The 72089-nt window shown below is 38.3% G+C and overlaps 3 protein-coding genes across 14 annotated transcripts; 2 read left to right on the top strand and 1 right to left on the bottom strand.

Moving 5' to 3' along the window:
* Positions 1-7031: 7031 nt before the first annotated feature.
* Nedd8 (Nedd8 ubiquitin like modifier) lies at positions 7032-12991 on the top strand. The gene is made up of 4 exons (XM_022059518.2): positions 7032-7187; positions 7289-7306; positions 10775-10887; positions 11193-12991. The coding sequence occupies exons 1-4, from the start codon at positions 7170-7172 to the stop codon at positions 11335-11337; spliced, it is 294 nt and encodes a 97-aa protein (XP_021915210.1). The 5' UTR covers positions 7032-7169; the 3' UTR covers positions 11338-12991.
* Positions 12992-16776: 3785 nt separating this feature from the next.
* LOC110827655 (ropporin-1-like protein) lies at positions 16777-21938 on the bottom strand. 3 transcript variants are annotated; one of them, XM_022059496.2, is made up of 5 exons: positions 21765-21870; positions 20511-20872; positions 19763-19924; positions 18145-18319; positions 16777-17172 (listed from the first exon to the last, which is right to left on the bottom strand). In XM_022059496.2, the coding sequence occupies exons 2-5, from the start codon at positions 20760-20762 to the stop codon at positions 16955-16957; spliced, it is 807 nt and encodes a 268-aa protein (XP_021915188.2). In that variant the 5' UTR covers positions 20763-20872; positions 21765-21870; the 3' UTR covers positions 16777-16954. The 3 variants fall into 3 exon arrangements, with proteins under 3 accessions (XP_021915188.2, XP_087204017.1, XP_087204018.1); XM_087347891.1 differs by lacking the exon at positions 21765-21870 and adding an exon at positions 21141-21298; XM_087347892.1 differs by lacking the exon at positions 20511-20872 and having other exon boundaries at positions 21765-21938.
* LOC110827663 (uncharacterized) lies at positions 21347-45076 on the top strand. Of its 10 annotated transcripts, XM_022059501.2 has the most exons (9): positions 22063-22188; positions 25283-25426; positions 28023-28162; positions 29668-29775; positions 30410-30535; positions 30983-31106; positions 33151-33287; positions 35439-35618; positions 36123-37346. In XM_022059501.2, the coding sequence occupies exons 2-9, from the start codon at positions 25366-25368 to the stop codon at positions 36294-36296; spliced, it is 1050 nt and encodes a 349-aa protein (XP_021915193.1). In that variant the 5' UTR covers positions 22063-22188; positions 25283-25365; the 3' UTR covers positions 36297-37346. The 10 variants fall into 10 exon arrangements, with proteins under 10 accessions (XP_021915197.1, XP_087204016.1, XP_021915198.1 ...); XM_022059505.2 differs by lacking the exons at positions 22063-22188; positions 25283-25426; positions 36123-37346 and adding exons at positions 21347-21482; positions 45038-45076; XM_087347890.1 differs by lacking the exons at positions 22063-22188; positions 25283-25426; positions 36123-37346 and adding exons at positions 21347-21482; positions 39516-39617.
* Positions 45077-72089: the final 27013 nt, after the last annotated feature.

Below are 72089 nucleotides of genomic sequence, written 5' to 3'. Positions count from 1 at the left end.
TCTTAGGTCAAAATATTCCCAATGCCCTATGCATAAAAACCTTCAGTCTGTGTACATCCATGGTATAATATACAAAATCATTTGCTGGTTTATTGCTATCCTCATTTCATTTTTTATATTGTTCTTCCACTAAATCGAAATAGTACGTTACAAATTCGGTAGCTACTGATCAAAATTAACCTGCATTTTAGAGTTTTGTGGTATTTAAAGTTAAGAATCTCACGTATTCTTTCCCTGTCAAAAATTGTTTCCTGATATTTCTATTTGTGTTGAGGGGAGTACCACCCCTTGCCGGCTGTCCGCGCCTACTTACCTCAGCGTGAAAGCGAAGGACACTCCGTGCGATTGGCGGCCGCACTAGTTGTGTGTGTCGCGGTGTCATTTTGAATGTTGTGAATGCTATGAATCATGGTAGTACTGGTTGTCTTAACCAATAATATGTGAATATATTGTTTCATCTTCCACCATACAGACCGCGTGTTCATAGGTTTATTTTTTTAAAAAAAATTGGCCTTGGCATCTAATCCTCGGTCTTTTGATATCTGTTCTTTTTTTTTCAAACGCCCACACGTGCATTGTGACAGTTAGGGATCCTGTCTTATTGCATGCTCTTCAATAACTGTCTTCAGTATCCTTTCATTTCGTCAACTACGTTTCTGTATTCAGCATTTCGTATTCGTGTGTCTTTGTCGTGCAGCCTGTCTCATATTGCTGACTCATAAGAATTCTTACATGCGCAGTTCCTATTTCGTTATCCCTTCATGTTCCGTGCTTAGTTACAAGGACTGGGCTTGCCTAATGGACTACTCTCAGAAGTTACCTTTCCATTTTGCATTAAGACACACTCACAGGCCTTTCGATACACCTGCTTACATGATACATCTCTGCAGAGCGCCTATTAGCCCATTAAGATCTCTCCATCCGTCCGTGCGTGTGCATGACACAAAAAGAGAATGGCTGAACGGATAATCGTGAAATTAAATATTCGGAAGTTTCACTAAAACGAGTCGACTCGTTCCAGTTTCGGTCAAAGTCGAACACCGTATATTTTGAGCGCTGGATTTTGTTCAAAAACCAAATCGTGTTGAATGGCGTATAACTGTTGCGCAAAGCGTACATTTCCTAACTTATTTACAATTCTTCGGAAAAGACTGCAAACAAAAATTATAACGAAAGAACATTTAAAATAAATGGAAAATATTAATACGAGGTGCGATCGGAAAGTTTCAAGACTGTGTCAATAGAGGGCGAACCGGATGTAGTACGAGCTTCTGCCGCTAGGGGGTGCGGCCTACATTCATAGTGAATCAGTGTGCCAGCCGGCATCATCGAATTAGCATTTGTTTCTTAGTTACGGGCGTTTTGGTAGTGCATTACACCAACCCTCCTGCGATTGCGGATTTTCATGAACGAAGAGTGTGCATCAAATTTTGCCAAAGACTCGCCAAAACGGCTACGGAAACCTATGAAATGCTAAAACAAGCATTTGGGGAGTCCGCAATGGGTCGTGCACAAACGTTTGTGTGGCATTCACGTTTTAAAAATGGCCGAACCTCTGTCGATGATGACGAGCGTTCTGGACGACCATCTTCGAGCACAACGCCCGAAAATGTTACGAAGATTCGGCAGGCCATTCACGAAGATCGACGTCGTACCATCAACGACTTGTGCGACATTGTTGGGATAGGCTATGGGACCTGTTAGCTGATTCTAAAGGAAGAACTCCACATGCGACGCATCCTGTCTGAGGACCAGAAGCAGAATCGATTTCTCGTTTGTCAGGAGCTCAAAGATCTTGCAAGAACCGACCCCAACTTCCTTTCTAAGCTCCGTGTGTCTTCTTCCTCTTCCCAAAGATGAAAATTCAGCTAAAGGGAAGGAGATTTGAGACGATAGAAGAGATTCAGGCAGAATCGCAGATGGTGCTTGACAGGCTGACAAAGAAAGATTTCCAGGGATGCTTCCAGGCTTGGCAGCGGCGCTGGGATCGTTGTGTTCACTCCCAGGGGAACTACTTCGAGGGTGATGGATGAATTTAATACCTGAGATAAGTGTACGGGTTTTTATACGCGCAGTCTTGAAACTTTCCGTTCGCACCTCGTATATATAATGTCGCTAATAACGTAGCACGAAAAGTATAAAGTGTTGCACCGGTATAGGAACAGTTCTGTTCGCCAGTAACACTCAAGTTGCGTGTTCGTAAGTTCTGCGAGTCGAATCTCGGCCGGAGTACAGTCCATCTTGACTGAAATCCTCATTCCATTTGCACTGTGCAACTTCAATTAAAACGACGTCATTAAAAGACTAAGAATCCGCTATTAACCGCTTGTTTTGACGTAAATACGTCTATATTTTAGGGTCAGTGTCATTCGGCAAAAATGTAACGAAAAAGTGTAACTTCATTGTTATGTTACCTTGGAAACGTCATCTGTTTATCAACAAATAAACAACAATGGTTACCTACATAGTTACCTTACATTACCTTACCTTACTTTACATTACATTCATCTACCACAGACCCATCTTAAGCGTAACTAATTCAAGTTAAATAAGCAATGTCTTAGTCAAACTTTACTCAATTGTAAAGCATGTATAAAGGAAATATTTAGAATAAAGCCAATATATAAACTTCCTTTCCGTATAGACGTATTTACGTCAAATTCTCCGAAACCGTGGTTCCACTGACAGCTTTTTAATTTCCACGAGTCTGCGAAGAAGAAAGCAGGTGTACTGAAGCCAGCCAACGCAAACATAACACTCCACTTTTAACTCTTTTTCTGTTTTAAAAAACATCGTGTAAACAGCAAGTATAACGTCTGGAAAAACACTTGAAAGAGGAGAACGGAGAATCAAGGAGCTGTAGAAAAGGGGAGAAGAGTCATTGCTGCATCAGAATTTCCCCTGGCTGCGCTGTCAGGAGACGTAGCCATCGTACAAACCCCTAGTTCCGTTCGATACATGTTACTTTACTGAGAAGGAAAAGGACAAAAAGCAATTTAAAGATGACCTGACTGCCCAACAGCGACTTTCCCCTCCAGTGTTTCAGCTGTAACAGCACAAATTTCTATATCAGACGAATGCAAACTAAGGTCTTTGAACTTCACATTTGAGTAAGCAGAGCTTATAAATACCTTCGTTATGATGTTTCGTCTGTATGGATAATTTTGTATTTATTCGTTTATCGTCATGAAACGAACTCCATAGATAGAACACTTGAACGACTTCTGTAGTCTTTAATGTCATAAAAAAAATTTCTTACCCTTTCAGAACCAAAACGTCCCATCACCATAATCCCATATTCCAACACTCTTCCCATTCCTGAGACAATACAGTCCAATGTTCTGCCTACATTTTCATATTATCCTCACATTTATGCTTAGATCTCCGAAATGACCTTTTGTCATGTTCTAGTCAAATTTTGCGTGAACGTCCTATTTCTCTCATAAAATTTAATTGCCGTAACAATTTTAGCAAGTGAAAAGTTCAAATTAAAATGCTCATATTTTCTTAGCGATTTTTTTCTTTCCCCCAAGTCGAAGTATACAGTTCATCACTTTCTTCTCAAACTATTTTTACCTCCCTATTTTTTATTTGCTCTGCAGTTACTTTCGATACGAATTGGGATCCGTCACTGTCGGTCGGTCAAGTACTTTACACTTGCCACATTTCCAAAGAATTTATTAGCAGTTGATTTTGCCTGGTTTGCAATGACATCATCATATTCTTTACTAGTACTCTACTAATAATGATACTGAACCTCGGGTTTCTTGCCAGTTTAAGGATATTGCACACAGCCACAGTCTCCTTAGCAAGTTCTCTAGAAATCTTTTGATCTGGTCTTATGTAATTACAATGACTTTTCAGTACACTTTTCTAAATAAACATAATTTAACGCCTGCATCATAGTGAACAGGTTACACGCTTTACATGAATACCAGTGAAGTGTCCTAACAGTAAAGTCGAACTAAATTATTACTTATATTTCCGTTATCATCATTAGACATAATTGACTGTTCGTAATACCTGTGGATGTATTTTATCGCTTTCTGCTTACCCCAGCAATTTAAATTCCACAACCAAATTTGCTATTCTATTTCTGGTCTTTCGGTATGTATGTTGAAGTCAGTTCTTTAGGGTCTCCCTATTCGTATAGTAGGCCTCTGTTTTATTTATTTGTCTTTTATCGTATCTCGTAAATTACTAATAGCCAGCACTAAACAACTATGTTTTCTGTGGTATAACAGAATACGACTCTATTTAATTATATACTAGTAGCTAGGCGGATTGGCGATGGTCAATTTCACCTCTGAAACGGGAGACGGAAGTTTACTGTGGTCTGTATTCTATGGCTATAGTTCTTAGTTTGATATGTAATTACACTATTATTATTCGTGTCACGTCCTCCTGGGAGACAACAGTTTGTTACTGGCCTCAGAGAATCAAGTTTAGTCCCCCTACCCATCAATCTGTGAGCTTTCACAGCCATTACAGTTTAGCAACAATTCTTGCTTAAGCCCAAATTGTAGGCACTGTGATAAAAGACGGTAAAATAAATAAGGCGGCTGTCCTACTTCATTTTATCACATTAATGCAACTTTTAGGTCCGAATGCGCTTAGTAGGGCGGAGAGATGTGGCTTTCAAAAGCTGCGTTTCGTTTACTGATAACTGTCTGCTGTATGGATGTGTGAAATGTAACGATACATAATCGAACAGTCACAAAGTATATGACAGGCTGAACGTGGAAGATTGGACGGAGCTTTCGATGTCGTATACCTAATTGGGAGTATTATTACATTAGTGTTTTCCTGGAAACCAGTGAAGTTTCATGTAGATATCACATAAGACACTAAAGAATCACCCGTCAATAATGAAGGGGAATTCTAGAGGAGGTCGAAACAACACATTTTATTTAACAGTCTTACAAAGTAGCATATGTGAATTACAGTCATTGGTTACCTTTGCGTAATTAAAGAATATACTACATTTTAATGCAGTAAAAATAGAATATAAGAAGACATGTGGTCATGTGATTCGGTTAAACTTGTGTAAGGTTTATATAGCATTTCGTTAATTTGTTTTATAAACAAGAAGATACGTAGGTAACAGTCAATTAATGTATTTTGTGCTGAAAAGATGTGCTCATATTTTTACATTTCCTACAGTCTAATCACTCACTCACTCTATGGTGCAGTGCACTCTTTGAGAAGTCGATTCTATACTCGGATTGTCAAAGAATAGCTCATGATCTTTATGGAACCCAAAGGTTCATCACTGTCTTCACAAGAACCCGCCATCAGATTCAGTCCTGAGCTAGCTACATCCAGTTCGCTCCATGGATTCAGGCCTCCCAACCAATACCTTGTAAACACCCCTCCCCATCTTCCATGCGTGCTGTATGTCTCGCCCACCTCATCTTCCTCGAATTAATCACCCTAACAATATCAGGTGAGGACTACAGACCGTGAAGCTCTCCCTCCATATCAATACACTGAGGATCCCCAATAATTTCATTGGAACTTCAAGTCAGCCTCGCCAGAAGAACGTTGGATCAAATTTTGTACCCAGATAAGAAGGAAATTACTCGATAATTATTACTTCTTCTTCTTTTGTAATCAATCCTAGGATTGGTTGGCAGCAGCTCTTTCTGAGCTGCTGATACTTGGGATATCCTGAGGATCTTTAATGCGGTGGATTCCCCTTGCCTTCCGCATCCTATGCCGTTGACCCATCCGGGTTCATTCGCCTTTAGGGGTAATTTCTCACCCCAAGGGCATGAGGGTGCCCTGAACCTCCACCAGCTCATCCACCCTCTGAAGAGGCTGTTGGCACTTGGTAGAGAGGGACCACTTATACCGATGGTCACTCGGTCTGTGGACGCAGTTACGTCATGCCCGGGACAGAATTATTACTATAAGTCCTATTATCTTTCATATGAATTGGTACAATAATAGATTCCTTTCAATCCTGTGGCATTTCTTCCTTATTCCATATGGAGCAAATACGTTTGTGTAACTTGGAACGCAACGTTTCGCCTCCTGCTTTGACCAATTCGGCCAAGGATTTACACTTTTTCAAATTATCAATAGCAATCTGCACTTCGACAAGACTAGGTTCTGGCACTAATGGCTCAGATATCAATTCTTATCTATGATAATATTAAATCTAGGTTAGCAAACTTTAGAAAATTCATTTATGCCTCTGTATAAATCTCTAATATTTGTGGTTTCACGTCTTAAATTTTGCATATAATCTTCATTGATTTGGCTTCGGTTTTTTCAACCATTGTAATTGATCCAGCTTCCGTCTGTCTATTAATTTTGAGCACTCAACATCAAACCATGGTTTGCTATGTTTCAGTTTGTGATATCATATATTATCCTCGGCTGAGGTCTTGAAATTATCCCTAAAATTTCCCGTCAGCTATTAATACCCAAGTTCTCTAAAGCCGCAAATCTCTTAGAGATTTTTATCGGGTTTCCTTTAACTTCTACATCACTGAGTTTCTTTAAATAAAATCTTTATAAATCAAAATTTGCTTTACTAGTTTACTCACTCTCCCTTAATTTTGCCACTACCAGGAAATGGTCGGTATTACTGTCAGCTCCTCTGAAGACTCTGACATCTAATATACGAGTGTCGTCTTTTGTTAATTAAAACATAATCTGTCTGACTTTGTGTAACACCATCAGAAGTCAAAGTATATTTATGAATGTCACGGAGAGGTAAAGTTGTGCTTCTGTCAATTAGATTTTTTAAGTTGCAAAAATTTATTACTCTAAGCCCATTACCATTACTAACTTCACGTAGACTTAATTTGGGACATGAGAAAAAATATTAACAATTTGAAAGTGGCGAGGAAATTTAAATATTTCTTCTATCATGTTTATCTTCACATTCTCAGTAAAATAACATAACTATTCATACAGGTGTGATACGAGGCAAGTGCCTGAATTTTATTGATTGAGCTACGGTCGTCGACTGCAGATATAGTCATCCTCAATTCAAAGATGGCAGCACAAACAATAATATCCTGGCCGGCCCCAGAAAATGTTTCTACGTAATAGCGTTTGGTATTACCTGTGTAGTAGAGGTTGTAGAGGTTAAGTGAGGTTTGTTATATTCTGTTTAGCAGTGTTTGCCCTAATAGTATCGAAATTTCAATTTAGAAATGCTAATTAAAGTGAAGGTAGGTATTGTGTAATGCATTTTAAAGTAACACTAATTGATGTGCGTGATCTGCAATGTTAAATTATCTTTGTTTTCTTCTTTCTATGTTGGCGGGCGCAGACTTTGACAGGGAAGGAGGTAAGTCTGTTTTGACATTCTTAAAGATATGTGTTAGTAATATAGAAATAATATGTTTATTAATAAAAAAAATCTTTAAGTGTGTATTTTACTTGCTGATTGCACATTTGTAACGGTGAACGTAACACATAGTCCAAACTTTAACCTCTCTGAATGCATGTTAGTTCAAAGCAGATAGAAAGTAAAGTTTGTTGTATGGACTATTCACCACACATGTCTATGTAAGACTCAAATTCATACCTTGTGTTATTAATATATGCACTCTCACCTCTTGTGCTACTGGACATCTTACACACTGGCTGTTAGGTTTATACTGGTTAATTAAGTAAGCTGTTTTTAAAATAGGCACACTTGTACAAGTTGCACCAGGTTATAATTTTGTTATCTTGTCAGACAGGTTGCATTTTCAGTTACTGATGTCACCTTGTATTTCACGTACAAGACTTCAGCTCAGGCACACTTGCCCCATAAATTTTGTTTAATGGTGGCAGCAAATGGTAGTTAGCAGTTTGTATGTTATTTTCGAAAATATTTGATTAGCTACAGTGTAGTTTAGTTACGCCTGTTTTATGCAATTTAATGTTATGTTAGTTTTCTGTATTTATATTAACATTTGATATTTAAATATTTCCTACATTGTGAGTGGTGGACCTAATGCCACAGTTAGCATTCCTGCATCATATTCAGGAAGGCTTGTGTTTGAATCTTGGGCTGAAGACCAGCTGCAGTATTTCTCATTACCTCCAAACTAAGTTGATGTTAATTGCCAGCAATAATATTTCTATTGATGTTTTCAAGTACTGTCAACAAAGAATTTTAATAATTGAAATATACTTAGTTTGAGAATGTCAATATACCTCCAAGAAGATACTAAGACCAGATAAAGTTAGTTATGACTACTTTCTTTCAATATGCTCTTTTCTCAATGCATCATTCACAACCATGTTTAATAATCATCAGCAGTAGGCAGAATCTAAAGTTATCTATTATATGTGCAGTGTGTTGAGGTTATGTAACAAAGTGCCTCATAATTTTTAGTTAAACTGGCAGTAGTTTTGTAAATTAGGTGCACACACTTTTATTCTTCTGTCTTGAACTGAATTAAAATGCATAAGTTGTACATATGAGGAGTGTTAATCATAAATATCTCTTCTCTATACTTGACTGACAGAGACTAGCTCTAACAGACCCAACTAATTAGGTACGCATCACCTGAAGACAGAGACAGAGCCAGTCACTGAAAAGTCATGGTTTTCTCTTTTAAAATAGGATGATGGAAATAGTCCAAAAAATGAACAGTTTTAAGCACATTCATGTATATTGCCAGTTTTTATTAGAAATTCAAAAGTCCATACAGCATTACATGCAGTATGATGTGACTCGTAATGTCATGTGATGGAAGAAGTAAATCATTGTCTGCAGTTTTACTAGAAGTATTCAAATGTTTGCAGTTAATTGAGTTGTAATGTCAGTGTTATTTATAGTAATCAGAGGTAAAATCTGATTTTTTTAAATTTTTTTGTTTTAAATTTATGATGACCTAGCCTCCTCATATGGCAATGTCTGGTCCTGTTCTGTTTTACAAGTAGGAAATTTTTTTGTATATCTGTTGGAATATACCAGGTACTGGGGACTATTGGCTGCTGATTCTGGACATTACAATATAATGAATCTGAGAAATTTATGTATGTGTCTGTACTAACAGTAAAAGCCCCAATTAAATAGTTTTTTTAATTTCAGCACAATACAAATACAATATTTCTTCTATGATACATAAATAGTCCATTCATTTTGCCATTTTCTGTACAAATGGAAGAAGCTGAAGTATTTATGGATAACTTTTGTTTGTTGGAGCAGTTCATTGAAACTTTTATAGCCTAAGAATTGTTTACTTGAATATTATGACACAATATGACTCAACAATATTGTTTAATTCCAACCAATAGCACTACATCCCGAATCAGGCCCTGGCCTCCCTAATATTGTTTAATTACTTGGACAAAAACAATTTTGGCTTCTCTAACCCTTGTGTCCCACCTTTGCATTAGATCTTTTATTCTTGTTGTTATAAACTATTTAATCCATCATTGAATTCAAATGTATTTTTTCTATTTTTAAAAAATATGTAGTGTTTCATGAAGGGTGGGATTCAGAAAAAACTAAGTACATGTTAGTATCCCGTCAGCGGACAGGCAGGCAAAATCATATTAGGGTGGCTAATAAATCCTTTGAATGTGTGACAAAATTCAAGTATTTGGGATCAACAATAACAAATCAAAAAATTTATGAGGAAGTTAGGAGGAGACTAAATTCTGGAAATGCCTTCTACTTTTTAGTTCAAAATATTTTGTCTTCCCGTCTGATTTCTTTGGACCTAAAGATTAAAAATTACAAAACAATAATTTTCCCCGTTGTTTTGTATGGGTGCGAAACATGGTCTCTCACTCTGAGGGAGGAACACAGATTGCAGGTGTTGAGGAGGATATTTGGGCCTAGGAGAGAAGAGGATGGGGCATTCAGGAAACTGCATAATGGCGAATTTAAAAATTTGTACTCCTCCCCCAGTATTGTCTGGTGGTTGAGTCGAGGAGAATGAGATGGGCAGGGCATGTGGCATACGTGGATGAGGCAAGAGGTGTGCACCAGGTATTGGTCAGGAAGTCTGAAGGGAAGAGACCACTGGGGAGACCTAGACGTAAATGGGAGGATAGTCTCAGGCGGGGTCTATGGGAGATAGGAGTTGAAGGAGACTGGATTTTGTTGGCCCAGGTCAGGGTCCAGTGGAGGGCTTTGGTTAATTCGGTGATGAATCTTTGTGTTTTGTAAGCCATCTACTTAGTTAGTTATGTAGTTTTTCATAATGTGTATGTTTAGATAGTGTAGCCTGTACATAATTCTTTGAATCATAATGCATCACCTGATTCTTGATTAAACTTGAAATCCTCCTTTCCCCATTTTATTGAAACTCGTATGGAGGATGTACAAGTGCCAGATTTTAAGAAAGCAGATGATTGTCAAGTTGTGTTGATTTGTGTAAGTGCACGTACACATGCAAGAAACATTTCCACATATGAATTGTGGTTTTCTGGGCTGTGATGCCATGTAGTCTTGTAAGTATAAAATGGAGCTTTCGTGGCAACTGAAGTTGATGAAAGACTCTCAGGTTACAAGCCACATTAGGTGGCTTGTAACCCGAGAGTCTTTCATCAAGTCTTGTAAGTGGTTACTATTGTTCCAATGAAACATTGGTAACCATCTTCAAGACTGCACAGCACATTGCAACCAAGATAACCACAACCCACATTTTTATGGACATGAACACCTTAAAATGTATTTATTGAACACTCACTCGGATTGTGCACAGGTGTCAAGAACATTTCCTTCAGTTTATGTTATCAGTGACAGACAAACATTGGTGTGAAATTGAATTACTACTTATTCTTTTATATTTGGTTTGTAAATGTGTAGATAGAGATTGATATCGAGCCAACAGACAAAGTGGAACGCATCAAAGAAAGAGTTGAAGAAAAGGAGGGCATTCCTCCCCAGCAGCAACGCCTAATATTTTCTGGAAAACAAATGTGAGTACTTATATTTCACACACAAGTTTGTACACTTGTTTTAGTACCATGCATGGCTTTCAATTTTACCATACTTAAAATGTATTCTTACATTACGTTTCTACACTGAATTCATGTGATCCAGGATAGGATCAAGGGCGTGATCTTGTGAACACTGTAGTAAAAGGTAGAGAATTTCTTGATTATTAGTTCCATGGAGTTTGTTTCTATAGTAGCCTTTTGCATGTTATGAGGAATGTCATCTCTCTTATTTTCTGTAATAATGTGATTCTGACTTTATAATTAACTGTCTATTGTTCTTTCAGGAATGATGAGAAGACTGCTCAAGACTATAAAGTGCAAGGTGGTTCAGTGCTACATTTAGTGTTAGCACTGAGAGGTGGAAGTGAAACTGTATTTCAACTTAAAACATTCTGTATGCTTTATGTTAACAATTATTATAAAATGTAACTTTGACAAGGATCGTTACAGTACATCCCATTATATTCTGTGCATTATTATCTCAGACATAGTAGCGATGTCATGTAATTGTTTACTAATGCACTAATTACATATATATTTATTGCCCATGCAGTTAATATATAAAGGTTTTAATCTTTCATGTTTTGTTCAGTTTCCAGATTCACACACTTCTCCCCCCACAAACCAATTAAATACATAAAACATATATAAATTTTGTATTGTTTGTATTTTCATGCTGTTATCTGTAGCTACATAGCCAGTGTATGTAATTCACAATTATTTGAACCTTGGTTGGCTGTGGTGTGTGATATGTCACATGGTCAATACTTCATGTGACTCAAAAGATTGTGGCAGTAGGCTTACTAAATATATTATGCAAAGATTCATTCGATATCCTGATATCAGCATCGTAGACTTAGTGAACATTTTTATAATTGTTGATGTTGTCTTTAGATGTTACTGTGAAAGGTGTTCAAATAGTTCAAGAAGTCACAAATACAGCTGGTACTAGAATCAGCAACTGGTCTATGGGACTCATTGATGAATATGTCAACGTGATGGAATTAGCAGCAGGCTTATAGGCTGCTCCACTGAGTGCTGCTTACTCAAAGTCCTCCAGTGACAGTATCAACATTTCTTCACAAAACTGTCCATTAAAGCAGTAGAAAATTTATGGCCAGGGCATGACAAAAATATCTGTTTATAATGTCTCCCTTCCAATCGACAACTGGTCATTCCCATTATCTCCTCCCCATCAGTGTCGCTTCCACATGTGGATGGGAATGACCAGTTCGAAATGGGAGGGAAATGTGATGTCCTTCAAGGGCCAGTTCTGTGAATAAATGCATAATGGCCATGGGCTTAACGGCAGTCACAGGAGTATTTTGAGGACTCTGAGAAAGCAGTGCTTAGTGGAGTAGCCTGTAAGCCTGCTGCTGATTCCAGTATGTTGACATGTTCATCTTTCATTCCATTTCTCAGACTGCCTGAATAGCATTCACAACAACATCCGAATCATTGAGAGTGAGCAAGATGATGACCACCCCTCCTGATTGTCAATTTTAGAAGACCGAGTGAATCCTTTGTTGACATTTTTTCAAGAAGGCTACACATTGAAATTTTTTCAGCATCCGTGAAAAAGCAGCAGATTATTTAAGTCAGAACAGGTAGCACTGGATATAATCCAAAAGGAAATGGAATGTAATAATGAACCCACATGTCATGATAAATACTGTAAATGAAGTATAAGTTATAAATGCAAGAAGCGTAAGTTTTGATTATGCCTGCAGTGCATGGAATAGTTTCATTTGAGGCATGAAACATTTGAGATTCTCATGGCAGTTATGATTCTGATGGTGGTCTTATGTGTTGTAAGTGTGTGGAATCGTACAGGTCAGCCAATGGATGATTGCTGATTGGGGCTATTTATGTCTGCTAGTATCTGCCAGGGAGAACCAATACTGGAGGAAGTTATCTGAAGTATAGTCAGAAAATATAGAAACATCAGAATATGGAATGAAAACATTTACGTGTGAATAATATTACTTATACTCGAGCATCATGTGGAAACATCATCACGAGTGATATAAGTTATTGTTTTTGAAGTTTCTGAATAACAAATACACAACATATTTTATGCCTCTTTGTCTGTAGTAGCATAAGTTTCTTATCACCACAGCTGTACTAGGTTGCAAGACACTCAAGACAACCTCTGAGCTTCCCTTTTCTCCCATTATTAAACAGAAATTTGGCCAACTATAGGTGGATACTGCCTACATACAGGACGACTGAGACAGTGTGCTCCTCTGTAATACTAAAACTCATCTAGGATTTTACGGAGCATCAATGGCCAGAAGACTGTCATCAGTATGAGATATTTTTAAACACCTACTACACTGTGAAACATTTGTTAGGTAAATGTAAGCTATAAGCCGTTTCTCAATAAACTTACGAAACTGTAGAACCAATTATGCTATATGAAATTTTTAACTCCCATCTCATAAAATATTTGCAGGTACAAACTAAGGTCTTGGCTCACTTCTAATCACTGTGGTACAATGCTTTTGTTAATGAAGGCACATAATTCTAATATGTTTCATATGTTGCATATTTTTAAGGTTTGTACATTGTCCTCATTTATAGCTGATTCAAGCTATGCACTTGTAAGCTCAAAATTTGTTAAATGAGAAAATCTCCCAATGTATGTCATTTTAATGCATATACTGTATACATGTAATGTAAAATTCTAAGAAGTTATAACATCCACTCACTACCCAACACTCCACACAATTGGTAATTTCCCAAACCACACACTGGTGTACAGTAAGAATGTTGCTTCAAAATTCTGTGCATGTATAATTTTATCCAAAAATTATGCAGGCAGCAAACAATTGACATACAAAATCATGAAAATCCAAGTGTAAGACAACACAGAAATAAGAGTAAGAATTACATTATATCCTTCAACATACAAGACTTCAAACATCAAAAGGAAAGTTAAATACAGAATTTGCATGGTAACCTTGCAGCTGTTTTGTATCTTGTATAAGAGATATATTGACAGAATTGAATATTTTTTTCAAAATGAGTATTAGGAATGCGGTCTTCGGCTAGCAGATGGTACCGTCAATTTCAAAGCTGGAGATGCATTAGTCTGTTCCAAGACAGGAAAAGATGAACACAAGCAGTGTAAGTGGAATCCAAGATTTTGAAAAGTACATGTGCTGTAATGAAATTCCCATTGTATAATCTGAAAAACCCAAACCATAGTTTTCAATAATTTGACCTCCTTGGGTACAGCTTTGAAGTACATACATAAGTTGTATTTCAGACAACAGTTTTCAAAGCCAAAGTTGTAGCTGGTGCTTAAAGTAAGCACCATGCCATGTAGACATATGAGAGGGGTGGTGGCAGTATAACTCCATGCATTCTTAACCTTGGAAGTAGGAGGAGGTGAGTGGTCTGCTTCATGTCACTATACTGACTGAGCTTTCCTAGTTCATGAAACAGTACAATTTTCTAATCTCTTATTTTCTTCACATTATCAGACGTGTAGTATGCGGCCTTTTGTAGATGTAGGTGTTCCATGGTACATGGTATTCCTTGAGAGGGTTATTACCTGGTCAGTAAGTCTCTTTCATTCGTATTATCAAAATTCTGTACACATGCTAAAAACGTTAAGTGAACAGTACAATTTATGAAGCTCTTATAAATTGCTCTACTCATTTCTTAGTTAATTTTTTTAGGTTGTAAGTAACTTCCCCAGCACATCTTATTGACTGTCAGTCCACATTTTTCCCTCATACTAAGAAAACCTCACTCTAAATTATTCTTGCTAATGTACAAAGGAAGATATAGTTAATTGAAAGCATGCATATGAAACAAGTAACTCCTCTGGAACAGAGTCCTTTAGAACCTGGAGGTATGCTGAATTATTTAGGAGGTTCCCTGCCTTTTATAGAACCCAAAATTTCATTACCATGTTTATAAGAGCCTATGAACAGTTTGCTATCCTGAGGCAGATGCATCTAACCCACACTCTCCAATACTGTTTTCCATAGATTCATTTTAATATTAACCTCGAACCTATGGTTGAATCTTCTGAGTGGTGCCATCCCACCAGACTTTCCAACCAAAATGTTGTATGCATTTATTATCTCCCCATGCATGCTACATGTCCAGTTCACATCTTCCTTGATTAGATCATCCTAATAATATTTTGTGAAGAGTACAAATTAGGGAATTCATCACGGAGTTTTGTCCAGCTTCCTGTTTTGTCCATCTTAGGTCCAAATATATTCTCAAACACCTGTTATCCGTCAACTTCAAACTATGTTCACCAATTAGTCAGAGAAAACTAGTAAAATTATAATTTTGTATAATCTTTACATTATTAGATAGCAGATGTGAAGCCAAAATATTCTGAGCTGCATGGTAGCAAGCAAGCTATAATATCGTCATCTCACCTTACCTTACCAACTTACCTACCAGGGAATATGAATGATCAAGGAAAGTACAGTCTTCCCTTCTGTTTTGCTGCAGGATTTGGTTATATGTTGCAGAAAAGTCATTAACATTAATTCACCTTTTCTTCAAATCAGGCATAAATAATTTTAATTAATGTTAGGTACAGGAGATTATGAATGAATGAAATGATGACATCAGTTATACTTACATCACCTACGGTTTTGTACTTCAATAATTTTTAATCCTTGATTTTTGTTGCACAGATTGCACATGTGAACTCATTTTTATACCAACTGCTATTTATCTTTTCAAGCATTAATATTTCTTATTCATGTTTATTTAGAAATGTCACATGTGGTTTGTCATTTATCAGAATGTTTCTCCATGATGTACTGATAATCGTTGGATGCAGTGAAACTTTGTTCACTGTATGGTGTGTTCTTTAGAATAAATGATTTTATTGTCTGTCATAGACAAATTACAGATGGTCTTATACTTCCATTTTCTGAATTACACTTTATTTCTTCTGTGAAGTTTAATCGAAAGCATTTTCCGATATTCACAAATTTAAAACATCGCTTGATGTATGTATGTATGTAAAAATAATTTTTTTTAAATAACTCAAAACCTGCCTAAGGAATATTAAATGTGTTACCTATGTATGTAGCAGGTTACATGTACATGTGGAACAGGAAATCAGCTCCCTTATCCACTTCATTGCCATAAAATTGGTTGCAGCACCAGACAAGGAAGAGCTAGAGGTGAGCCCTGGTGCTCAAACTAGGTATGTCTCTTCTTAGGAACAGATTTAGATGTGGATGTATGTACATAACCTATCCTATTTTTCAACAGGTACAATCTTCGGGAAGTTTTTGGATTCTGCCTTTGAGTATCATGTAGTGAGATGTTGGCAGTACATGCATACTGAACATTCATCACTGTATCACAGTAGGCAGATAAAGGAATAATGTTGGTAACCCAGAACCATATAAAGGAGGATCAAGTAGCAACAAAGTAATTTCAGTTGAATATAGCTGTCTTCTGGATAGTTGCACTCTGTTGTCTGATAGAATTATACTGTTGTTTCAGATGTTCTTGTTGCCTCCATCACAGTGGGACCAGAGGCAATTGCCATTTGCAAGACTAATTAGCAAGACCTCTTAAGAAAAACAAAATACATATAGGGCATTTGACGTGATTTCAGTTATTGTGATTTTAATTATTTGAAAGTTACCTCACTAGAAGTGACCTGCCCTATTCATGCAAGTATTTTACCTGCTGTCCACTTTCATTTTCACCTAAATCTTTGTTACATACACTTGCATTATCATTTCTTTTCAAAAATTAGGAAGTGGGACAAAACCTTGGGGAGCTACAATTTTATCCACTCAATAATGACATCTCAGATGTATTTTACAGTAGAATATGAAAGGAAGTTTTAAATTGAAAGTTAAAGGCATCTTTGGATAATATTATTTTTATTTTTACATTTAAATTAATGAAAATACATTTAGTATGTGTTCATAAAGTAGCACCTGTGAATGAAAGTTTTAAAAATTACTTTTATATCATTCAAGCAGATAATATTCAGCAAAGTATAATGGAAGAGAAAACCATGACTACATGTCATTACTGTGAATCACTGCTCTGGCAAGGGCATTTTATCTAGTGATGGGCAAAGGAAGTGATGGATATTACGTGGCATCACCATACCATTCTGTTGCCCTTCCCAGTATTCAAGATACTTGAGCACTGATTGTATTTGTGCAGCAGGAATTACTGGGCCAATTCCTGGAATATTAATTTCACTACACAATTTAGGTGTAGCAGGTTCCTCTTCACCTGACCCAGTGTTTCCTGTGGAGAAAAATTATTGCATTAATGTCCTACATAATACATTCCTACTTTGTGGCTTACTACAAACAACAACCAGTAGATGTACTGAATGAATTTTTTTTTCCAGCACTTGATATTATGTTGTTCAAAGAAACTTCCTGGTGTATGAAAACTGAAGGACTGTTGCTTCCATTGCAAAAAGATCACCAATATGATTCTATCTTGGACCTGTATATTCCAGTTGCTATCATGGAAACCAGTTTCATAAAGTTAAGTTTTAATATTATTCTCTTTTTTCCTTTCTTGGTGCCTGAGATGGTCTCTTTCCATGAAATTTCCCCAAAAATCAGTAAACAAATACCTTCCGTATCTGTTCTTTGGTCAGGCTTTGCATTAATGCAAAATAACAGGTAAATGTATAACGCCATGCATCTCAATCTTTAGACTTTAGAGCAGAAGATAAAATGTTCTGAATAAACTGATACATGCCTTTCCTAATTTATTTTACTCTTATTAATGTCATCATAAATATAATTTGTGAGCATTGCCATCATTTTTTTTTTATTTTTTCAAAAGGGATAATTAAAGGCTGTTAATATACCCCATTTTTCCCAAGGTTTTTCTTACAAAAAACTACTGATATGATGAGCTAATTTCTTACATCAAACACTTTTAATAAACTCCATAATAAATGTAAACAATGACCTGTGTACTGCTATAAACAGATGCTGAATTACTCTTTACTTTTGAAACTTCAATTCTAAAAATGAAAGGATGTGACATCACACTTCTCCATAAATCAGTGATTCTCATCTTTTTTTATCTTGTATCCCACAGGTCATTTTGTCAAAAAAACCATAGTCCCACAACAGAGAAACTAAATCCTCTTTTTCCAAGAAGTGTAATTTTACAATTAAGAAATTACAAACTGCAACAATTTTTATATATTTATTACTATAATTACATAAAAATTAACCCGGATTATAACTATACCGTCACTTGCAACATGTTTTCCCATTGCAGCCTTTTCTTTCTCACTTGTGCCACAATTCATCTCTGCAAGGAACACATACAGTTGTTTGAAGGTCTCAAATGGTATTGCGTCGCTCCCACCTTCAGGTTCCTCAGTGAGCAGTTCGCAGATCAGGTACATAGTTTGAGTCAGCGACTGTGAAATACAGTATTAATATTGATATATCAGTTTCAGTAGTACTTTCAAAAACACATCAAATCATGAAAATCAGAGTTTTATGACTAACATAATCTACTTCTTGATAGCAGCATTTCTTCCACACCAGATATAATACTTATATGATCACTTAGTCTTCTCTAATTATTAAGGTCTACTGGCACTTTATACATGAGCCGGGATAGCTCAGTCAGTATAGTGACTAGCTACGGGCTGGACGACCGGGGTTCGATCCCCGACGGGGGCAGAGGATTTTTCCTCTAGCCTCTGCGTCCAGACCGGCTCTGGGGCCCACCCAGCCTCCTCTAAAATGGGTACCGGGGTCCTTTCCCGGGGGTAAAGCCGGCCGGGGCGTGATGCTGACCACTCACCCCCATCTAGTGCCGAGGTCAAGGAAGGGAGGAGCTATACCTCCTCTCACCCCAAACGCCTACATGGCGTAGAGTGGGACAAACTTTACTTTTACTTTTACTGGCACTTTATACACTAGTCAGAGAATTATCATGTTGACATGATGATCCTTAGAGATTTGTTTGTGAAAATAGACTGCTCACATGAGGGTCAAGTTAGCATTAGGAAGGGAAGCTTTAATATATATACTTCCTACCATTTATATTCCTCTTTTATTGATATCTGGGTCAACATGACTAAGTTGAAACTTACATAATCATTTTGCCACATTGGTGTAAAAGTAATAAAACGGTGCCACAGAGGAAACAATTTTCAGATGGCAGAAAATAAAATAAATATTTAAAAGTCCATTCAATTCAACTCTGCACTTGATGTACATTTTACGTATTGAAAATCTGCACTGTTTAAGTAAATGTATTCAGATGTTTGCCACAATATCAGATAAGGTGGAGAAACTACCCAAGTATGATCCTGTAATGTGATGAACTATATCACTGAATGTTTTGTAAAGCAAAACACTTCCAATTCTACTTGTCTATCACATAATCAAAGTTCTTAGTTCCCATATACTGTCACTTCATTGTATTTGCCTTGCTTTAGAAAATATGACAAAATATTTCATGCCCAGATAATGGAAGAGTTTCTTCTTTTATAATTCTCCAAGCTTTTGAAGGTATGCGAAGTTCAGATATGGGCAGAACAATAAGGCCTACACCTGGAAACTATACTGAGTGATTTGTTTCTGTTCTTTGATAATGACACCATAGTGTAGTGGTCTGTTTTGCCAACCATTTGGAGAAATTAGTATTCTCCACCTTGACTGCTTAAATCGGGAACACTGATTTCTCTGAAACTTTGTTATGATGTGAACAACTAAATATAAAAACAAGTCTGTACAAACCACTGAAAAAGTAACCACCAAGTGTTTGTTTCTTTGTTGTTGTTTTTGTTAACAGGTACTTTAATTTCAGAAACCATTCTGTGCAATTGTACTAGTTTTGTGTGACTTACATTTGTAAGGTGACCAGCTGCAATTGCTATGAACTTTAACCAGTCCACATTTTCTGTAAAGCCACCTACTTTGAGCATTTCATTTAGAGCATTCTCATCAAGACAAATGCTTTGCCATTTGTCACGAAGGACTTCAGTTGATACTGAATCTATGGTTCCAATCTGAAAGAAAGCATCTTCCTAAAATATATCTTATGACTTCCAAAGGATCAGTGTCTTTAACTGATCAGTAAACTGATGAGAAGTATAAGAGGAGTTGCTTAAAGATATAAAACTCTCAAGCACTGCAATAAATATACATTCTGCATGCAAAAATGACAGGCTTTGCTTACATGAATCTCTCAGATGTTCTTACATTGATTACTAGTTTACTCCATAGACTGGAATATTACACAGAAAAAGGAAACTTAGTTTTTATAAGGTAAGGGTAAAAATAATGGCACACAGTTCCACGTTATTGACAAGACAACCAAGAAAAGAATGCCGTAGAAAGGTATATTGTCATGCACCAATGAGCAGTGGTTTACATATGATAAGAATTTGGAAATGACCTGGTTTGAATCTCAACTATTCTGACTAGTATCCTTGATTCTTAATAGTAAATTTTAGAATATTTACTTCAAATAGGATATGGTCTGTTCCTTCATTCTTTCAGTTTCACTAATTATAATTCTCTAATAACTTTCACTTTAATGACATTCACTAAAGTGTTAAATAAAAAACAAGTTCAGTTTCCTTAACAATTTACCTGCTTAAGTAATACTTTCAGATATCCTGGAGACAATCCAGATGGTGTAACAACAAGTGGATATTCCAACCTTTTTTTAACAGGAGGTTCTTCTCCCTGAGCCATTGCTCGGAAATAAGCAGATGACCAGCGTAACAGATCATATGGCTGTGTACGGATTGCTGCTTTTGCATACTGCTTCAATATGAATGGGAATGTGGGTGGTATATAAATTTGCTGAGAGGAATACATCTGTTCCACTAAGTCTGGCATGATCAGGGTTGCCTGAAGTGTCACCTGTGCTCTGTCCAATGAGAAATGAAGATTCTTCTTATTGGAGATAATGTAGCTTTGAATTGATCCTATGCTGTCACTCAAATGCCCTGTAAGTGCAATAGTTTGGTATTCTGCTGTTAGGAAACTGATTATTCTTTAGAAATACCATCACAAATATAAACTGCCAGTTAGAAATATTAAGGGATAAAAAAACATTTTATCCATTAGTTCTGTCAATTGTAATTATTTTTCATCATCACAAGATTTTAAAATAAAAAAGCTATATAGAATGGGTTATCTGAACATGTTACTGCTACTACACGTATTTAATTACGTGTCAGAATATGACAAAGAAAACAGTATTTTATTATTTACCTCAGGTTTTACATGTGCATCGTTGACCTTGTACGGACAGTTTATTTACATTAACTGGAATTTTGGTTGCCATGACAACGGTTAAAGGCGACAACTTTAGATGATCAGTGCCATTTGATTCAAGTTATGTATGTCTTCAACTTTACATTTAAAGCTAAATACTGTGGATCTGGAGCATTTTGATTTTTATAACATGTATTTAAATGTCGCTCTGAATGCCAATGTACAAACAAATCAACCGTAAAGAACAAATTAGTCATCATATTGTACTGAGCGTTCAAGTACCTTGGCGTTACTATACATATGTAAGCTTTATCTGTTGGCAAACCTTTAAAGCTGGACGTAAGTCATGTAACAGTATACAAGGGTTACTTCAGAAGTCATGGGAACTAATTTTTGGGGGCAAACACGTTATATTGAATAAAGTTAAAAAATATACATATGAAAGGGCACGATATACTCTTCCGATTGGCGTAGTCAGATCAGGTAGGTGGAATGGGTGTAGGTATAGTATGTAAGAAAATGTCATATTGCGGAATGACCGGTTGTGTTTTCATTCTTTAATCCTCGAAAAATTCAGTTGTGATTAAAAAAATTCAATGTGAGTTAAATCAGAATTCTTACATTAAGACTAGCAACCTTCAAAGTAGTCTCCGAGGGAGGTTTTGACGAAACTTGTGCTCTTGTGGCGACTCTGGATGTTGTCGCCACTCGGCGGACTGCCATTAAGCTCAGGTTCGCAGCGAAGTAGGTGCCACGAATTAAACGAGGTTCCAAAGTGGACACGTTATGAAGCATGTCGTGTGAACTTGGAACGATATGAAATTGAAGGAGACAATCTCTTACACCAGATAATTATCATCGATGAAACATGGGGAAGGGCCTACGAACCTGAGTTCCGGTACGTTTTTGTGTCGTATGAGTGAAATGTAAGTGTGGGAAAAGCAATTATTCGAAGATGAATTTAATTGAAGAAGGATTTAACAAAAGGTAAACTAGACCGGCCATGGACGTACTGGGGAGGATCAAGCATTGCAGGCCGTCCTAGGTGAGTTAATCTGAGAGTACTTTCAATTTTGTAATCGTTGTTGGCGGATAGGAAAGTATCCGGGTGTAAGAGTAGCAACAGCATTGAAAATACAGTAAACCTCATGAAGTTTGACACCCCATTATATTTTACACTTTCAGTTGGAACCAACGATTATCCTATAATTTAAATGTGCACAGTACCCTACATCTTGGACAATCCTTTAACCTGGAACTTGGACACCCCTTTTGTTGTAAGTTGGACAGGTTCATGCATGAAGCTTCAATACTACTCAGGGAAGTGAATTTTGGTTCACATATGTTAGCAGTACTAGACACGTTACATGAGGACCTACACATGTTTCTGTGTGCTGAAGTGACTGGATAGTCCCTGTGTGGCAAATCCCCAGCCACCCACCCACCGAACCACATTGGAAACAGGAAACACCTGACTCTGACATAATTGGCACCATTCACAGAGGTCATAGCTCATACCTTGCAAATTACCATAATTGTTATGGCATGCATAATTTTGTAACTTTTTCCTAGTTCTTGACATGTGGGGCATAATGGTGGATGGATGCCTCTGTTGACTGTAGAATTTAAAATATTGCTGCCTTTATTACAGATACTGATGGAAAGTAATCTTCAATAAAACATAAAATATTTTGTTGCCTTGTCAGACAGCAGACATGGGCACTGAATATAAAACAGTTAATTTACTCTTTTTTCCTCCTTCCTGCATGGGAAGTGTAATATGATATGCAAATGAAGTAAGACAAGGCTTGGCCCTCTGTTGAGCCAAATTCAGAATAGAGAAAAAAATGTTTCTTATTTATTTGCCATTACTTCACTGCTCTCTTGTTATTTTGATTACACCTTCATATTCTGGAGGTCCTGTGTTCAAATATTGATTTTGAGGTCCTAGTAATTTCCTTGGTTTTCCTCACACTTCTAAAAGCTAAATTCATGAATAGAACCTTTCAATAAACCATGACTACTTGTTGTCATATCATCATTATTCATTAATATCCTACAATTTGACATTATATAGTGTCCATTTAAAATGCATTGTAACTACAACAGTAATTGTAAGCATTTGTACTATCAGTACAACACAACAAACAAGTTGCTTTTAAGTTTGTATTTGTTGAGAAGGGCTTAACAGTTTTGCAGCAGATGACAAAAATGTCCACCAGGTTCTCAAGCACACACACATGCCATTTTTCTCTGTGCTTTATGTGGCTTTGCAAAGTGTTTCTGGGTCAGTGTTGGCAACAGTCCTTTCAGTATTGGGTTGCAGTTCCTCCAAGATTTGTGGGTTCTTTGAATAAACTTCTTGTCTGAAAAATCCCCACAGAACAAAATGCTCATGAATACACCGTATTTGCACCTGCACAGCTGCCTAGCAACCAGTGTGAATTTGACTCGTGTTTCACAGCGAAGTGGGAGAGTCTGTTATTCTGAAGTCTGGTCGCAGAGGTTAGAGGAAAAATCCTCTGCCCCTGTCAGGGATGTAACCCTGGTCATCCAGTCTGTAGCCATTTAAAGAAATATAAAAATGAATTGTTCCTTCTGTGTTTTAACAGTTTCATACAAACCTCCACACAATCTTGCACATTAACATTTGCATTAATGAAAGCCTTTTAAACTGCGTTTCAGTCAGGAAACTGCTGCATGTGAGAATCTATTATAAGTATTCACGAGTAAGAAGACACAAAGAGTGTGTTATTTCTGTTAATTTGTCAACTGTTGCATGTTTGAATACAAGTCCTTTCTCTTATTTTGGTAGCAGCATTGCCAGGTCTTCTGGTGGTTATGCATGTACAAACACTTCTTTCTAAAATAGCTCTTAGTTTGAAGTAATTTTGTACATGTTATGTATTAAATTGCAAATATTTTTAGTTTGTGTTGTGCTCTTTATAATACAAATATGAGAGTTATGAAAGTAGTTTTTTGTGTTGCAGCCATCTTAATTTTTGGAAAGTAAATGTATTCTGTTTACTGTGGGCAAAAGACAGATGTGCTATCAGGAATTATAAGTTTCTGAAGGCAACCAGAGATGTGAATTATTTCATGCAAGAAAAAAGTTTGAAAATAAAAGAAATAATCTGTCAATATTACTGCACACTGTGCTGATACAGCATGTTTGTGCCTGCTTGAAAATTAGCAAATTTATTGTAAGGCGAATCATTCACAAATTCAAAACTTGCAGTTAATGAGGCAAGAAACGGTTTCCTTTTAACAGGTACTGTTATAGTAAAATGTAGTGTACTATTGAATATGATGTCATAGAAATGAAGAAGTATATATTTTGGTTGCCTTGAGAAATCAATTCTATGAAAGAAGTTGGTCTAGTAATATGCATTAACATATGTTATTGAGCATTCTGTTACAGGTTTAAAGTAGATGAAGTGATTGAAGATCACAGGGACCAGTGTTATATGGATACTACCATTATACTGCCATGTTATTACATTTATTGCCATAAATATTGACATACAAATGTGAATATTCTACTAAGTAGTCTCAATTTCCATTTTTCAGTGGAGAAAACACCACCTATATGTCATCTGTTTCTTTTACAATGAACGAGTTTTTTAAAAAGAAACAAATGGCATTTGTAGCAGAACATTTGAGTTGAATTTAAAGGTACCTGGTTTAAATATCAGTCAGGATACAAGGCATCCTGGCGTGGGTTTTCCATGGTTTCCCCAAGGCCCAGGCATATGCCAGGATAGCTGTTCCTTCCAAGTCTGTACCAACCCTTGACTGTTATTTTCGTAACAAAACATTTTCACTGTGAGGGTTGTTAGCCCTACGCCCAACCCCCCAAGTTGGAGGACAACTGCCTATCGGCGGTCCGCGACTGCTAATTCAATATATCCGTAGCTCACCTCCATAAATGAAGGCTGTCCCTCTATCGACAACCTGAGGACGCGCCATGACGTGGTGACGGGCCCATCGTTTGTAATTATTTTGTAATGGTGTTCATTATCTGTAATGAGCATTGCATTTTTACGTGTATCATGTATGACGGTAAAAGTAAAAATTGTGATTTGAAATTTTAAACATTTTTAAATTCCAGTTAACTTCTCAGCCAGTACTGTTTGCAGGTTAATGCCTATTGGTGAAGATAAGAAAGTCAAGTGGCAAAGAATTGTTGCGAAAGAAAAATGATTCCTATGAAATTCTAAGGATGTATGTGTATGCCTTCCACATAATGAATAGTTTGCTTGTATTGCCATCTGATGATAGAGGTGAGAGCCTATGGTTTTTTAATTTCTCAGTGTGGTATGCATGTAGGAACTACATGAGAGGTAGACATTGTAATTTTCTAAACGAAGACGTAAATAATAATGTTTATTACTATGTTGAACTGGGTTACTTGGAAAAACAATTTCCACCGTCATACGTATTGTGATTGTTTACGTGAGAGGTGGGTGTTTCTGACGTGATAATAAGCAACATCATATCCTTTATACGTTTGTTATAAAATCTTGTTGCCAGGAAACAGTTAGTAAACAGTGTACGAAAAGAAGCTTGTGATGAAGAATGGCGTTTTGTAAATCCATGGTTCCTAGGTTTAAGGAAGAAAAGAGTATGTATATTTATCCATATGTGTTTATTCTTAATGAAATATTATTGCATTTCATTCTACTGCTAAATCTATTTTAATTTCGCGAAGATGCCTGTAAGGAACTTGGAACTTCACCCAAGCCGATTCACATACCGAAGTTTCGAATACAGACAGCTTCCGAAAACGAAATACAACTGAAATATTTTAAAACGGGGCTGGGGGATGTATGAAGTAATAAGAAGCAACAGAATGTCTGGAAAATATAATTAGAAAATTATTAATGATGTAATTAACGGTGCTGCTTTCTTTGATGAACTGGGTCGCTTCGTAAAACATATAGAGCGGGGGAGATTCTATAACAGTCATTTCAATTCATTTATTTAAGTGTTTGCCAACGGCAAGAAGCCAATAACAGACAAACACTGGTAATACATACAATAATAAAAAAATAATAATGAAAAATATTACATTAACTAAACATATACATGCACAGTATTAAATATAACAGCCAAATACAGGCAAACCCAAAATAGAAACAATATTATACACAAAGACATTAATGAAGAAATATAAATAAAAGCAAATAATCTACCTTGGAAAAAACTAATATAAATGTAAAATGCTAAAGAAATACAAAACAAATAACCAAGCTAAATCATCTATCAAGACAACCTATCTCTATAATTTCCTTTATTGAGAACATGCCCCCACATATTAATTATAATAATCAACAACATATCCAGAACATAATTGTTATAAAATCTAATGTTGCCTAGAAACATTTTGTAAACAGTGTGTGGCTAGAAGTTTCTGAGGAAGAATGGCATTTGGGAAGTCCAGGGTTTCTAGGTTTCAGCAAGATATTAGTAAGTGAATTAATCCATATGTGTTTATTCCTAATGGAATACTAATGCATTTCATTCTACTGTTAAATCTGTTTTAATTCCACGGAGATGCCAAGAAGGAGCTTCAAACTTCACGTGAGCCCATTCATATACTGAAGTTTGTAATGTAGACAGCTTCAGAAAATGAAATACAACTGCGGAATGTTTCAGCCTTAATTTTGTTTTATCGTGTCTTATTCTGAAGCACCAAATGTCAAGATATGAGACACCACAAATTTTTTCTGTTCTTTATGTGGATGTGAAATGTGTGATCTTACTATAAAGGAGTAACATTTATTCCAATCATTCCACATGAAAAGTTGCATACAGAATTTTGGCATCAGTGGATCTTGAAAAAGAGATATATGGAAGACCAAAACGAAGATATGAGAATATCAACAAGATACATCTCAAGTGAGCTGGCTTATGAGGATGGGAGATTGATGCAGCTGACTCATGATTATGTCGAATTGACGAACTTTGGTGTTAGTGGTGTCTGAATCTTAGGGCTCTGCTGCCACTTTGTTCCCTGCATGTTTTGTTGCCTAATCTAAGTACATAATTGAATTGTAGAAATACACATAGCATGAATATAAATTCAGGATACTATATTCATGAACACCCATTGCTATTATTATATCATGTCTGGTTCTGACATGTCAGTTACGCATAAAAATAACAAACTCAGTGCAGTGATGAATATGTGAAAGCAGTGTATATTATTTTCTCACCTCTATATATATCAATATGAACATCAATATTGATTAGTTAAATGGTATGATATAAAATGGTAACGTATTTGGGCATCTGCATGCCATCAGACCATACGTTATATGTGTATACACACATAATAAAACTGCTTCATGTATGACCTCAACCAATTAAGTGAAAGAAAATAACAGTGGTCAGATGGTAGGAAGACTGACTGGTGAATTGGAAAGAATGTGTGAGGAACACATGGATGGCCTGTTTTACATCACTTTTAAAAAATGCTTCCTACATAGTGTTTTCCACTAATTAATAGTATTGTAACACTGGGCATGATCCATCTCCCATTTTTGCAACCTGTGTCCGTGAGAACAAACAAACCTACTGGAATTAGGTATGCTGTTTCTGTGCCCCTATCCCAGCTACATGGCAGGACTGTTGATGGGCCTTTGATTCCCCTGCCGTGGAATCAGTGACGCCAGTACATGACCTCGTATTAATCAGGAAGTTTCTTTTGCATAGTAACCAGAGTTGCTTGCTTATTTCAAGCTGCTTAGGTTCAGATATTTTGAGACACATATGATTTGCATTCCCTTTTGAGAGAGATAATTTTTTGTGTCCATACAAAGCTTGTATTTCTAGATTTGAAAGACATCTGTAGTGTATTCTGTGGTTTTTCTTTAGACTGTGCACCTCCTTCAACGAGGTATTTCCCAAAGAGCGAGAGTATAGAGAAGGGACATTTGCCATATGACAATCAGATGACTTCTCGGTTTAATTCAGCGCTTTGCTCCGCCAACGAGGGTGTCAGAACAATGTCTAAGGTAACTATTGTTGTGTAATAAACTCCAAAGAGTAGGGTCCTTCTTAAGAAAATGATGGGCGCCCAACTGATCAAGAACCGGAAGGTTCATTACCTTGTTCACAAGAGCACACAACTTGGCCTTGTCCATAACCAGAGAAATGCAGTCCATGTCGTCAGAACGCATTTGAATCGTACCCTACCATTTGTGCCTAGGTCTCCCAAATGGTCTTGTCCCTTCAAGTTTTTCCCATGCACACTACATGTATGCTGGCATCTCACCTTCCTTGATTCAGTCACATTTCCTGAATCCTCTTGTGAATGTTTGCACAATGGGAACATACATAGATGTTGTGTCTGTCTGTGTGTCTCCTTATTTTAACTTGAGAACTGTTGTAGAGGTTTTTATGAAGTTTCTGTGTGGAACTTGTATCATTTTAGACTTTCATATGTACATCCTTTTCACCTTACTACAGTTGACAATAACATTACACATTTGTGGGATGGGAGCGACATTAAAACAAAAACTAATTAAAAATATAATTTAGTAATAATCAGATGTTCTATGGAGAATTTATTAGTATTATCAAAACTTGGATGAACGCTATGTACAATACTGCCTTGTCCATGCTAAAATAACTGCTAAAGTTGTGGGGCTCATTATACTCTGAATGTTTCAGTAAAATTCATGTGAATCTTAGCACTGTCCAGTAACCAGTATTCATCCATTTTCTCCTTCTTGTGCATACATTAGTTCAACATGCAATATTTTTCTGTTAATTTTTTTCGTTATAAAGAGTGTTGAATGTACTGAAGTTCAGTGTGATCGATTACCAATATCATACGTGTGTGTGTGTGTGTGTGTGTATGTATGTGTGTATATATATATATATATATAAAACAACGAATATACTGAAAGATGAAGTCCATGGATATTTCTGGACATGCTGATATTAGACTGTGGCCCTTAAGAGTCAGCTCACTTCATTGTAAGAATATATATCTCTGATTGACCCTGATGTTGAAATAACCATGATTGTGAGGCCATATACTCTTGCATGTGGTTACCAACATTTCAGAGAAATATTATCACCACCATTTTCTGGGTACAGGTATAGTTCGTGACTGTAATCTTGAGACTTGCGGGGTGAAGGAGGAAAGATAGCGTCTGCCTTTAACGCTTTGGACTTGCTGCATTGCTTACAAGTCTCAAGATTACAGTCGCTAACTGTATAAAGATTGGGATGATATATTTTCTATGAAATGATGGTAACTAACTGCAAGTAATATATGAGTTTGACAAGCCTGGAGTAAACCACAGTAATTGTTGAGAATACTCACTGATGTATGACTTTCTCAATTGGTAATGGGGAAAGAGCATGAAGCTCACCGAACACCAATGCCTACTGCCAGTGTTAGGAATGCATGGAGCTTCACCCTTTTTCCCAGATAGGTCTCCATGGCTTGCTTAAGGACAGGGATTTTGGTAACTGGGTTCTTCTATATCCTGTATTTTCTTTTTATCAGTTATACAGTACGCACAGTGAAATGCAGGGAGGAACAAGAACGTCTGCTACATCCAAGCCACCAAGAAGCGTGAAGCCTTCAGTGATCAAGAAATTACCTAACGAACAGGTGAGAATCTTCAAGTCAGTTTTAACTTCACATGTCTTAATTACAGCACTGTGGGTAATCAGAGTGCGCATACTCACTACATGTTTAATTTGTGAAAGTACAGGGCTATTCAAAAAGATTGTCGGGGTTTTGTGAATTTTTGTGGGGCAATGCATTAAACATACGACTATTATCATTACACTGGTGGATAGAGAAACTCTCAAAGTTTTGTTCTGTACCCCCCGCCATCCAGTAGTTACGCGTTTGGCCGCCAGGTGCCAGATTTTGCAATATGGCGTCTATCGGTAAGAAGAAGGCTTTTTGTACTCTCGAATATCATCAAAGTCGGTCGGAAGAAATGGACTATTGTGTAGATGTCTGCAGATTGACAGAAGGCGCACATATTGAGCATTTATAATTCATGTAAAAAAACTTTGAGAGTTTTTCTACACAATAAAACAAGATTGGCATTTCTACCTCAATTGTACTACCTGTAGTGATTTTTTAAAACCCCGACAATCTTTTTGAATAGCCCTGTATAGAAAGTAGACCCTAGCTGAGTTAAGGGGAACTTGACTGAATGGAAAAAAGTACAAGTCCCTTGGGATATCAGGTAGCTGGTTTTTCCTGTATCCTGTAATTTCATTTCTTTCAGGCAAAGGCTACATCTGGCCTGAACTTGAGTAAAGGCAGCAGTGTGATTCAAAGAGAAATGAGAACACGTGGCAAGGCACCAGGAGGCATTAAGACTGCAGTGAAGAAAGAACTGCCTAAAGAACAGGTAAGAATCCAAGACAGTGCCAACTTCCCATGTTATGAAATTATAGAATTATGGGTAATCAGAGTGTGCTTACTCACTGTTGAAGTGTTCAAATGATTTTGATGAAAATTGGTATTTGAGGTGATGGATTAATTGATGGGAAAATTTAATTTTCTGCTGTTTACATTAACATTATATAAAAATGTATAATTTTCCCACATAATAGCTAACCACACGCAAAACTGGTGCATGACATGTAATACACATGTCAAAGTGATTAGAATTTTCAGTTTTATTTCAACATTTCATGATATGACTATGTATTAAAAAAAAGAACTACTTGGCTATGCAGCAGCATGTTTGTATGTGCAATAAATAAACAACACAACCTCTGGGGGTATATAAAATAGTAAAGACTGTGAATTTAAAATGGTGCTAAAGTGAAGGACCATGCATGTTTTACTTCAGGAAAGCCTTGATAATCTGCGTGACGGAGTAGTGAAGTCAACCAGTGATAATGTGGACTGTGTGGAGGGGAATGAAGTAACTGATTTGAGGAGAAGGAATAATCCCTCAAATCCCATAGTTAAGGGTAAGCTGAAATGTTTGTGACACTTCTTCTTTTTGGCGCTACAGTTCAAAGTTGAATCCAAGCCTCTTCAATCTTTCGTCTCTATCTGAGGCCTAGCTTGAAGTTTCGAAACAAATCTTTTTTACGGAGTCAGGTTGTCAGCCTCACGCCCAACCCTCAGCAATCCTGAGGGAGTGATGTTTTTCTGTCGGGATTGTGACCCTTAGCTGGCCAGTCCCAATTTGAAAGTGTCATGAACTCGCTTGTTTGCCCTTTTAAGACTTGGCCTTGAAAACGTTGCCCAGGGGTCATGACTTGGACATGCATGCATCGGACTTGGTAGGCATTTCCCGAGTTTTCGAGGGTACATATCTGCCAGCGGGATATGTACCCTCGAGACCACATACTACCCCTTTGGCTCCCTTTGTGTCACTAGAAACCATAAAAAAATTTATTTAGTTTTGTTATACCTGTCTGTGTGGCATTTTTCTACAACACATTATATGTTCAATGAAATATCTTGAAGCTTTATACACATCATTGTCAAATAAATTCCATATTCATAAGCTTTTGCTGCCATCCTCAGGAATCATTCAAAGAGTCATTCATAAATGAGTCAGTGTATGCATTGTAGGAACAGTAACAGTTGTTTTGTTAGATTTTGGGATGTTAAGAGGGATGAAACTATAAGATGGCTGGTGAGACATAGTTTTGGGTCTTATGATGTTCTAGTGACTGCTGTATTTTAAAATGGACTGATCATAAAAATACAGTTGTTGTGTATGGAAAAAAAGGGTGGTACATCAGTAATTTCATTCCTTTCTTGTGTGACATCCAAAATTATTTTTGTAAGAAATGCAAGTTAATTAACATTAAGAGGAGTGGAAACCTGATACTCTTATTTCTTTTACCCATTTTGTTTTTTTGTAAAACACAGCAGTTTACTCTAAGTAAAACTGTAACCATTTATAAACACAATGCAAAGTAAAATGTTTGGAATTAAGTGGAAATGCAGAATTATTCAGAGATGACAGTATTAATGAGTTTATGTAGAATACTGTGTTACATATAAGTTCTATCCCAGCAAGTTACAAGTTTGGATATGAAAAAGGAATATGATAATCAGACATGTAAGTCATGATCCGATGGTCTGTTAGTCAAAATAAAAAGTTTTCACGAGTGGAGAAAAAGAACAACAGATGACATTAATTAGGAAGAAAAGCTGTCATAAGTATCAGCCCACATTGATCAGTGAATTAAGCGATCATGACATGGACATGTGGCAGTAGGCTTATGCAACTTTATTGCATAACTTTCCATCCTTAGCATCCTGTTGCAGTGTTTTGTTACGCAGGGAAAGATCTTAAAATATTTATATCTGGGCTGAACAAAATCCACATCTTTTTGAAGAAGTAGCATGTTATGATATGGGCTGGAGTCACCACCAGTGAAGTGCCTATTGGACCATATTTCCTTGATGTGTCTGTGACTAGTGAAAGTTATCTGGATCTGTTGTCCCATTGGTGAATCACAAATCTTGATAATATGGGTCTTCTAAAAAGCATAATTTTGCAAGACTACTGGGCCCAGCCCATAATGCTGGTGGTGTGCATGCTTTTATTAATAACCAATTTCCACTGTCAGTTGGACAAAATGGATCCTCATCTTGCCTTCCAGATGTCCAAACCTGACCACCCGCATTTTATAACACATTTCGTTCTTTTGTGAAAGAACAGTTTTGCCTAATTCACGTGCGCTATGTTGCCAGGTTAAAAGGCAAGAATCACTATCTTCAGCATCTGTAATGCTCCAACAGGCTTTCAGCACACTTGATGTTGGATGCAAATGTGTGTTGATAATGGTGGTAACCAAGCAATCAGTTGAACACGTAGGAGTGATGTGACTTATTTTAATTCCGTAACATTTGCATTTGTATCAGTGTCATGTTCCGTTGTAATTAAAATGGTTCCATACCAAACCACTACTATTGTGTTTTGTACCATCTGGACCATCTGATCGCAAATTTGGCCATCCCTGGACTAATTGTATCTCTGTTTATCTGCAGAATCAAAACACAGTGGGCAAGAAGCTTTGCTCCAAAATGAACTGCAGGCTGCTCTGGCACAGCTGAAATCAGCTGAGCAGCGCATGAAGGAGGCGCAGGACAAAGTAAAATCCTTGGAGGAAGCCAACAAAACAGCTGTAAGTATTATGTACAATTCCAAAGATTTGTGCAATTTCATGTCTTGAGCGTAATTCCTTGTAATTGCAGCATTTCTCACTTAAATGTAAGAGGTGAGGCAGATGTGAATTTGTTGTCTCTGTGGCTAAACACCATGCCATGAAGACATACACAGGGAGTGGAGGTAAATTCCCACATATTCTTAACCCTTTGCAGTCTCTGTCGGACTGAGTCCGACATTAAATATCTGAGTTCCGGTCCGATGTCGGACTGAGGCCACCACGTATTTACGAATTTTTTACGTGATCTGGATTCAAACTGAGGCTGGCAAACAGTGTCTGCGTATCATTCAAGCATTCTTCTTTGCACTATTTCTATCCTAGTTTTCCTGGTAAGACTTTGTGTACCTGATAATTGTAGGGGGAGACAAAGATTGGAATATGTGACACAGATTTTTGAGGATGTGGGCTGTAAAAAAATATGTGGAAATGAAGAGACTGGAGCAAGATAGAAAAAATGGAGGACCTCATCAAACCAGTCGAAAGACTGATGACGAGAGAGAGAGAGAGAGAGAGAGAGAGAGAGACCTGATAAAAGTGAAAGGAGGCAGGAGAGTAAAGTCATTTTATTCTGATACGTGTGGAAGGAAGCCAGGATTCCACACCAGGTGTTTTGCCATACATCATATAGAGACGTAATATCATTGTGTGTGTAGCTGTCATATTTACTTAGAATAGAAGTATTTTATATCTGGTAAAGTTATAAAACAAATATCCCATCTTCCTAATAGGAAATTACATTTTTTAATTATTTTTGGCGCATAAAGCAATCTACCACTGACGTGCACATTCTTTCGTCTTCTTATCAAGCATTCTTTATGTGTAATGACTTCATCGTTCACAGTTTGCGTTCTGTTTTACTTTCCTGATGTTGATTTTGGTCTCGAACTTTGGAAAACAATTATCGTGAAAGGAAGCACAGCTCTGAGAATGTGAAATCCAGTGCTTATACATTGTATATCTACATGCAATAAGAGATATTTAGACGTATCTACCGACTTGGACTTGCTTTATTGTCTACCGAATGACAGGAAGCAGAAAGGCACCATTTATTACACATCTCACTAGCAACAGTTGTACACTCCGTGAAAAATATTCCACACGGTCAGTATTCAAACAAAACGAACTGCCATCCTCTCAGAACATATTTTAACCATATTTAGCAAAATGTCTTCCGTTTTATGCAAGTTAAAAAGAAAATCGAAACAGTTCATAATAGTAGTTGAATGTATACAGCTTAGTGGCATTTAAATAGACCAGCAGAGAGCCATAATGGTATTTAAAAGGGACTGCAAAGGGTTAAAGTCAGCATTACCTGCCGGTAGTGACCAGTCCCTTCCACCCACTGGTCACTTACTGCAGGAAAATAGCACATTTAATCTGCTAAAGAGGATGCTGGGTGGTGAGATACTTTAACAGGTTTCTGTCTTATTCCTCCGTATGCATCATAATCATTCCTGTAAAATTACTGTAAGCATGAAAGTGAACTGATGTTGTCTTGCATTGGGCTTCATATTCAGGTAGTCCTGGTGCCATTCTTGGGCTGGAGGCCATGTACATGATTATTTGTTTGTGTGTTTGCTGTCTCCCCATTTTGTACTCAGTCTGTCCTTGAAAGTGATGGGATACAGCCTTGTAATAAGTCATTACTGGTTCATTCCGCATCTTTGGCAGTTTAAGTAAACATTCATAGTCTTGGTTCCATTGAATCATGTTTTCTGGCCATTGACTAAGCTTCAAAATATATTTCTTCTTTACTCTTTTTTTATTTCTGATGCATTTTTTATGCTTTTACAATAAGTACGTGAGCGGCACCTTCTAATCACCTTCATTTAAGTACTGTAAAGCTGGGTGACATATATAAACCACAAAGTTCTTTATTATCTTATTACTTCTATTCCACAGTTACTTTATCCCTCACTGTTCCAAGTATTTTCCTGGACACTTTCTTCCCATCACTTATAATATGTCTTCATCTCACAAAATAAGAGACCAAATTTCACAGTCATACAGAACAGCAGGCAAAATTAACAGTAGGCCTTTATATTGTTAAACTGTTTGTTTAAAGGTTTGACAACACTGCCTAAAGAATGTGTCTTATTTTTTGTGTAGCGCGAGGAGGTGCTTGCCATCCAGGCATCATTGTCAGATGCCGATAGTGAAAATGAAGAACTGCGAGAGCAATTAAATCAGCAAAAGTTGGTGACTGAACAGATGGATCACATGATATGTCAGGAATGCAAATTCTTGAAAGGATGTGAAGAGTTCCCGAAAGACGAACAGGCAGACCAGGTATTGAAGCTAAATGACCGTACATTATGTATTAGGAAGTATATTTATAGATAGGGACTATTAACAGATTCTTAGAAGTTTAATGATGCTGTTTTAGTATGAAAATGATCTTACATAATGTGTGAAAAATATCATGAATGGTGGGTAGTTAATCATTTGATAGGTGTCGTAGCCTGTTTCAAGGTCTAAACTGGCATTTGTCTGGACAGACCGAATACAACCACTAAACGTCAATTGGGACTTCTAAATTTGGTTATTAAACTTTTGTTTATTCTGTTAAATGCACTGACAGTCCCGATTAATCACAGCAGTTTAGTCAACCTCATGAAAGTTTTGCGACATCTTTTTAATTTACTATATCATGGCATTAGGGGATTGATTAATTGAAATACTCTCAATGTATGAAGTTTTAGTACATTGAATGGGGCAGGTACATTTAATGCATTAATTGATACAAAATACGAAATATACATATCATTTATACAAGTACTGTTCATTTTGAAGGTGAAGAAGAAGGTTTCAGCAGATATGATTAAAAAAATATACTTGAAAATAGAAAAATATGGTATTGAAATGAAACGTTTGGGATCTATATTGGAAGAAATGCAAAAAGAGAAAATTGTTATCGAAAAACAACGCGAATACGTTGATGAATGCATTGCACAGTTTATGCGTTAATTTTAGAAGAGAAAAGGTCAAAGGGCCATCACAGAAGCAGTTGAATGAAGACATGGAATTATGAGTTGTGAAAATATGTGAAATTTGATGGTACTACTGAAAACTTTAATGCTTTTGGAATTAGACATTGACTGTGAGATACCTTCAGCATTGCCGATGTAAGAGTGTACTAAGTTAACAAATTTTTAACTTTGATGATGACCGTCTTCAGGGAAGTGGCCACAGATAGAAGTTGTCTGATGTTTCAAAACACTTACTGCCTTCATCATCACAGCAGTGATTCATCCAGATCAACTGTTAAACAGGATGAGGAGAGAGAGCAATGGAGCAATTGGGAGGGGGAGCAGACCACAGTGGAAGAAGAGAATATAGAACTGCTCCTTGGTCCTTGACGTAGTCTCAGTAGAAAAGCATGTCTTCCCATTGCAGGCCTGGTCACATTTGTAGGGCATAATGTTGTTGGAGAAGGTCCATGGACTGACTGTTGTGCCTGGACAGCAGCCTGCTTCTCCAGTTGAAGGTCATGACGACAGAGGGAGGGAAGGTGATGGAGACATGTTTCTCTGATCTGATGACTGTAACTGTTGTGCCTGAAAGTGGCCTTGAGAAACTTCAGATCATCATGTAGGGATTCCTGCAGGATTGTGCACAGTGACCCCTATGTCAGGTCAGACTCACGTCACCTGTCCAAAAAATAGGTTGTACTTTGCGCATCCCTTTATGACTGGGAAAACCTACATGAGGAGCTGGAGACTCTTATGACCACTTACAGGCAGCAGATCTGATGGGCTCTGAGCCTGTCAGAGTGCGTTGCCCTGGAGAAAGCTGTCTGTTGCCTTCATTCCCTATAACACCATGACCTTCATCTAAATCAGTGTGTTTCTGTCCAGGCACATCAAGTGTGTGGTTCTTCCCCAAGGAAGATTCCTATTTCTTTTATCCTGTGAATTAAAATTACATTTTATGAATCTTGTTAATCATCTATGTAATACAGAAAATATTAATATAATATCAAAGTGTAAAATAAATTTCAAAATTTTAATCTTTCAACAGAGTTGACGATTAAATTTTGGGCTCTTGAAAATGATACCTGGTTCTATTTGAGTCACTGTCAGAAATATTTATTTCTTTGATCAATGTTCTGTTGCATTACAAAGTACAGTCCGTATTATAGATATCAGAGCTCACACTAGGTATAACTGATCTGTTGTTAGGACACTTGTGCTATTGTTATCTTCATCCCAGTTGGTAGAACTCGATTCAGCGATTTTGGCCGCTGAGCTTTGTAAATTAGAACCTCGGAGCGAGTCACTTATCTGAAGTTTGCAGGAAGGGATGGCAGCAGGCCGTTTACAGTACACTGCAAATTAAATGAAACATCACAGGAAAGTCGATTTCAGTACACTACACATAACTAGAATATTAACACTGCAAAGAGTATTAGATAATTTTATCTTCTTCACAACTCTTCTGTCCTCTTGCAATTCTTCCTTTCCTGACAGACCTTCACTTTCACATATCACTTGATTCATCACTGCCGCCGCTGCTGTCCACTCCATTATCTTCAATTATAATGCGTTCAGTTGGGTCTTCGATTATGTGTTCTAGCTCGTAATAATTTTGTCCTAGTTTTTCCACATGCCGACATACATTTTCCTATTGCTCTTGCCCAATTTCTTCAAATCTCTGGTGACACAGTTGCTCGGCATCCTTTATTTTAAATGTTGTGTTCTTGCTTGCAACCCATTGTTTTAAATTTGGCAAAATAAGTTCAATGGGGTTTAAATCGGGATGGTAGGGCGAAAGTCTCAGCACAGTATGTTCTTTATCTGCTAAATCTGATCAGTCACATAACATTTGTGCTTTGGCTTATTTAATTTGATTAAATCAAACACTTGAGCTTCCAACATGTCACAAAATGGTGTGTTTCTTTCCAATAGCCAGGCTTTCATTTCGTCCTTCTTCAAGTTAGATGTCGGTAGTTTGTGTCTGTCTGAGTGATGTGATATGAGGCTTTATCAATGACCAGAAGGGAGATTGTAACGAACAGGTGTCATGTTGTTAACACAGCATAGTCACAAGACAACAATATCAGGCTTTCACACTGCTGCACTGACACAGACTGTACTGACCGATGGAAACTCCTTCCTTCCTTCCATCCTTCATTGAGTGGTCCGCATACTGGGCTTTCCCTACAAGGTCAGCAGCCATAATCACTGAATTGATTTCTAACTGTACACCACTCTAGTAACAGAGAATGGCTCACCTGCACATGACTCATTCTGATCAGATAATGCTCTCATTCACTAGTCTGTAACAGAATAGTCTTCAGTTCCACTTGTCCCTCATATAAATGCACAGTGAAAGATCTCCAAAATTCTGGATCTTTTTAGTCACTCAGAGGAACACCAAGACATGCTGAGAAGCTTCCAGAAAATGTGTGAGATGGGTTGATGTGCATGCGCACATGGCTGGTATCACTTGAAGCAGGCTAGAGGCCATCCGTCATGTCACATGGTGTTTGGTAGGGGTAGTCACGTGGCCATAGTTGCAAGCGCTTGTGCAGTTTCATGCATTTTAAGCGTCAGTTTCACACATGTTCTGTGTTTAACTTTGGAATGTAAGAAATATGTTCATTTAATTCAAATAGATACTGGAAATCAAGTCTGTTATGATCTTTCCTACAGAAAAATAGTGGGATTTGTAGTTATTTTAGGTTTTCCGAAAAGCATCTTTTTTGGACTCGTGTGGTTTAAGAACTGCTTCTCTTTTAAGAAATCTTAAGCTCTTAATTAATAGTGGGTCATTTTTAAACATGCACTCATTTCAGTAATGAAGTGTTCTGGTGAAGGTGCGATATAGTCCAGATTCTTCGGTTTTTAGACCTTTTCTAATGTTATAAAATACACAATGTTTCAAGGACTGGATCTGTCTTCATCTTCACGTGTAGTAATCTCCACACATGAATATGAGGACAGATCCAGTCCTCAAGATGTGTGTTATATAACGTCAGGTGATGGACGAGGTCAAAAAACCAACAATACAGGCACTCTCATTTGTGTACATCTGATTCCTCTTCATATCGTTAACTTTAAATATAGTTTTGTATATTGTCATATTTATTTTTCTTCTTCATTTTCTTAGCATTTGTCCTGCTTAGCAGGGTCTGCTTTTTCCTCTCTTTTTAGAGGTTGCTTGATCTATTTTGACATTCGGTAGGACTCCTTGGACGAGGAATCAGCCCGTCTCTACCTGTACACAGGACAGCACAACACAGAAAAACGCGGACAAACATCCATGGCTTGAGTGGGATTCGAACCCAGTGACCCAAGCGGCATGAGGCGCACACCTTGGACCACGTGGCCACTGTGACCTGCACATCATATTTATTTTTATTTTGTTAATTTTCTTTAAAATGAACGTAAAAATCGTAATTACTTCCCCTTGAGTTTAAAAGTGGACACTGAATTTTGGTAGGGAGTTCACTTTCAGTTCAAGTTTTTCATGTTTTCCTTAGTTTTACCAGGTCAAATTCCTAGTTGAGTACCCCAATGTAGATCATAACCAGATCCACATATTTTCCAGATTATCATTCATAAAGATCTGGTAATGTTATTTGCTGTTATATGATCATAGGTCTGTCCTAAGACTCTCTGCATTCCATGTGGAATCCATTGGATCTCAAACAATACTGACAGAATCTAAACCTGCACATATAATCAAAATGTGAAGTAACATCCTTAGGATTCTTGACAGTAGGTTTCTTCCTATTACACTTTCTCCAGATATTGAAATAAACCCATACAACTAGTTTCTTGATATAAGTTGTTTATGGAGACTGACAGCAATTGACGGGGTCCGCAGTGGCCACGCAGTCTGAGGCGTGGGCCTTGTGCCACTTGGTCGCTGGGACCGCGGGTTTGAATCCCACTCAAGCCATGGATGTTTGTCCGCGTTTTTCTGTGTTGTGCTGTCCTGTGTACAGGTAGTGGCCTGCGACGGGCCGATCCCTCGTCCAAGGAGTCCTACCGAATGTCTACAGATCAAGCCAACGAAATGTTGGGACCCGCAGTGCTCAGGTGCTTGAAGAACGGGTCGTTCCCAGTATCCCCAGTACAGCAATTCGCACTGCCATTAATTAAATATGAAGTGAAACATTTTAATATTTGCCCATCTTTGATCTGCATGTTTCTCTCGCAAAAGTACTCAGCTGAATTAAGTGGAATTGGCATTTGTCATATACTTGCACTTATTGGGCAAATTTTAGTTCAAATTAGTTACCAGCAGTTAGGAATCTTCATTTAATTTGTTTAAGGTTTATTGGACTTGGATGTTGGGGTGTCTAGTCTTTTGGCTAAGACTTGAACTTGGGATCACTCAAATAGGAAGTTGCAATTCTAACCGCTCGGTCATAACACTTGTGTTGACATTTTTTTAATCAGAAGAAATCATACAAAATATTAGTACATGAAAGAAAACGAACATCTCATTGTGATCTACAATTTTATTTACATTTTTTATGTGGTGTGTGTATGTATTGAAAAGGAAGGGATATCTAGGATGATTTGCATGGTTAAATATGTGTACAATACTTCCTCCTATGGATAAACGCAGATAGCTAAAGAACTTATCAGGATATTTTATTAAATCAGAGTATATTTTGCAAAACATTCGACTTGTAGGACGGTCAGCTACGAAAGGATGCACCCACATTTTCTGTTTCTTTTTTAACTTTTGTTTCCTATGCTGCTATTACCTCTTCAAGTGTCCCCATCTTCAGGGTTTGTTCCCGAAACGTCGGTTTACTACGGTAACCAGTTAACGCTTCTGATTACTTATAGTATTGTGAATATGGGCATTCGTCCATGTGAGCATTCGTACGTGTGAGCATTTGTCAGTGTGAGCATTTGTCAGTGAGCATTTATCAGTAAAAATTTACTACGGAATATGTTCCCGAAACGTCGGTTTACTACGGTACAAATTTAACGGGGCTGATTACCCGAGAAGATGTTATTGAATTTGTTCCCGAAACGTCGGTTTACTACGGTAACCAGTTAACGCTTCTGAATTGTGAATATGGCCATTCGTCTATGTGAGCATTCGTCAGTGTGAGTATTTATGACAGTGAGCTTCTTTCTGTGCGGTTTTGTCATTGAACCCTCTTCAACATCCATCTGTTCGCTCGACTGGCGTCGAAAGCTGGCAGCTTGGCTGGCGTCTTTTTCTGGCAGCTTAACGCCATGGCATCCTAGTGCGATGGGAGGATAATGTCAGGCGGGATCTACGGGAGATAGGAGTTGAAGGAGACTGGATTTTGTTGGCCCAGGACAGGGTCCGATGGAGGACTTTGGTTAATTCGGTGATGAACCTTCGGGTTCGGTAAGCCGTCTAGTTAGTTAGTTATTGCTATTATGCCATTTTTATTAAGAGTACAGCTTAAAGACAGTCATGTGGTGATAGAAATTCGCACCTTGATGTTCCTGTGCTTCGTAACTTCTCATGGGTTAGGCCCGCTGGCTTGTGCCGATTCAAATATCCAAAACATCGTCAAAGGTCAGTTGCTAAGTCTATGAAATTGCTTGCATTCTTTGCAACGTATATTTACAGGTACGAAGTCCTTTTCCTGTAATTACTGCTTTGGCGAACAGATCACAGCACCTCAATATCTTCTTCACGAATTTCGTCATTCGTCATTTTGTTATCAACGCTAGGAGGGTATGAAACTGTACTGTCCACAGATCACGAGAAAAACCCTGCTGAAGGAAGTCGTGTCTGGTCGGTGCGGGGGGAATGTTACTTATCAGCTGGACTAGAGGGCTGCTATTGGTGGGAAGTGTGATACGTCAGAGTTTTACGCTACAACAAAGACTGAAAACATCAAGCAGTTAAGAGTAGCGTGTACTGAGTGCACGTCTAATGTGTTCTGCGGGTGTTGCGATAATATTGTAGATTAAATCACTGTGCCACCGTGAGGTAATCTTAAAGCTGTACCCATTTGAACACATGAAAGGCTGTAGTTCGTTCAGTGGTTGTGGAACGAATGCTTTTAGGATCGGTCGTCACTCACCGCGAAATCTTGCGCATGCGCGTATATCGAATTTCTAGCAGGGATTTTCTCCTGGTCTGTAAACTGTAGCTACATTTGATACGTGTATTGTGTGTGGTACGATGCATATTATTCATAGCAGGGTATATTTTTACCTGAACGGTGAAGAATATTTAGAAATGGATTTGTTTAGTGGCTGAGCGACTTTCTCAGGAAGGATTAGGCTGCATGGAGTAAGTAGTAAGTAAGGTTTGTTTATGTTGTGTCAGGTTACGAGAGGTTATTTAATTCTTTTGCTACGTTGGGTTATGTTTGGTTAGTTTATGTTATATAAACTTAGGACCGATTAGTTATTTAAAGTTATGGTGCGATAGATTATGTGGTTATATTTGGCTGCTAAAGTGTCGGTTAGGAAATGTTGGTTCTGATAAATGCAGAAATTTTAAGTCTGAATATTGGATTTTCCAATATGGAAATTGCCAGTCTGTATTCTGGGGTTTTGAAATTTTTAAAATTACGAGGGTTCTCAAATGTATTTCGCGGGACGAGGCGGAGTTAAATACTTCTGGCAAAGAACGCGTATGGATACTCGTTTATCTGAAGTTCAATGCTATTTACAGGACTCGTGTAAACGTACAGATATGGGATACAAAATGAATAATTGTGACGGAATGGCTTATAATTTCTTGCTCGTAAAAGTGTGAAATATTTGTTGGTCCCTGTCTCAGCTTCATGATGCTAGTATATATATGTATTGGTGCTTGTATGTATTGTATTTGTCATTTGCCCTCATATTGTTACCGTAGTTTGCCTTATACATTTACTTTTATTTGAGAAGCACAGCAGTGAAGAACTGAGAAAGGTTTTAATAGTTACGGGTCCAAGAAACCGTTGCATAATATGTCAATCGGTTTTGATGTGTGAAAAAAACAATATCGTTAAGTAGAGGGGGCTGTGTATTTTGTTTAGTGCTATGTTTGATGTAAAACGGAATAATTTAAGAAGAAAATTTGAATCCGGCGTATCTAACGGAGTTAAAGCGAAATAATTTAGAACTAAATGGACCACTTTTAAAAACTTTTAAAAGTTTTGACGATGAAGGTTTAAGTAACAAAGATTAATAGACGTTTGTCGAGTAGTTTTGAAGGTGAATCATGCTGACTCACAATCTCGTCCTCTCTGCACCACGCTTATAAATTTACTATGCGCAAAGAACTAAAGGAATACTCGACAATTAAACATGAGTATCACTAATGACAGTTTCCGACAAAGTGTGAATTTTTGGCATACGTTCGCGTCTTGATCGGGACGAACATACACGGCACGACGTGTCCTACTGCGCTACCTGTAATCGATTCCGGAAACCACGTCCTACCTAGGCGATGCGTAGTGCATAACATCGGTGGTACTGACATCTCTGTGGTAACGGATGAAATCACACTTCGACCTCGTGATTATAAAGAGGCGAAGTAACGGCCACTGTTCTGTGCCAGTCCAAGTTCATAGTTCGATTCCCGAATGGGCTGAACCTTGAGATGAGGGGTAAACCAGGCTTTGGCATGTTAATCTGGTTTATGTAAACGAAGGAGGCGTGATTAGATGATATTTGGTACGCCTTACTTCATCCAAATTTGATTGATTTTATTAATTTTAGCCTTGTTAAACGTATTAAATTGGAAGTGGCCATAATCAGTCGCTTGAACGTCTCTCTTCTCGGATTTTCGTCTAGAGGGAGCGTGAAATAAGCAAAGATTGCGCAATCGTTCAAATTGTTACGCAACGTACACTTAAGCCTCTCAAGATGTGGAATGACGACTGCATTACAACCACCGCCTCACTGCGACTGACCAATGAATTTGAATATGGCTTTTTAATTAATATTATTATTTAGTGTTCTGTCTGACGACATCTGAATCATTAACTGTAACTGGTTATACTTCAAAGTGTCTCAAGAGGCAATAAAGTGAACGTCTCTTAGCTCACCAGTGGCGTCTGTAGTCGTCTATAGTTACTCCAGAGATTTCGCATCTTCCGCGAAATACCAACCCCACCACTGCCTTCCCCGTATATTCCCTGGGAATCGGAGGCCCACGCTCACCAACCTAAACCAACGCCCATTATCAAATTATCTTAATATCCCTTTCGCACTTATCAAAAAATTCGAAGCTGTAACCGCACGAGCGCCTGGCACGTCACTGGGTTTGACTCGTGGCTTCAACAAACAAACATCGACTCCAGTGAGGAAGGACGGTTGCAGTTCCATGTTTCGAGTATGGTTACTCCCGTCTTTGCTCCACACATTTGCAGTCAAATCTTTTATATGATTCCTTGTCGCTTCCATTTCTGTTCATTGTCTGAAAAAAGTATCTAATGTCTTAGTTTTGTCCGCAGGTTATTTTGCAACACTTCTCCAAATTCCGTTATTTATTCTCCTGTTTGATGCCCATTTGTTAAACAGCTTTCGACTTCGCATTTTCCAAATTTAGCCTTACTGTATGTTATATTCCATACAGATACTACAAAACTTTGACTAATGCATATTAGCTATTATTATCAATTAAACAAAAAATCGATACCCTCTTTGTACCATATCCCCTGTTCCATTCATTTTTTGGAGAAATTTGAATGTAAACGGCCATATTTCTCCTAAACCTGGAAGACATAAGTAATACACCATTACTTCTCGCCATTGCAGGTCAATAAAAGAAGAAACACCTAGAGGTCGCGCGAGTAGTCGTGTCCACCTTAATGCGCGATGTGTAAGCCGAGGGAGGGGAGTTCGGTAGTAGTGGGGGCCGCACAGCCTCAGCTGCGGTGACGCACCGAACTAAACACAGCTAGAGCTACAAACCAACTGAAGCTGACTCCCCTCTAGCGCGTGCTTCGGACGGGTCCATCTCATACGACCAAACTCAGTCCTTTGCGCATGTGATAACATTTCTCGCTCGGTCTCTACCATTTGTTTCGGAAACCGTCTGGGCCCTAGGATTGACATTACATGATTATGAATGGCAAAGACCGATGTCATTGACAAGGGCTGAGCCTAAATTTCAAAACTGGAATCTTTACGCGTTTATTTTCTACCTAAATATACATTGAGACATCGTTTATTTGCCACACAAGCGTCATATTGAGTCAGACAGTGAAACGATAGGTAGGTACTGGGAGCGTGACGAGCACAGTTAACTGCAAATCATGCTAATTGCGGTACAAATGCATTACTCCGTCGAAACACTGCTGGCGCGGAACGCTGAATTGATATTGTTCCATGTGTTCGTCCGATGGGAGTCTGATTCATATACCGAGTTTTACGTTATTTGAATTTACCGTTGCTTATTCGTGTGTGTAGTAGACTATCAGAAGAGGACGAGACTTTTAAAGCGACAACTAACTAAATGTAATTCGTAGATGTAATTAATTAGAAAGGTCAAGAACCATTTCTGTACTCTGCTTTACTGAATGAAATCGACTGAAGTCAAGTCGATTGTTAGTCGAAACAAACGCATTTGTCCTCATACCTAGGAATTACGCCATTTAGGCGTAAGGACGACGTAGAAATACCGCTCCATGCGTTCTACTTGGCCTGGGATTGACGTGAGATTTCATTTTCATTCGCCAGCCCCTTTATGTGTGGGGAAAGTATTCACGCTAAAGGTGCTTCCCAAACCTGGGTAAATTACCCAAAAAGGGGTAAAAGTTTTTCTTTGGGTAACGACACACCTCGGAATACACATTAAAATTTACCGTAAAAGTGTAGAAGAAGTACTCTGAAGAAAGCGATCAGTCATTGTGCACCGATACTCTAAAACAGTCTAACAAGTATTTATTTGCTATTTAATAAATACGCCATACGCGTGTTATTAGATTCAATCATTTTTGCCGTGATCACCCACTTAACAAAACTATCTTTGCGGTTCAAGGAATATTTTCCTGAACTAGAAAGGTCTGTATATCTGTGGATTGTAAATCCATTTCTGTGTGGCTTGACTGAAATCCGCGATGGTGTTAATGGTTTTGCAGAGCAAGCAGTCAGTGCAAAATGTTATTTGAAGAAAAAAGGACCATTTTGAGTCTTTCTGGTTAACAATTCGCGATGAATATCCTGTGGTAGCTGGGGAGGTCGTGATGCAATTATTGCAGTTTCCGAGCACCTACATGTGTGAAGTAGGATTTTCCACTTTTGCCTTCATAAAGGGCACAAAACGAAACTGTTTTCGGAACCCCGAATAGGCTGTGAGGTGTGCTCTGTCTCCATTTGTTCCCAATTTTGTGGAACTATTAAATAAGATGGAGCAGTGGCATTATACTCATTAGCTGGGACCTGGGTGATGAATATTCATGGTGAATAATTACCAAATTTTTTGTGGCTGGTAAAATGTTTAGAGATGTTTAAAATAAAGACATTGCATCAAACGTATTGTTTGTTTCCTATTTTTACCGATCTCTCTTCACTTGTCATATATGTTTTCTGTGCACTTTGTGTTTTACCTACATCGGGTAAAAGGGACTTTCTGATAAGTGGTTTTGGGTAATGAAGGAAAAAGTTTGGGAAGCAGTGCTTTAGACAGTGGCGCAGTATGGCGGGAGGAAAGGGCAATATTGGGCGCCAAATCCAAATTACTGCACACTGAAATAGCTCTGTCTCGGAAACCGTTCGGAATAGGACTCATGTACATATACACTTTTTTGCTTAGAATGACCGATACTGGGACACTCTGTATATGTTTGTCCGTTATCGGTCTGCACGTTGTGAGAATCGTGTTGGCCATGTTAGCCTGGCTGACACTTTGAGCAACGAATGACAAGTGTTCTGTCTTACGTTTGTGATTAAGTGGTATTCCAGGCACTAGAGCATAGCTTGACCGATCTGTCAAAATGTATCGTTAACCCGCTCCAACCAGCTGAGCGCTTGAGGTAACGTGGCGCTCGGTAAAGCCGGAATTTACTGCCCCTATCTGGTGAAATATTCTTTGTGGTAAGAAATTTTGTGATTAATGTTAGTTAGAAATCTGCGACTTATGCCAGTTTTGTAATCAGTGTATGATCCATTAGTTTTCCAAATAAAGAATACAGGTATTTCTTGTCTTGGTTTGACACTCGTTCTAAAAGTTCTCCGCGATATCCAGCGAACTTTCGTACGGAACAAAAGTGAATTAAATTCAGATTCAACCTCTTCACATAACATTTCAAACATTTCGGAATTTGCAGTTCTTTCTCGAATATGAATAAAATTTCTAACAACTTGATGATACACTTTGCAAAGATATGTTGGAAGTGTACACACAGCCAAAGCATTTGTATGGAAGCATGAAATGGGTGATGGTAAATGAAGGGTGATGCTTTACTTAAGACTTAGAATCAGAATGAATTTCCATCACTTTTTACATAAATCGCCAGTTCCATTTTACCGGAAGAAAGCTATTGAGATGGAGGACAAAGGACGAAAAATCAAATTTTGTGTGTATGATTCCTTAACTAGCTCTATGAAGCGGATTCTTCCTTTAGAAACTGATACTCGCTCAGACGGTCAGAAATTTCCCTCATTTTATAGAACGTTCATTACCTGTAAGATATCAGGCAATCACAGCGGTGAGTGTGATTATGGCAAATTTATGTGTTATTGCGCTGGTGTAGTCTCGTATAAGCAGACTCACGTTTCAGATATGCTTCCCGTTTCCTTCATCAGGTCGGTGAGTAGGCCTCCCGTGAAAATTGGAAAACCGGTCTAACGGCGATCTGCCTAATCATCGCTCTGGCAGTTCAGGCAGCAAGCACCCCTGAAACGTCGATATACTTGTACGAGACTACACGAAGAATTAGCCAGAAGACTACTTCGTTCGTTAATCAAATTACAACAGCCAGTTCCTGTTCCTTATCTTGGGAGTTTCTGTGGCCCATGTAAGATTGTTTCAGTTATTTCTTCTGTGGTACGTCATCCTGAAATGAACATAAATTTAAAAAGTCGAGTTTATATACTGCAGCGAGTAGGCCTACGTCTAGTATAGGACAGAAAGTTTATTATCTTCGTTAAAATACTTCATGGATTTGTACAATTTCGAACAGGGAATGCCCCTGACCTTATACAAATTACCACAAAAAGCAATTACAGGGCTGCATTTCCATGAAAATTACCTTGAGCCACATAATGGACAGACAAGCATGCAAAGAAGACACATGTAGCTTCTCGTGCAGTACACGAGACAAAGCGTCAACAGTGATAATTAGCGCTCTTCGAGGTAGGTTTCAGTCAAATTTTGAAAGACCCTAAGGAGCTGTACAGAGTGGGACAATCATCGCAAGCGTATTATTCATCCTTATGTTTCAGACGTGTTTCCAAAATGTCTGCCGTACCAGTTTCGTAGCATTCGTTTGCTTGTTTTTTCTGTCGGCAAGTGACAGCGGCTAGAATACATGACCGATTTTAATGAAATTCAGTATAGTAGGCCTACAAAAAATGTAGTCGAATTAGTTTGATTTGGTTTTGACCCTGGCTTACAATTACCAGTTTACTTAAACATAAGCTCTAAATAAACACATAATGTTTTCGTAATTCTTTGACAGATTTGAGTCAAACGCTGAATAAGGTGCTTCCGTTATACAAATAAATATTATTACGATATGATTTTAATGTTCTTTAATTCATATTAAACACTGTTACGCCGAAAGCGACATTAACATAATTCCTTCAATTTCTTGTAAAAGATACAGTACTTAAGGAACTAAATATATTTCGGGCTTATGGCTTGTTAGCTTTGTTAAATTTGAGGAAGGTGTGCTAAGTAAATGTGAAATTTACTTGTGCAATACGTTAAAGAACTTATATTAATATATTATATGAATATAATGTACTATCACTCCCTATCCAGGTTTATTTATGTTTATTTATAGATTAATTACTACGTTAATTAATTAACATACGCTTGATACAATTGTATACATATCCTGTTTGTGCAGCTGAGCAATTCATGACATACCCCGCCTTTTTGTAGAATCAGAAATATTGTTGTCATGTACACAAGAGGTCTCTATCTAGAACCAGGTTAATCCAGCCTACATCTCTTAAGATACATTTTAATATTATCCCCCTGCTATGCTTTATCTTCCACGTTGTTTCTTCCTTTCAAGTTCCCGACTACAAATTTGTATGTGGTTCAAAACCAAGTTGTTTTCATTAACGTCTCCTTGGGAGATTTATGAGTCGAATTTTTGAATTATTGAAGCTTTTCATTATTTAATTTCTCAAGTCCTTTGTTATATCCTCCCTCTTCATGTCACACATTTTAAGTCCTCCCGTTATTTTGTACACTGCTCATCGTCTTGATTATTTGTTAAAACACGACGTTTCAAAAATGATTCGTGTCCGTCATCAGGTGAAGGTAGGAGACAGACGCGAACCACCTCTGTTGCGCCCCAAAGGCAGAGATACTTAGTTTCCAGGACAGTTCAACGATAGAGCGGTATCCGTCCATCCATCCTTCCGTCGATCCAATCTGGGAAATTGTGTTTTTTAACAAATAACCAAGACGATGGACTATGTCTAAAACAAGAGCTGAGCTCATACAACACACCAGTTTCAAAACCCCTTACACTTAATCTTACGTTTCTGTTTCTACACGCCTTGTTTATAGACATAACTGCCAAGGTAGTGTAGCTGTTAGAACGCTGGGCTTGTAACACATGGTTCCCGGATTCGATTCACGTCGGTGATCAGAATTACAACTTGTGGTCCAGGCATCACGGAGTTTTCCTCCAGGGTTTCCCCAGTTTCTCCGTGGCATCATCATCTCGTAAAAAGGGTGGTCACAGCAGGAGCGTTAAATGTCGCGGTCCCGGTCGAACCCATGTACTGATGGGTCGTGAATCCTGCTAACCACCAATGCACACCATGCTGAATGGTGTGTACTGGATACGGAAAAAAAATGATAGGCATGCTTATTTATATCCAATAATAAGAAGTTAATTTCCTTACATTTCATGAATAGTTGACAGGACTTAAACTTCTTAATTTGTTACTCATATTGGGTCATCACCTTTATCATATGTATTTCACTGTGAATGTTTGTTTTCATCGGTAGAGTCTTTATACATACGTGTGAATGTGTTTCACTCCCATTTGTCATCTGTTGCGCTGCCAATTTAATCCACTGATTGGTTTTCTGGCCACAGTGGAACCTGTTTTCAGTCATACGCAATAAATTAAACATCTGACTGTCATTACTTGTTTGTCGATCTTTGTTAGCGTTTGGTAGTATTCACATACAAAATATTAGCTCATGCTGATAACAAAACTTTGCTTAGAAACTTTCTCAATTATTTTATTGTTTGTGTAAGATTTTAAACACTTTTTTTGAAATAGTGACTGGGATAACTGTTGCTGACGTCGAACATGATATTCGGTGTTGTCGGCAGTTAGAAATATTCATCATAGCTTTATTACTTGTTTTATTGAAAACACCAGACAAAGAAATTAAAACGTAAGTACGTATACAAAAATTGTTAAACAGTGATTAAATTTTATAGGTCATAAACCGTTTGAGCTACTGAAAGTGTCGATAATAACCCCAAAACAGAATTACGCATTTTGAAGATGGCTGAAACGTCTGTAAACTTCTACCAGGCTACATGACGTAAGACCCCCAGAAGCTAACCATCTTCTTATTTGCAGCCGTTAAGAATCTCAGATCTAAATTAAATTATGTACCTCGTCGATTATTCATATCTTGGCCTAACGAATGGCCAATAGGCCTCTGTTAAAACAAACTCTTCTTGTAATAAATAAGATTTGTTACTTCAGTTTATTATGACAGTTTCCTGTCGATAAAGAAGAAAATTACTCAGATTTCCCTATGTTCTACAAACAGAGATTTGAAGTTTTCACGGACTGCATTTACTGTGCTTCGATACGGTTAGCGAAATCATCATGAATATAGCAAATTCGTTACTTATGGCTGCTGCACACACGAAGCGGGTACTGCAGATGACTACAAAAAGACAAGAATATTCTTTGTGAATGTGACAGTCGCTAAGATATTCATACCATTGCATGCATTTTCTATAATCCAAGGTTTCATTACCGTACTCACAAGAACTTACCGCCAATTCCCCCGATAAGGCGGATGAATCCAGTCCACAAATTTATTTTCCATTTAATAAAATAAGCTCGTGCTATCAGAGGTGTCAAATGACCGAAACTCGCCGACGTTACATCACATTTATTTAATATTCATTTTAATATTACCCTACCAACCACACATAGTTTGTCAAATTGGCCTCTTGTCACCAGATTTTCCGTCTCGAATTCTGTGTGTATTTATCACATCTCCCTTGCGTGTCCATGCTCAAGCCGTCTCATCCCCTTTAATAAAACGCCCTGATAATTTTGGGGGAAGAATACTGTTAGCGACTAATTCCTCATTATGCAGTTTTTTCAGTCTCCTGCCACCTTTTTCCTCGCAGGTCCAAATATCCTCCTCAGTACTCTGTTCTCAGACACCCTCAATATTTGTCTTCTTTTCCGAAAATGTGAGACACCAAGTTTCACACACACACGCACTCACACAAAGTTGAATTATATATTTTTGATATATGCCATCATCTATATTTTATTTTGCATACATATTCCCTTTACCACAGAATGCCATTCACCGCGTGAATTGCACTGAGCGGTGAACTACATCTGTGTTTATGCACGCAAATGTGCAGAAGCAGAATAAATGCCAGGGAATAAATCCAAGAGTACATTAAAAATGCGACCGTCTTCAACATCTGTAAAGTTTCTGTCCTCATGAGTTTGGAATTTTTGCAAAGCATTAACATGGAAATGAAATCTTTCTGCTTTGACAGACTTTCTTTCAAATTATTTTATCAGAGTGGAAGCGAGATCTAAGTTATAGTTCTTCTCAACTTCTAGGAGCAGTTGATGTAGGGGGAGATTCAACCATGCTCCGGGTTTTTCATTATTAACTATTTTTACATCTGGATCGCCTTTAATCGACGAATATTCTTGAATTTTTAAAAGCTGAGAAAGGAATAAAGACATCTGAATTTTGTTAACTTCATCTTGGAAGCTACTAAATTAATCATCAATTCACGGTTCCATCGCTGAGACTTAAAACGTTTGTCATTTTTTATCGAAATAAATGGTTACATTTGGAATCGCCAATTGCCACGCCAGAGGTCGAGGCGTAGCTGAGGTTAGAACATTCATAACGTTTATAATAAGAGATTTGTTGGTATTAAGATTGCTGGGACCCGGGTATGTGAACGAAATATTTTCAGTTATAAAGATTCATTTTAACGCCTGTTAACACCAGTTATCGAGGAACTGTCTCTATTTAAGTAATAACGTTTTATTGGTTTTGAAGATGACTAAAAATAAACACAGAATTCCCGAGAAATAATGAGACTGACCATTTATTTAGAAGGATCAAAAGAAACTATAAACTGATTCAAATTTATGTGGAACTACGAGGGTCGCTCATTAAGTAATGCCCCACATTTTTTTTTTCAGCCAATAATGAAGATAGAAAAGTGTACTTTTACATGCTTGAGATTTGATGTTTCCCGCGTTCGTGTACGGAGTTTCAAATGATTCCAACCGATAGCGGAGCTGTAGTGAACTGTTAAAATGGCGTCTGTGAACGACTCTCGTTACAAGCAACGAGCTGTAATTGAATTCCTTGTTGCTGAAAAAGAAACGGTGGTGAACATTCATAAACGTTTGTGTGCTGTGTATGGAAGCTGTGCAGTCGATAGGAGCACCGTTGGTCGCTGGGCTAAGAGAGTTAAAGCTTCAGGAAGTGAAGAAACCGAGCTCCATGATCTGCCGCGCTCTGGGCGTCCTGCCACAGCCACCACTCCAGACATGTTGAACCGCGCGGATGCCATTATTCGTGAGGATCGGCGCGTCACAACTCGACAATTGGCCCAACAGCTTTCAGTCAGCAATGGAAGTGTAATTGCAATTATCCGGGCTCTTGCATATTCGAAGGTGTGCGCAAGATGGGTTCCACGAAGTCTCACAGCAGACCGCAGGATTCAAAGGAAAACAATTTCTTCTGAATTGAAGATTTCTGTCTTCTGGGTTATTGCGCTGTGTAGTCTGGTCGATGTTAACCAACGTTTCAGAGGTCATACTGCCTCCGTCATCTGAATTGTTGGAAGCGTTTTGATGCTGAGGGATCATTACAGGTGACGAAACCTGGATACACCACTTTGAGCCGGAGACAAAAAGGCAGTCAATGGAGTGGATTCACCCTCAATCACCGAGAAAGAAGAAATTCAAGACAACTCCCTCCGCCGGAAAAGTCATGATGACTGTCTTTTGGGACAGTGATGGGTTCATTCTTGTGGATGTAATGCCAAGAGGTGCGAGACGCGTACATCGGGACCCTGAAACCCTCAAGAAGCGTTTCCGACGAGTTCGGCCTCACAAGCATCCAGCAGAAATTTTGCTCCTGCATGACAATGCACGCCCTCACACAAGTCTGAGAACCCGGGAAGAAATCACCAAATTGGGTTGGACGGTGCTGCCCCATCCACCCTCCGACTTTCATCTCTTTGGGCCACTCAAAGATGCTATCCGCGGAACAAGATTTGAAGATGACGAGAGCGTGATTCAAGCAGTGAGGACATGGCTACGTGCACAGGACAAGAGCTGGTACCGGCAAGGCATGCACGCACTTGTTCCACGATGGCGTAAAGCCGTACAAGTTGATGGGGACTATGTGGAAAAATAGTATGTGTAAGGGAAACATTGATTTATATTGTCACCAAATTTCAGCCATCTTGAATAAATATATTCTGAGGAAAAAAATGTGGGGCATTACTTAATGAGCGACCCTCGTAATTAAATAACTACAAGTTCCTGTTTATTTATCCCAAAACGTGATTGTTGCCCTGTCGATGTTGAGCTGAAGTATTGCATTACTCAGGGATATATCTGATTTATAGATTCATTGATTAATCTGTTTATTCCTCAGTTATTTAACGAATGTATACAACTTAGATAAATATGTAAGTATATCACAAATCAAGTTGTTTTGTTTAAAGCGTGGTTGGTATTATTGAACTTCTGGTGTTCTGTTCAGGGGATCGATTATCAGGTAGACAGAAAATATACAAAATACAAATACATTAGATATATTTGCGAGAAATTAAAACATAAATATAGTCCTGGGTTAAATTTATGACACAATACAATTATTATGTACTTTAACAATTTTCTTAATTAGTGAGAACTTATTTCCGTCTCAATAACTAATAAAGATTCCTGTTAAAACACAATTAATTTAATTAAGTTATGAATTTAGTGATGGGTCCACAACTGGATACATCGCAACTGTCTGAAATAATGTTGTTTGCTTTATGTTTTATGTGTTAAAAGAATTAGTTAATGTCCCTATCCATAAAACAGAGGACAAAACTAAATGCAGTAACTTCCGATGTATCGAATATTCGTCTGGCATGGTTAACTCTATGGGGGACGATCAATGTGGATTCCGCCGTAATAGGTCAACTATTGATCAGATCGTCCGCATTCGACAAATATTAGAGAAAAAGTGGGAATATATTGGGTGAGTACACCAACTATTAGTGGACTTTAGGTAAGCATACGACTCAGAAGAGAAGTACTGTATAACATTTTGATTGAGTTTGGAATACCAAAGGAACTTGTTAGGTTAAATAAGATGTGTATGGACGGGGTATCTAGTCGAGTTCGTGTAGGCAACCTTCCCAGTGCGCAATAGCCTAAACCAGTGTGATGCTTTATCCCCAATGCTTTTTAATTTTTCTCTCTATGTCATCAAGAAGGTTAGGTGGAATCAGGAAGAGCTCGAATTGAATGGTCTGCATCAGGTACTTGCCTATGCTGATAATGTCAATTTCTTGGGGGATGGTGTGGGTACCAGAAACAAGAATGTAGAAATTCTCCTACAGGCCAGCAAGGAAATAGGCCTAGAAGTAGATGTAGACAAAACTAAATACACGGGAATAATACGGGATTAACATTAGCAAAAACGGCGGAACATAATTATAAGTTACACAAAATTTAAAAATATATCTGTGAACGACAATAACAAATCGAAATGAGGTCTATGATGAAGTTAAGAGCAGAATACATTTTGAAACGCTTGTTTTTATTCAATTCAAAAACTGTTATCATCTCGTTTACCATCCAAAATAATGAAGGTCAGGATATTTAAAAAATAATTTTGCCTGTTGTCTTGTATGGTTGTGAAACATGGTCTCTTACCTTGAAGAAAGAATATATACATTTAAAGTAATTTTGAAAGCTCAATTAATATTTGGCACCAGAGAGAAAATGAGACGTTGGTTCTTCCAAACACAGTTAAGGCATTACAAAAAGTTTCTTTTAGTTTATTTCAATAACCGTCAAGCGGGTAGCTTCCGGCCAAAACACCCTAGCGACTGCACAGTCGCTTCGCGTCACAGCAGCCCTGCCGTTTGAGGGGAGCGGTTTTGACCCTGGGAAAATCGACCCGGGAGCTCCTCTATCAACGACCTGTAGTTCGTGGCAGCCCAATTTTCCCGGTTAACCCCTAACCAGAAAATTCCTACTGCTGTACTCAACACGGCGTGATCATGAATGTCTTGAGGAAAATTTAGCGTTAACATAAAATACACACAGTTCCTGATGATAGTTGCTCAGAATGAAAATTTAGGGACACTTTATTTTTGTCTTCGAAATATTGAAAAGCTTTTGGTCATGCCGGTCCATCTATCTGTCAGCAGTGAAGATTACTTAACATATTTTGATTAAAATTCTGGTTCTCGGAGGTTATGCTCTGACTGGGATCGCACAAATTTCATGTTTTCTTTATCGATACTCTGCAGCTCTTAAAAACCAAAAGCAATTAATGATATCAGTACACAGCAGTATCTCTGAAGTCCAACATTAAAGCGAGCGCAGTTGTATAAACTTTATGAGTTTATGCACTTATTTAATTTAATTTAATTTGCAATGTTTGTACAAGAGACAGGAAAAGTATTATTATTTTATTTTCACCATTAAAACCACAACACGATCCGACGTACAGAACAACGCGAGGGACAAAACTGGGGAATTGTGGCAAATTGTGAGTTAGGGCAACCGCAGTGGCTGTTGATAATCATCAGAATCTAAATATGTTGCCTGTACGTATTCTCCGTAAACAACGTCGTTTTACATGGCATTGCTTACGTCTGCATCGCTTAGAGAGAAAGGTAGAGTTCTTCTAATACACAGTAAAAATGACCGAGGCGGAATATTTTGAACAAGAAATAAGAATAATACGTGATTTCAATGACGCTCCTCTGTCTCTTCAGAAGAATACCACGGCCACTCTTTCGCACTTGTCTTCAAAATAATCATTCTTTGTGCCATTTTAACCTCTTACTGTGCCTTCAAGGAACCTGATAGAGAAAAAGAATTAAGGATCTTACAGGATTAACAACGTGTGGGATATTCAGTTTCACAGGCTGTGATGAACTCATAAACAGGCAGTAAATATTAATTATAATTGTCATTCTTTCTCTGAGGGAACTTTGTACACAAAGCACAAGAGAACATTTACTATGAAGCACTTCCCACAATATTACGTACGGTAGAAGTGACATGTCTTCCCGTCTGATTTCTAAGAACCTAAAAATTAAAACATACAAAATAATTAAATTCTGTATGGGGTGCCAAACAGGGTCTTTCACTCTGGCGCGCATGGATGGGGTAAGAGGTGTGCACCGGGTAATGGTTTTCACAACCTGAAAGGAAGAGAACCCTGGGTAGACCTAGACGTAGATGGGAGGATAATATCAAGCGGGATCTATGGGAAATAGGAGTTGAAGGAGAATGGATTTTGCTGGCCCAGGACAGGTATCGTTGGAAGCCTTTGGTTAATTCGGTAATGAACATTCGGGTTCCCTAAGCTAGTTAGTTAGTTAGTTACAAGTGGCATGGTTAGTAATATAGGCATATTCGAGTCAAAGAGAGAGCAGAAGGAAATATTCCATAATTCATTCTCGCTACAGAAAATTGGCAAAACAGTTTTTCTACATTGCTTATAGTTACAAAATATACTGATGAAAAAATTAACAATGGCGGAAATATTAGCCTGTGTTATGCAGACAATAATGGAAAAGGCGTGTGATGACAATCTTTAAAAAAGTAAAGTAAGCAAAGTGTACTGTCTGTTTCGTGCAGTGCACGAACTTTTATGAAGCGTATGAAGTAAAATTACAAAAGATTTGCCTCCGCAAGTACAAAAGACATTACTGTGGATTCATGCATGCAATACTGCAGTATCACATTTCTGTCCTTTGTGCCGGTTAAAGCTTAATGTTGCACTTAACATGTACTGCACCTGTAAAAATTAAAGACTCTAAAGTATTCCAAGACTTAATTCTAAAACAGAGCCAAACTACAACATCTGTAGGCTTTGGTGATTTCAGTGGTAGATAAACGAATTGTTTCTTAGTAGGTTTGTTAGGAAAACGTTATATAATAGCTTTACAACAGATGTCTGTGACCTTCCTGAAGACAGACAAACATTTCATTCGTCCCGAAATTTTGTTAACAGTCGATGTATTGTTGTCGCTTTCGTCACGTCCTTGCCAGGATACGCACTGCTCTTTGCATCATGACCACACTTTTATACTTTTGTTGCGGAAGGTCACGACTTTCAAGTTGGAGGCTGTTGCTACTGGTGGGAGATTATCTCATCACATTTTGGAAAGGATTTTGGTCGGATGACTCTCTGTGACTCGAAGCCAGAAGTGTTCGGAATATATTGGCTGACGGCATCCAGGACTTGAGAGGAAGTCACTTCGGCTAACGGCCGCCAAGTTCGAGGAAAACGGGCTGTACCCACAGTCACATCGAAGAAAACCGCGCCGGTTAGCCGCTTCGCGTTATATTTTGTGTTTACTCTCTCAAAGAGATGGGCAGGTGCATGGTCCTGATAATCTGGGTCGAAACCCAAACTGCTCGACACGCTGCAGACAGCTCTCGTTTACCTCTCGAAGGATCCTATTTAGTAAGTCTTTTCGGAGAGCCTGCCAACAGAGCCATGAGGACTCATGGGTCATTAGGAGAAAATGTAGATGTATCAGGACCCTCTTCTGAACACCGTTCTTGCCCTAATCCTTTGACAGACTTAATTCCCCTGATGGCCTGAAGGACCCCTGACGGTCTGGTTAATTTAGATTCACTTGTTGGGACATACTCATATTCGCGCATCGCTTCATTTAAATATCAGTAAGAACCGGGTCCAATGGGTCATACACCGGATTAAACTATGTCTCCGTGTAATCGGCCAGGGCTTCCGTTGCTTTGGTGTCCGAGAGAGCTAGTCCTTGCAGCACACTCAAGTGGGTCGAAGAAGAGGGAACTCACATCCTCCTCTTTGCCACTGTCCAAGGATTCCGGCGTATGACTCCACTATTCGATCCTCTACACGCTCAGTCAATAAATCACAGACATCTGGATCTGGGCTTTCAGATCGGGGACCTGCCGCTTCATCCTCAGCCCGTTCTTCAGGCGTATTTCATCCTGAACACCAGCGCGTAGAAGACGCCGCACATCGACGCGAGGTCGACGTGCCTCTATTGCCCCTTGGTCACCACCTCGATGCACATGTCGATTGCTTCCCCGTCGTTTATAACGGGATTCCTCGGGAGTCTTCAAGTCAAGGCTGAAATGCAGAATGGTTAATTTGTGTGAAGTCGGGGCCTACGGTAGGTTTTCAAAGGAAGACCGACATGTGGTGACGAGCAGGAGAGCCAAGTGGTCCGAACCGAGTGGAGACAATTTTTAGGATAGATCGAGGCCGAGCTTCCGCGGTTTGGAGAGGTGGAGATAGGTTTCTGCGTATCCTGAGCTTTCACGACGGTGCCACCGCGGACAGCTTTGGTTCCAAACGGGACCCAAACTCTTCTGTCCTGGAGAAAGCTCAGCTGGGACGAACTTGCTCGCTGGCTGGCCGGGGGGGGGGCAGACTGTATTCTTAGGGCCGCGCACACACTGCGCCCGATTTGTAGCAGATGCAACCATGATACTTTGCAGCCCGCAGCTGAACCACTTAAGCTTTTCGTTTTGGAGAAACATTCTTCTCGAATGAATTATAATTATTCAAACAGTGAGACAGGGTTGTGACATGTCTCAAACCATTTTAACATACTTTATATCTGAAGTAAAAGACAAAAGCTTTATTTAAACAAACATACAATGAATTTTTGTCTTAACATTTATGAACTATTGTATTATGATACAAGGGAATGTGAGAGATCTTCATAAAATTATGTTTCAGTAGAATAATTTTAAATGTATGTGTCATTTGTTATTTGTGGTCGTACTACATAGCGTCGGACGATAAGGTGATAAATCAAAAATTAATTGTAAAAGAATATGTAAGAAAGCGGTCGTGCATCAATTTAAGGTTCTATCTGACGTTTGCCTCGAGAGATTATGGAATATCGCAAATGTCCTCACAAGAGGACCCGATCGATTATTCCGAATCGGTTTTGCAGTATGATATTGGGATCTTCTTTGGTTTCATGGCCAAAATATTAGGTTTATATCAATTAAAAGTCTTGATGAATTGTAGGCTTATACTGCTGACTGAATAAAAAGTATGAAACATAAATTATGACAAAATATATAGGTATATAGATTTAAAAATAAGAAGGAAGTTAAAAATAATTTTCGTTTTATTTTAGTTCTTGCCAAATACCGCAACACAATTGTTATGAATCTTTTTGTGAACATGCAGACGCTCCCGTGATGCTTTAGGGCAGGAACCTTGTTCGCTCCCTTGCTGTCTGTGAGACGGAGATGGGCCTATGCTTGTGGTTGGCTAATGCACTTATATACAATCCACTGCGCATACAGCCCTCCAATTACCTTACTGTCGTAGATTGCATAAATGCTAAACAGTTTGAACCAGTTTCCGTCTGTCTTTGTACAGCTGAGGAGCAATGTATGCATAGCTTTCTCTGAAGCTAATGCCACCGTTCCACATCGCCATGAATTGTTAACTGTAAAGGTTAATGGCAGCTCGTAGCCATTCCTCCACCCAGCGCGTCTCATAACTCTATCTTCATGGACACTTTAGCCACGCTTGTGTCTAATATGCTTGACGAATTTAAGAGCATTGTTTATGTCCTAATTCATTCAATGACACTTTATCAAGTAAAACAATTGTCAGTCAGGATACTCATTATGCCGTGGACTGGACGACCGGGGATCGATTCCATGCAGCCAGACTCCTATGTAACACGTATTGCGGTCTATGTCCTGGGGAGGGGGTAAACCTGCAGAGGTCTGAAGCTGACCGATCATCTCAATTAAGTCCAGAGGAGCTTTACCTCAGCTTAATTTGTTGTAGGGACAAAATTACTTTGTTTTTCGCGCTGGTTGAGAGGTTAATATGACGGATGTGTTGGCCACTGTGGAAGCCAAAGGAAGGTTTTGTCGCAGTAAGTGTTTTAGGGACTCAGGAACATCTCGAATACCTCAAAGACAACAGCCGGTCGTATGACCGAACTTAGAAAGCGGGACACCATAAGTACGAAAGGGAAAGTAAATCTCGGTTTACAGATGGTGAGTACAAGATAAATAATGAATGAGATTTTAGGATGCTATTGCAGCTGCTTCTGGGATGTTGCATGATAGAAACAGAGTGGTGTGACACAGTGCAACTCCCAGAAGACAGCCATCTCTACACAATTGAATACTTGAAGAAGTAGTCGATTTTAGAAATACGTGTCACTGGAAGTGATGGACACAGTATAACAACTCTTGAGTTTTGGTGTGAACAACAAATGTGGAATCTGTCTGTTCAGACGTAGGCCTGTAAAGAAGATATCTGTAACTTTTGTAGACAACTCTCACAAAAAAATGACAAAAATCACGTACTATGCTTATCAGCCTGTGCACACATAGCATGATACATGACTGATTTTTAAGAAACGTTTTACCGTGCACTTTTGACAAATACTATCGTATAAGTTTTGACAGATATTTTAAGTGTCACATTACTCAGATTCCACAATCAACAAGTTCGTACATCTTATGTCTCTTGACACGAAGGCTGCTGATGAAAGTTGGTAGACGGCAATTTTATTACGAAAAGACCTGTAAAAGGAGACATGTACTTACTCTTCGCTTTAATTCAATTTAAGGACTAAATTTTTTGTCATCTGTTGAGTTTCTTGGCAAATTCTAATAACGTCTTACATAGAAAAATGGCTCTTGTAGAGATCTGCCAAGTTTACGATTTATTAAATTTAATTTGATTATGGTTTATATCAATTAAAAGTCTTGATGAATTGTAGGCTTATATTGCTGACTGAATAAAAATTACAGATTCGTCTATCTGTTAAGACTGGGCCTGCATGTAACTGTATTTTACCCACAGTGCCTTTATGGGCTACCTACGATTCTTATAATAAGTAGCGATAATTTCACAAAACGGTGTTTGTCAACTGATTTTTGTAAAGGAAAGGCATGTTTCCTTTGAGTTATGTAAAATATTTTTGGTTGCTTGAAGAACTGTATCCTTTATTGGGTTTCTTATCCTGAGCCGACCCCGTCAGCTCTTGTGTCGTGGTAGGTTAGTGGAGGCGATCTCGGGATTGGGTGAGGGCCGAGTGAACTAGGACTGCCATATCGTTGTCATTCTTTTCGCTGCGCGGCCGGGGATGTGAGGGTGCAGAATTGGAAGAGGGTTGGAATATCTTGCCTGATTCTCGCTGTCACAAGGCACTCTCGGACCGTCGGTTGGATAAGGTATTTGCTGTTTCTGAACTGCCGCGTTTTACCGGAGATTTAGAGATAGATTTGCGTTGTTTGTTTGTGTTTGGCGTTAGTATTTTACTTGGTTGAGTACGAGGTTCAGTTTGGGAGAAAAATGTCCTATCTCTGAGGGAGAGACTGGGACTGAGTGTAGGTTTCATTTCGTAAGATACGGAGTGAGTATATTATTTTATTATTTCTTATAAGAAGTTGAGATATCGCAAATATTGTTACGCCCTTGTTATGTGGGCTTCAAACTAAAGGGCTCGCATGCAAACTTCACACGTGTATAGCGTGAGACCAAGGTGTCACTCCTACACAAAAGACACAAGACAACTACCTTAATAAAACAAGCGCCATATTGCATCTCCGGAAGTGAATCCTATCATAACTACCTGAAAAGTGGTTTTCTCGAAATTGGTAAAGACTGGAGAGTCCCTGCATACCTATAAAATTAATCCACATAACAAGCCGGTTTTAATATTCAGAGTCTGTTCTCAATATCGACTGCTACAGACCTGTTGCTCTGAATAAATGCATTGAAGCTTTACTCCTTTCCGGGCTAAGCTCACTTAATCCAGCAGACTTCTGCATTTTATTATATGCTACATGAACCTCATTACATCTATAAGCTCATAGTATTTTAATACGTTTTTCCTAACACAGAGACGTAATTTACCAGGTTACGTAGTTTCTTTATGCACCGAAGAAGAAAATACGCGGAAATGGCATATGCCTACATCGGAAAGAAATTTTGTATTGTTAATAATCCAAAGGACTAACAGCTTCGGACATTGTTGATAGTAGTGTGTTTGTGGCCTATCGGCATTAAATTCCAGGCATCCGTGTCCACTGATTCGTCAATTACCGCAAAGAAATAGAAGCGTTTCTCGTGGTCGCTTCTGTTTGATAAACGTTGCATAAACTCCATGTAACAGAGTCGTTCTTCAGAATCTAATAACTGTACGCATTTATGTAATTCCTTGTCGTGGTGGTGGGGCTTGAGTACCTCAGTGATCCCAAGAGCTGTGCTGGTAGCATAGCTACTGGTAGGGCCTCCTAGCCAGATTGGTCGAGGGGTAGAGGTCAGACTAAGTCAGGTACCCTGGTCCTCCAGGTTGGGGGTTGGTCGCAAGGCTAACAACCTTGCACCGTAAAAGGAAGATGTTTCGAAACCTCAATCATAGCCTCGGACGGACGGACCTAACAGAAAACTGAATGGAAGAGGAGAATTGAGGAGGCCATGGACCGAATACGGACCGGAGAGCCATGAAAGAAGGTTTATGTAACTCAAACATGTACCATTTGCCCACAACAGCTCATAACTAAACCATATCCTGAATCAGATGGGTCTGTAAGACATGTTTGAGCCCTTAATGTAGATCTCTCAAGTTCTTTCTTCTTTCACCGACAAACTTTTAAATGTTCTTCTCATTTCACCTATATATGCTATTAAACTTTATGCTAATGTCAAATTCTTCAAAGATCCATTGACATACAACATTTCAGGGCCGAACAACGACAGTGACTTCATTCTCCCTCTTTACATTTCCGCGCTGCCGCCATATTGGTAGTTGGAAAGTGCTGAAGTGAAATATCAGATAGCATCAAGATTCATGAGGGCTGCAAAGTACTGTTTGGTTGGAATAATGACGTGAGGAACCAAATTAAGGGACTGGCAGACGCAGACAGCTAGTTAATGTGCTTCTGAGCGGACGCGTCAGCATAGCTGGATGATGGTTGTCTTCTGGGTTGTTGCGCCGTGTAGTCTGTTAGAAGTTTACCAGCAATTCAGAGGTCTTTGCATCAAGGAACTTCGAAATTTTGGCAAAATTCTATCAGGCTACACGGCGCAACGACCCAGACGACATACCGCCGTGATAACCTCAAATCCTACTTGGCATAGCGAGAGATTTCTGGTGTATAAATTTGTAGATGAAATTATGAATACATCCTCCACAATGCACTTCTGTTTCTAAATGACTGAAACTGATTGATTGGTTCACTGCGTATGCATGAAGTTTCAATCCAGTCTAAAGATAAAATTTGTTGATACACGTAGGCCCTATCAGCACAAAGGTCTACAAAACACATCATTGGACATATATAATTCACGTACGGAGCTTCAAATAGAACCAGATCTATTGCATAAATGTTTAACTCCACGGAAGAAAGTCCTTCACACCCAATTTTCTTAAATATTCTTTAAGGTCTTTCTGTAATCTCAACTTCGACCATGTAAGTAGTGTCAACTCTTCAGGCTTCCAAAATAAGACCTCGAAGGCCAATTAATTTTTTCTCCTAAATTCATGCTGCATGTTCCGTTCATCTCATCATTCTTGATTTTATCATCGTAACATTATCCTATTTTATGAATAGCACAAATTATTAAGCAATTTTCTGTATCCTCTTTTTTCTTTTTAGATCCAAATATTCTCCTAATCGCCTTTTTCTCAGACATCCTTAACCTACAATGCCATATGTTTCCTCTTTTATTATGCCTGCAGAGGCGTGGGCATGAAATGTGCACTTAACCCAGTCTTCCATTTAAGGCCTCCAGTGAACACGTTCCGAAACAAAACGTCACATTTTACAGGAGTAGAAACCTAAAAAAATTCCATGACAGCTACAGTATACTTTACTATCAGGGTAGAGTATATTTAAACAAGAGAAAACCATTCTGAATATAAGAAACGTGTTTTATTATGTGTGATATGTTCAATGGTCTTTGAAATGAAAGCAGTAGTACACATAAAGGAGAACTGAGCGTCGTTTAGGATAATGGAGCGTTGCGCTATTTTTCATACACGCAGTTGTGAGGATAGAATACGATTTCATTGCCGAGCTGCGCAACAGACGAGTGAGATAGTGATCATGGCATTTCATTCATTTTTGTAGCTTCGCGCCTGCCAGGGATATTCCACCACCCGCACCACATTCTCGTTGTGTGTGAAATCTATTTTACCATCAGCGCTACTACCGTTTTGTAAAACGTTGAGCTTCAGTTATCGCTTGCTACGACTCGAGGTAGTAAGCGCTGGTTTTGTTCATCTTCTGAACCATGCTTTTTCGGCTCCGGGAAGATACTTCATACAATGCAAGGTTTTAAGCGAAATACAAAGGTAAAATAGTAATTTGCACATATTCATTAAACGAATCTTGAAACTGTAATTTTTTAAAAGTTATGACTTTGCTTCAGAAACACAATTGATGTACGAATATTGTAGGGGTTTCGGACAGATGAAGTCGTAAGACTAAAGGCTGGTTTAAACCATGAGACAGGGCGTAGTCAGGTAATTTTTGCAGCAAGCATAAAATCTGTTCTTTCAACAGTAATCTTGTAGAGAGTTCTAAAAGCTAAATGCTGGAAGAACATATCCCGGTCAGGTTCAGGACAGGACACCGTGGGTCGCTCAAAAAGAAAAGTCTTTACGCATGACCGAAGCCTCTCGGTTGTCATCGCAAATTCCCATGACAACCGAAGTCACATCGGCGGCGAAATCTAAACACTGCTTCACCTGGTGGCAGACGCAGGAAATACTGACTGTTCTACGCGGTCTTCGTGGAGTCTTATAAATAGCGCATGTTAACCACCCTCGTTACACCGTGATACAAAAGAGAACTGACAATTCGTGACTTGAGGGAAGGACAATTTGACTCTTCTACCATCGGCCACTCTCGTAAAATGAAAATCCTTAGCCTGTAGATTGAGAGAAGCGGCCACATTTTGGCTACAGTCGTCTTGGTCTGAGCGAAGTGGGCCCTGGCATCCTGAAGTTTCCAAAGACTTTCCTAAAATGGCGGTGAAGAGGAATTAGAATCCTGCCTGGAACTTTATTGACCGAAATATCACTGGAAATTGGAATAATCTTTGAAGTAAAAATACCAGTAATTTTATTTGCAATATATACTTGTAAGAAGATATATTTATTTAATACTTTTAAAAAATTATTGAGCATGTGCATATAAATAGCATCACATAAATACGGATTTTATTATTTTAAAAATTGGGCAGGCTGTTAAATAATAAGAATGAGTAAGCCGTATCTTGTTATTCATTTATTTGGGAACTGAAAATCTAAAGCTAGTCGTACAATGTTATTTACTGTGGGCGCTTCCCCCAAGATGCGGAAAAGAGTAAATTTATGAGATGTAGAAGTACATTTTATGATAGGGTATATGTATAAGTGGACTAGGACTCCAGATTCATCAGTTATGCAATGCCTATATAAAATCTTTGGGATTTAGAATGATGTAGCTTTAGAAAACAAGAATTTTCTTAATCCTTCACTTTCTTCTCTCTTCATATTATCGAAGTATCAACTTCAAAGCGAGATTTTCTGTCACTTTTAGTAACGCTTTGTAATGTAGGTCTACATCTATTCAGGCAAGAAACTTTCATCCTCAAATTTACTGCCGTCTCGTATTCAGAGCGACAGGACGCAGCTTTGCGTCTCTGATAGTTACAGGACGCAACTGGCGGCTATGGAAAATTGAACAGTGAGGACCATCGTAATTTCAACTCTTACGCAAACAATAAGATGATCAAATCAAGTATAATGTGAAACGAGGAATATAGAACAAATGGGAGAGATGAGAAATGCATAAAACATGGACATTATACGGTTTTACATTATTTTTTACTAGCCTAAATTTCGGACTTTAAACACGCCGATGCCTGCTTTATAATGGAAACTTGACGATAAATGTCCGCTTGCGAAACTAGCTCTTAGATGCTACGACGATATTAAAATGGATCTTAGTAAAATGTATATGAGGGACTTGACTGGATTTATTTAGCTTGTGAGAGGACTAAGGGAACCTTAGGTCTACCCTGAGCCGTTCATTCCATGGCAGCCCAGAAACCGCCTATGTTTCAACGTCACTAAATGAAAAGCATGTCATAAATCTGTCTTCCTATAGGATCTGAGGTTTTCTTGGCGGTGAGTACGAAGATGGCTGCCTTTCACAGGTGCTTGCTGTTTCTGAATTGTGATGAAATGGAAGGCTCAGGGTAGACCTAAGGTTTCCTTAGTTCTATTCTAAACTAAATAAATCCAGTCCAGACTCTCATATGCATTTCACTAAGATCCATTTTCATATCGTCCTACCGTCTAAGCGTGTCTCCCAAGTGGACAGGTTTACCCACAAAAGCCTCCTCACTCCAGCTGCAGTTTCTCATTAGGCCTACTTTATACTAACTCTGATTTCTCTTGGCGATGCCATGATCGTTTGAACAGTGAATGTATATGCATACCCACAGTTCGTGACTCGAGGCATGCCGTGTGATCCTAAAACTTAAAACACAGTTTATCTGGGTCATGTCGACCCGTACTCAACAGACAGCAGCGGATGTGGTCTGATAACAGAAGTTTAAAATAGGAGGCAGGAACAGGGAGCCATGCTCGCTTGAGGCTTTATATGTGCAAACACAAATCAAAGTTCCATTTATTTTTCCACCCATGACAGACTCAGCAATGTTAACATGGACTAGAGTCATTCTTTAGAAGCTAATAGTTATACCGCTGGTCAAGAAACTGAGTAACATTCATGCAATCAGAAAGTTCAGTTCGTTCACAAGAGCCCACCAATCAGTGGGGTTTCTGAATTGTTGTTAGACAACTTCTTGGTTTGAGTTTGACGCCCTAAAGGTTACACATTTTTTATTTGTAGTTGCTAGTTACTTCAGAGAGCAACACGTAATTTCACTAGTATCAAATAAAATAAAAGTGTAAAACTAAACTCGAGGCAGTAGAATTTTCTTCCTTCAAGACATGTTTATACCGCCAATACTCGGTTCTCTTGGTATTACGTATTGATGTTTAATCCGTTACAATGGTAGATGTTACATCGCAATGACTCGTTATCCACAAATAATACTTGAGGATTAATTTCGTTCCGCAAATAAAACACCACACTTCAACATTACAAAGATAAATTGCGTAATGCTTTTTAAACAAATAAACCCTGTTTGAAGTGAAAATCATACGAAACCAATAAACGCAAAATTGAGATTTGTTAATTGTTGAAGTAGTGGAACATTGGGCTTTAAAGGGCTAAAGTAGACGAGATTGTATGAGGGGTCGCCTATGTGTTGCACCCCCAAGGAAAACAAAATTTGGTCCCAGTACAAAATGGAAAAAGAATGTTAAGACGACTTTAAATTCAATTAACACTCAATTACATATACAGGGTGATTCAAAAAGGACTTTACAACTTTGAAAGTATATAGACATTTATTCAGAAGGCTTACAGAATCGGTTGAGGTGTCATTTTGTAGAAAAACAAATCAAGGTTTACCTCAAACAGTCATTTCGGTTCGATGTGATTGCCATTGCTGATACTGCAGAAATCCCACCTGAAATCAATTTCTTGCCAAACACGATCCAGCATATCCGGTGTCACTTCTGAAACTGCGGCGGTGATTCGAGCTTTGAGCTCAGTGAGATTGGCAGGTAAGGATTAAACAAACACACGATCTTTAATGAAGCCCCATAAGAAAAAACCGAGAGGTGTCAAATCTGGAGAACGAGGTGGCCATGCTGTCGACCCTGTTCGACCAATCCACCGACCTGGGAAACGGTTATTGAGGACATCCCGGACTTCTGTGAGGTAGTGAGGTAGTGAGGTAGTGAGGTGGTGCGCCGTCTTGCTGGAAGTGAATGCGTCCTTTTTGGTCATCTTCGTCTAACTGTGGTATGAGAAAATTTTCGAGCATTTCCAGATACACGATACCGTTGATGGTTCTCTCATGAAAAAACAACGGGCCGTACACTTTAACTTTGCTAAGGGCACTAAACACATTCACCTTTGGGCTGTCACGAACGTGTTCCACAACAGCACTAGAAACACGCGGGCGACCTGGAGACTTGTCATGGCGAACAGAACAACCAGTCTTGTGCCAAGAGTAAATTGTAGGTCTACTGGGAGGATCCTTGCCATACTGGGTGCGAAAATTTCGTTGAACCATTGTCGCAGATTTCGTTTCTTCAAACCACAGCACACAGCGAGCGCGCTCCGCACCAGTGAAAGTAGCCATTTTGAAATTAACTGCCGCTTGCACTCGCTGTGACGGAATTCGGTACTAGAGCACAACGTGAGTCAAACGTGATTTGTTTTGCTACAAAATAATACCTCATCCAATTCTGTAAGCTTTCTGATTAAATTTCTATACACTTTCAAAGTTGTAAAGTCCATTTTGAATCAGGGTGTATAACAGTATAGAAGACGTGTGTGGCCAAAGAAGATTTTCTTGGGATAGACTGTTGTTAGATGTATGTGTACGTGCGTGCTTGCGTTCGCGCTCGCGCGCTGTGTGTACGTGTGTACGTGTGTACGCTGCTTTGCCGATATTTCGGCCTAAATGTGGAGATGGTAAAATCGCAGAATAACGATAAAGTCCCTAAAAACATTTAAAGTTGTGAGGCTCACATATATGTAATTAAAAATAAATACTAATGAAAATGTTTAAATACGTCATAAAGTAGGCTATGAAATGAAATGATAAGGCGCGTATTTTCGTATTAATAACAATAGTACTTTATTAACTTAGGGAAATTTACACAAGAAATTTTATTTTATTTTAGTTTTAATGTTGATTAATAAAATATGCAAAACCGCCATACATGGTGTGAAAAATTTCCGGATAAATTAGTGTAACGTTATCTACTTAACTCAGTTTAGAGTCTTTTAATATTTAACAACGGTTATTAAAACAGTATTGGACTGAAGTAGACACATACAGTTAATAAACAGAGTTTTGAGGACGGAAATCACTAAAAACACATTCAATATTCAAGGAAATGAAAGGCTGTGTCACCGAAAACTGAATGTAGGCCCGATTATTTCACTCAATGAATTTATCGCTTAAAATTTTAACATTCAGAGCTGCGATTTCATGATAAGTTTCTCATTTGTCAGAGCGTTGATTGATACGGTGATGGACGTGGTATTAGCGTGCAGCCAACTACTGTCAGATTTCACGCCTTTATTGTAACACTAATAGAGCTATTCCTCTAAAATTCAGGCTCTAGTATGGAGATCATCTAATAACATTTTGAAAGAGCCAATCCGCTCACGCTTTGGTTACTGCTTTTCAGAATCCAGCGCATCTCATAATTGTTGCAATGGGAATGTGGATGCAAGAAGACGGGGTTAGTTCTGAAATAATTTCTTGTGCCATTGATTGTGAGTAGGAATAACGAAAATTTCTGTTCCTTTGCGAATATTTCCCTATTAAAGCTACAAATTTGTTGTTCATAAATGAATTAATGCCGAAAGCTCGATGTAGCAAGAAACAGAAAAAAATAAGTTCTTTTATGTGTATCTGTCATTTCATAAACACGCTACATTTTATCTCCTCAGGGCTACGGAACTGTAATGAGAAAAGTTTACATGATGTTTAATTAGCTTTTATTTCAATTTTTCAGCTCTCTGATTTTCTTCATTTTTTATTACAATCTTTCAAGTGGGAGTATTTCGACTGCGCAGAAAGCAATGCGTGGTGATGAAGTTATTATTTTATAAACATTTTACCACTGAATATACAAAATAAATAATTCAGTCGTTTTGAGTAAGGGATAACAACCACGATATTTTTAAGAGAGAAGTATTACATTTAGTTCGGAATAACTAAACCTTAAAAATACCGATGTATATTTGTGCATGGTCTTGATGCAGCAGTTAAATTCCAGTTTCTTCTTAAATGACCTTGCACAGGCTTGCACTTTCATGAAGTTGTGGTTTCCTAAGCAGGGCTTATCTTTTGAATACATTTAAGTTTATAGAGTCAGCACACAAATATTTTTAGCTGAACTTTGTTTCGAAATTGAAGAAAACTGTGAGTAAATGATTTCAAATTTTTCCCGAGTCGTATCCTGTGATGAAATAATTACGCGCTCAAAAAGGCGTCGAACCCACGGCCCACGCACGGGCAACGGACGTGACTAGCGCCATTCGCGAATGACAAATTGTGGCGAAGCCGCCATAATTATATTATGCGCATGTTTGTTAACTTGTTTCATGTGTGCATGTGACGACAGGCATTGTTTCACGTTCTAGTTGAGCGACTATTAGTTTCTCAAGGAGGATTCTGATCCTTTGAGTTCCGTAGTTTTAATTTTCGTTTAAACGTCTGGAAGTTCTCTTCACGGGTACAGGGAGCTCAATTTTCAATTTGCTTATATTTACATTCAGCCTGTAAATTCTGCTTCCCGTATATCAAACTTGCATCTACCTGATGCCTTGCGTCAGGCCACAACTTCATTTATTCCCTCACACTTTCATATGCGATATTCTGAACTACATGAAATCGACATTTGATTCGATGTCGGTCGACACAGAAAACAAACTAACATTTTACACGATAATATAAAAGTGAAACATCTTGACGTGTACAAATAAGCTAATTTAGTGATATATATATATATATATATATATATATATATATATATATTAAAATAATATAAAGGAACTTAAGACTGAAATCTCGTATTTTAACCACATAAAGAAAAGTTGTTTATTGCTTGTAAATAATGTAATACAGGGCTCTCTTGGAATGGTATCATCATCAAATGCTGTATAACCCAGATCGGGTTTTGGCTTCTGCGATTTTATAACAATGTTTCTTTTGCAGGAATAGGTTGTCAACCCTGTCGTCCAACCCCTAGCCTGGAGGACCCGTACCCTGGATTTATATCCACCGGGGCCGGATGGACCGGCTATACCCTCGGACAATGATTAGCTCGGGAATGCGACTACCCGTCCTCATTATGTAGATCCTGAGGGTTCTTGAAGTGGTAAGTTGATATAAATATCTTCGTGTAATTTGTTTGTAGGTCTGAAATCATCAGACAACCTTAACATGTTGCCTGCTTTCATGTCTAGTAAAGATACGAGGTGCGATCGGAAGGTTTCCAGACTGTCAATAGAGGGCGAACCGGATGTAGTACGAGCTTCT

This window comes from Zootermopsis nevadensis, unplaced genomic scaffold (assembly GCF_977971745.1).
Source record: "Zootermopsis nevadensis isolate Lab colony 2312 unplaced genomic scaffold, Znev_1.0 Znev_ptg000012l, whole genome shotgun sequence".
Classification (NCBI taxonomy): Eukaryota; Metazoa; Arthropoda; class Insecta; order Blattodea; family Termopsidae; genus Zootermopsis; species Zootermopsis nevadensis.
Note: the sequence above shows the minus strand (reverse complement) of the source record. Positions and strands in the feature narration are given on the sequence as shown.

Excerpts from the sequence above, each read along its gene's own strand:
- Nedd8 (XM_022059518.2), top strand. Across the intron at positions 10,888-11,192 it reads ATATTTTCTGGAAAACAAAT|GAATGATGAGAAGACTGCTC; the intron begins GTGAGTACTTAT and ends TTGTTCTTTCAG.
- LOC110827655 (XM_022059496.2), bottom strand. The coding sequence starts at position 20,762 with ATGCCAGACTTAGTGGAACAGATGTATTCCTCTCAGCAAATTTATATA. Across the intron at positions 19,925-20,510 it reads TGAAAGTATTACTTAAGCAG|ATTGGAACCATAGATTCAGT; the intron begins GTAAATTGTTAA and ends GCTTTCTTTCAG. Across the intron at positions 18,320-19,762 it reads CAGCTGGTCACCTTACAAAT|TCGCTGACTCAAACTATGTA; the intron begins GTAAGTCACACA and ends TGTATTTCACAG.
- LOC110827663 (XM_022059500.2), top strand. The coding sequence starts at position 21,356 with ATGCCAATGTACAAACAAATCAACCGTAAAGAACAAATTAGTCATCAT. Across the intron at positions 31,107-33,150 it reads CTCAAATCCCATAGTTAAGG|AATCAAAACACAGTGGGCAA; the intron begins GTAAGCTGAAAT and ends GTTTATCTGCAG. Across the intron at positions 33,288-35,438 it reads AGGAAGCCAACAAAACAGCT|CGCGAGGAGGTGCTTGCCAT; the intron begins GTAAGTATTATG and ends TTTTTTGTGTAG.